The sequence below is a fragment of the Ornithodoros turicata genome, chromosome 1 (assembly GCF_037126465.1).
Source record: "Ornithodoros turicata isolate Travis chromosome 1, ASM3712646v1, whole genome shotgun sequence".
Classification (NCBI taxonomy): Eukaryota; Metazoa; Arthropoda; class Arachnida; order Ixodida; family Argasidae; genus Ornithodoros; species Ornithodoros turicata.
Genome location: NC_088201.1, coordinates 202,116,407 through 202,188,495, shown reverse-complemented (window position 1 = coordinate 202,188,495; position 72,089 = coordinate 202,116,407). Strand labels below are relative to the sequence as shown.

The 72,089-nt window shown below is 45.1% G+C and overlaps 1 protein-coding gene across 1 annotated transcript; it reads left to right on the top strand.

Annotated features, from left to right (window-relative positions):
- The first annotated feature begins 52,044 nt into the window (after positions 1-52,044).
- Positions 52,045-69,642, top strand: LOC135375465 (moubatin-like). The gene is made up of 5 exons (XM_064608160.1): positions 52,045-52,166; positions 55,908-56,056; positions 58,179-58,234; positions 63,852-63,926; positions 69,459-69,642. The coding sequence occupies exons 1-5, from the start codon at positions 52,062-52,064 to the stop codon at positions 69,593-69,595; spliced, it is 522 nt and encodes a 173-aa protein (XP_064464230.1). The 5' UTR covers positions 52,045-52,061; the 3' UTR covers positions 69,596-69,642.
- The last annotated feature ends 2,447 nt before the right edge of the window (positions 69,643-72,089 follow it).

Here is a 72,089-nt window from a genome sequence, read left to right as displayed (position 1 = left end):
TGTGAACAGCTCGGTGCAATTGTGTATTTTATGTGGTTGTGATTTGATGTATGCACGTAGTGGTAATATCTCAGTTGTCGCATTTATATGGCTTTTTTTAACAATGTTAGGGTGATGACTTCATGGAAGTGGAAGGAACAGGAGAGGAAGGCATCTGGCAATGGTCATGACAGCTGTCCGTCAGGTACGGGACCAATTTCTTTTATAAATGTGGTATATAGCGTGAAGTCATTACTAACCAAAAGTTTTTTGTTCCCTTTAAAGGAATCTACAGGTGGTGAGCACGCGTAAGGAATTGACATATCTCAATACAACTTAGACCTGCCTGTTGCACATGAGATGTGTGACTCTACTTACACACACAAGCTTCTGCAGGTTCGATGCATGTATATTTTGAAACATGAAAGACAGAGTGCTAAAAATATATCTGAGGTGAAAAATTGAGCAGTTCACTGCAGTGATTCTATTGATTTATTTTCAGCATTTTGGGAAAAATATAGTGATGGCAAGATTACCTGTGTTGTACTGCCAGACCATCTGCTATTGGAGTTCCATGTCCCAGTTATTATATATAATAGCTGCCTGAGGTTAATACATATTTATTATGCAAGTTTTGTGCCTGTGAGTTCATATAAATGTGCTCTGCGGTGATCATACTGGACAGAGAGCTATGCCTGTATAATAACAGTGACTAATGTTCTCCTGCCCGTAAACCTATTCCTAGGGTACATCTGCACCCTTGGAAGTCACTGGAGAGGCGTGTTAGCTTAGCTCAATTGGTAAGGGCCCTGGATCGGTAATACAGAAGATGTGGGTTCAAGTCCTACTACTGGCTAACCTTTCCAGTGACTGCCTTCTTTTATCATTCATTTCTTAGGCACTTGATGCTTTGTATGTATTTGCCTTTTCTATGTGTTCCAGTCTCAGAACATCAACTGCCATGTTCAAAAGAAGTGGAATATGCCTCTGCAATCTGGAACCCATCCCAACATCTCTTAATCGACAAAGTAGAATTTGTACAGAACCGCACGGTTTGTTGCTCGTGATTATCATCCTTTTTCCAGAGTCTCAGCCATTAAAGTCAAACTCTTTCTTACTCCTTTGATTACCAGATGAAAGGTATCAGGCCTGGCATTCTTTCATATGTTATATTACAGTCACACTCCTCCCCACCCCACTTACTGTCAATCCCCTCACAAGTTACTTCCAAGACTTGATGGCTCGCACAAAGTACTTGCTCCACCTACACAAACAAAAAAATTCCTCTACTCTGCGCACCAGCTGATGGTGTCAAACTGGAATGACGTTCCTGCCCACATAGCATCAGAACAAAATGTATCGTCATTTATTTCCAAGTGCTAGGATCGTTTTCAGATCGAATGAATTTCTTTGTGGTGAGTGAACGAATTTTGTTTGCATCATTTTGGTATTTGTCTTCTTTGGATAAAAAACCTCCCGCATTTATGTAAATCCCTTCACAAGGGTCTTTAAGTAAACAAATGAAATGAAGAACTTCGTGATACTTTCATGGTTGGAGCATTTTTAATGCATATTTTAAAACAGTGGCTGCTAAAAATGTGTCAGACACCGTTACAAGGCTGCCGTCTGTATCAGGTGAATCATGATTTTTCCCAGAAGCCCAATAATGTATAACGCTGCATCACATATGCTATTTTGGAGCAATCTCTGCAGACATATTATGAAGATATTATCTGAGTGCCACAATAAACTATATGAACCACATTTCATGTTACATCATCTTCGACTAAAACATGCCTATTTGAGTATTTGAGCAGCCCAAGATACAAAGCTTGGTTCCTCAAGGTCTACATCCTACTCGAACTGGGTGTGCACCAAAGGAAAATTGAGAATGAAAAAATGGCTAGGAAGCAAGCGAACTGGGGTTTTACATAATGCATGGAAGATTGAGGTTTTCGATAGTCAACTTGTGTAGTGAGCACTTCTGGAGGACTGAGAGCAGGAACAGAGGTCTCACACAGGGTAACCTGCATAACAGTCTGATTTACTTCCACATAACGATCATTAAAATACTTGAGGTGCTTAAACAATACTATTTGGGTGCTATCAGACAGTAAGAGTTCGAGCAACACTTACGACATATTGTCTGAATGGGTGGACAAAAGGATGCGTCAGAACAGGAATGGATTTGTGTCTGTGGTGGAATTGAGAGCCCAATGTAATTCTTACCAGGCGGAGCAGGCTGATGAGATGGTTGTGCTTTGTGGAGGAGTGTTGAAAAAAGTTCGGGGGGCGGGGGATCATTATTATAGTTGCATCATTACCGACATGTGTCTACAGCTGAAATTGCAAGGGCACCCCCTGTAGGGGGTACTTCCACCTAGTACTTGGGTATTTAAAGCATGTAGTAGTTGCTATGGGAAAGGCTTTGCGTATCCTGTTCACCGCGCGGACTGGTATAACGATTCTCTTGTTTTTTTTCAAGTCTGTGCAACATCCATCTCACGAACTGTTGGTATGTAGTGTACGTATCTATTTCCTGTATGAGACACGCAAGCTATGAACAAAGCTAAAGCTAGTAGGACGCCGAGCATTAATTCAGCTGCACTCTTTCTGAATAAGTGACGAACAATAACGAAAAGTTCAGAAAAACTATTTTGTATTGAAACCAACCAGCATGATTGTGCACGAGACACGTACGCTTCTTACTTGTGAATATGAGCGCTAGGTTCGTGCTGCCCTCGAAGTTCTAAATATGCTACTTTAAGAGCAGCTCCTTGCAACATAAGCACTCGACTTCTTTCGGCATTATTATGCAATGAACCACTCCGGCCCCTTTACATGGCGCCGTCAAACTTGAAACACACAAACTGTTCATGTGCTTCATCGTGATAGATGCTGAAAGCTCATCTAACAGTCTGTCGTTGGAACTTCCTCTTCATGCTGAAGTCGATTCGCGGCTTAACATTTCAAAAGCAAGGCCTCCAAACTCTGCTGCACGTAGCAGGTGCCTCTCAGCTGCTGAAAGGTAGCTGAAAAGCTGACTTGTCGACTCCGCTGTGCTTCCGCGTCCATATTGAAACAGCACCCAGCAATACGGAAGTTGCGGAAACCACCGAACTTCCGGTGTGGACTTTCCACCAATAAACGTCGCGGGCGTTTGACGTCATACACATGAGAAAACCACTGCATAATAGCTAGAGTTTTGCGCTGATTGCACGAGTTGAGGGCAGAAATCGAAACCGCTTTTCGGCTCCTTGTTTGGAATAGTTGGCGGCGCCACAGAGACGAAACGTTTCAGTTGTAACTTGGAGGCACCATGTAGGTTCGTTATCCATACAAACAAAGACATTGACCAGGTTCTGGTCAGAGACCCTTTAAGAAGGATATCAACGTAACCTGTCAAGGCTTCATATAGCTTTCAGTAAGTACAACACTGCTCATAGAAGCTGCGACCATTCATGTTGAGAAAGCATGCTGAAGTTACCTCAGGCAGTGCATCCAGAACTGGGAGTAAGGTTCATACAGAGCACCTGATGAGAAGAACATGGTATCCCCTAAACACTTGGCAACAAGAATGATTTCTACAATGCAATGAGCTTTGTAAAAGAACAATTTTGTTTGAAAATATATTACAAATGCCTGGTGACGACCTCATAATGCAGCATCCGTTACTGCAAACACCGCTTAACACAACGATTAAAAACACAGCGTAAACGTTTTGCCGCCTATACGGGTGGCATCATCAGTACAACAGAGGCCAAAGACAAGCACATCAGCCTACTTATCTAAGAGGACGTCATACACATCCGATAGGGGCCATGGTTTGTATTACAGGCTGATGCACCACGTCCGATAAGCCAAGACTATAAGAACTTTCTAAGGCCGCATCGCTAGTCATGTGCAAAGGTTACCGCACCATCAAAATTAAATAATGTCCCTTAGGCCAACAATGGTACACTAATTCGGTCCTGGTTTGAGTAGCCTTGGCAACGTCCCTTGTGTGCTCTTTTGGTCTTGTCCCACGTCTTTTGTCTGTCTCGCCAATGTAGGTGGCATCACAGTCTATGCACTTAACTTTATATGCACAGTCTTAATGCCTGATGAGCCGAGTGCCCTTCAAATGGCGTATGAAACACCATGGATGAAAGGAATGCACGCCACTGATTTGACTCCTTCGATGTTGTTTTTGACTGTTCTCTGTTGTAGCGATGAGGCCACCCGTATAGGCGACGAAACGTTCACTCTATTTGTTCTCAATCGTTGTGTTAATGTAGAATCCTTTACTGAAAACACCGACTTAACACAACGATTGAGAACAAAGAGAGTGAACGTTTCGTCGCCTATCCGGGTGGCCTCACCGCTACAACAGAGAACAGTCAAAAACAACATCGAAGGAGTCCTGGTTTTAGTCCTCTTAATGTTTCCGAAAACAAACTTCACAGTGACTATTCTTCTGAAATGAGCAACTACAGAACTTTGAGAACTTTGTTTGAATTAGTGGCGAACTTTATACCCTGGGCCACTACTCTAACAATTGCTTGTGGTAATGTAGTGAAATGGCGTAATACGCCTTGTAAAAAAATACTTGGCAATATATTTATGTATCTGTCATAGGTTGAAGAACCATGTGGTGTTAAATAACGGAGGGGCGTGTAATTATACAAGACCGATCACCTAAAGGCCTTGCTTCACACTAGATTAAAATGTGATGCAAATGTAACGTGACAAACGCTGCATGGTGGCGATATGATAGGTTTTCCTCACGAATTGTTGGCACGGTTGCGGTTTGTCAAGAAACTGCATATCCAGTTAACGGTAGCAGGATCAAATTTTAATGAGGCTAGTTTGGCCAACAAGGGAACATAAAGCAGTGTCAAAAGCCCTTACAAAATAAGAAATACTGCATCTACGTAGACCCAGAACTCAAGAGAGTTTAAAATGCTGTGACCGAATTATGTTACTTTTGCATAAATACCCTTTTCTCAAGCCACGTTGGAATTTAAAAGAAAAAGAAATTCATAGACTCAACATGGTTAACAATGTGCTGGTATATGATGTGCTCCATTAGTTTACAGGGCACCCTAAAAAGTGGAGCTGGTTAGTAGATAGAAGGAGCATAGTTGACACCTGTTCTGAAGACAGAAATTAACTTGTGACCTATGCCCTCGACTGAGACACATACAAGGCACCTTTCACACAGATTAACGCATCGTTGTTCCAGCACTCCCATCTTCAAATGTTCATCACTGTTGAGTGGTCTGTCTGTTGTAACACATATCTTAATTGAAATGCAGGTGCATAAGGGATGCTCTGAAAGAAAAGTGTTTGGTTTTAGTTCTCTTAATGTTTCCGAAAAGAAACTTCACAGTGACTATTCTTCTGGAACGGGCAAGTCCAGATCGAAAGCAAAAAATATCTCTAGCCCTATTATTGTATCGAACTGAAACATACCACTTCAATTGAATAATGGCAGTTAAAGATGATGATGATGATTCAATTTTAATGACACATAAGCAACTCAGGCTATAGTGCGCCAAAACCATGGAAAAATTGTGACTATTAAAAATCAGACGATTATACTAAAATAATATTAGAATAAAAATAAGCAGTCGAAGAAAAGGCAGAAACAATTGTTTGAATTGTGTGGCTGGTGTTGAGTTTTCCACAGTAGGTGTTCAATAATAATGTACGATAGATATGCTATAGCATCAAAAGTACAACGCTATAGACACTCAATATGTGGTGGGAATATGTGAAACCAATATAACACATGCTTACATTTCAAACTTCCTTGAAAAAGGCAGTCCAGGTCAGTCGGATTTGTCTGACTCGATACAAAGCCAGTAATCATAGTGTGGAATGACTGATCCATCTTTCGAAAGCAGAGGTGCAGCCCCACGACCTTTCGTCATCCTAATGCTTCAGAGTGGCATAGCCTAGTAAGGAGCCATCAGAAGGGTCACATAAAGTATAACTGGGTTCATGAAGCGGAGAGTTCTGTGGAATACGTAAGAAAGCATACGTGTTACAGAACTGCTACGGGAATGGTCGGATGCACTTGCATGGTTTTAGTACGTAGACATGAAACTGAAAAATAAATGTGCTAACTTTGTTAAAACTGGTTTTCTCTCAAACCACACGAGAGCACACGTGGTTTCTTTCGATGAAGGTTCAAAGAATTCAACTTCAGCATTTGCAGTGCATCATCAGGTCCCGATGCTCCTTTGATATGCAGCAGACAGAATTTCGGTGAGGTGAGTGACTGCCGTTGCGGTTCGTTGCTTCGCAGCAGATCAAGAAGAGTATGCCGCAATGATAGGTGAAACGTTCAGAATATGACGAACAACACCAACCCAATGACCCGAAAAAGGCAGGATCACACAAGTTCGCAAGCTCGTCATATGGCAGCCATTACAGCTAACCGGATACGGTACCATATGGAACGCAAGACAACAGAACGCAGATTGAAAAGGAAATCGTAGAACCTACTGCATGTGTTAAATGCAGGGTATATTTTCCTTTGTGAGACTCTGTAACAAAAACATATTAACGTATAAATGCCGTTTCATAAAGGGAATTGACAGGGTATTGTGTGACCACGTGACGCGTTTGAGCCAATTGTGGGTGTTGCCAGTGGCCCTCATGTTGACGTCATTTTGATGGTGGGCCGGGGTGGATATTCTATATAAATGTATGTTTTCTCGGTTTGGTGCTAGGCGTGCTGCACTCAGATGAAGTCGAATGTTTCAAATTTGAGTTTAGAGAAACCGTGGGGTTTTAATGCGTGAATTTTCGCATGGAGAGTCCTTCTTGTGTGCTTTATCGACAGCAAGTGCGAAAGAGCTCCCACAACTTCTGGTCAGAGTCCCATTAAGCTTCCACGGATAATTGAAAGATGTAGTTAGTGGCACCACTGCGATCCTGTATTCCAAATTTTACAGCAAAGCGGGTAATAGGCGAGCAGAACACTGTCATCTAGAATACAGAAACTGGCGCAGTTTCCATATCCACCGCATACACCTGATTTAAGCGGCAGTAGTTGACACAAAAGGCCATACTGAACGACGTATCGGTAATCTTTGCACAGCAATTCCACACATACAGCACATACAGTACCGTGCACTCTGAAAAATGAACTTCACTGAATAGCACGCTCCTAGCCAACTGTTATTCCGAATGATATCGTTAACTGCCCTGATCGGTTGAAAACGGGAGACGTACGCCATTTTTGTGACAATTATGAACAGCATAAGCATCACAAAAAAAGGCGTACGCATCCCTCTTTCGAGAAATAAGGGCAGATAGCGATATCATTCAAGATGATGATTGGCTAGGAGCGTGCTATCCGGTGAAGTTCATTTTTATACATTAGCCGGATGCATAGTACCTATTCGGGTGAATTTCGTCTTCAACTTTTTAAACTGTGTTTGCACACTGCCTGGTAACCGAGCTAAAGCGAGTCTCTGTCGGAATGGGCTGTCGGGACCCTCAGAGCTAAACATCAAGAGGGGGCGACTGCCCCCTCTGCACCCACCATCCGACGGTCCCGGACATAAATTAGTCACGTTAAGCGCTCCTGCCAGTGGGGTGCACGCATACGGACTATCAATGTTATTGACTAGAGATATTGACTTCAGCATGTGCTCGGGGTGGACGTGTGATTCTCGTTATAACAACACCCTTCTACTCAGTTTCAAGCACGAATGAAATGGCCTTCCCAGATCTACAAAATGTATGTTGGTTACCACAACAAAACTACAGCAGCCTTGCCTTCTAGTTATTTGTGATCGGATTGAGTAGGTTCATAAAATGCAATACTACCGTTCATGTAAAAACACGGATACACGGATTCAGTTGGATTGCCTTCTTTTTCCTGCTGTCGCTAGCCATGTTTCCAGCTCACACTTTCACCAAAGTCGTCCATCTCTGATTTCCAAGTGGTTACAGTGTCAAGGCCCACTTCCCGTCCAACTTTCCAAGGACCCGTCTAACCGAGTGTAACTTTCAAAGTGGTCCTACTTCAGTGCATTAAAACTCCAAGTGGTTCGAGTTTAACCCACAGCAGGTCTGTCTAAACCCACTTGGATGTCCAAGAGCACACAAAATGGTTCTACTTCAAACCACTTCGCCTTCAGAGCACTTTGCTGACCAAGTGGTTCCACTATGCCCCACTTGAGACTATTTTCTTTTTGCACCTGGGCCAAAATATCCTTACCACGTCTCGTATGAGCCTAGTACAGGACCCGGTTCAGGCCCCTGCGGTGAGCGATTTACACGTTCAGGTCGCTCCTAGCCGTGGGATGTCGAACTGCGCGTTTTCGTTGCAGTGCCCATGGTAGCCTGGGGCAAATTTCAAAGAGGCAGAAAAAGTGAAAGCGCATTAGGGGATTATCTATGCGACTCTGTGCGTCTGTCTTATCCCGCTGCTTCTTACCCTCTGCAACCAGGCTATGTCAGAGTTCAATTGATCAGCGTTTTGTATGCCTTTGAACGTCATCTTTTCCAGTTCCACGGGATACAGTACGCAGTGCGTTCCCGAAGTGCTCAAACGGAAAGGATGCAGTGATGAGATTACCGCGTCTTTCATTGCACAGAGGAAGAAACTAATGCTGGTAATGTGTGGAATGTCGATGGGGCACTGTGATTTCTACAAGAGCAAGAGCACTGGCCATATAATACATCCCATGTGGACTTTGGCAACATTGATCTTTGTGATGTCGGTGGTAACAAGCGGCTGTTACAAAAGCATCTGCTAGATTAACTTCCCATTAAAATAATTATTATTGTTAGTCGCAATTTTCTTTATATTTTCAGTTGTTGAGCACTCTTGATCACAATACAGATGGTATTGTCACACTCAACGTCAGTGCTCAAGGAATGGGAATACGTTTAGATGGGATTCTGCAACAGTATTTTCCCTGTTACTCAGGGGATATTTCGGAACTCTCCACTGGATCTAAAGGTTTCTTATTTTTTCAGCATAACATGTAACGTGTAGTTATCCTTGTCGTCCAGACTATACAGAACTTGGAAGTTCGGAAAATGAACGGGCTATAGCGATGTAGTTCCTGACTCTGAGACAGACATTGTCTCCGCAAAGGCCGGGCAATAAGAATATTGTTACGGGTTAGAAACAGAGGAGCCAGACGGCGAATAATAAGCGAATAGGCTTTATTCAGCTGCTTAGCTGAGCAACGCAACAGAATTAAGGTATGGAATGCTCCCGCTAAGAGCTCGCAAGCTTTTGCACAGGGTTTTTGCGCTGTACAGCGGTGAACATTGTAGAAAACACGCGTCGGTGGAGAGGAGGAAATATAGAAGCTTCTCCAAGGTGACCTGACCCGTCCTTGAGACTGATGCGAGTGAAGGAACAGATGATTCTGGAAGGATCGCTCGCTAAGCAGCGCGGCGTGTCGTGGATTTCAGCCCGTCAGTAGTATAAATATATGTCCTATAGCCAAGAGTTTTCTCTAATTCAATTCCAATCCAATTCGAATCAAATTCGAATCCAATTCTAAGCCATAATCCAGTTCTAATCCAACACAAGCCAAATCCGAAGCCACGTGATTGGCCGCCATTAGCTCCGCCCACTTCACGTTGATTAGCCCATGCTAAGCCAACTGATCTTTGTTTGGCTGACCCTAGCTCCGCTCCTTTATGCTAATTAGTTCGCTTGGCTCCGCCCAGTTCACGCTGAATGGCCCGTGCTAAGCCTACTGATCATTGATTGATTGACTGTAGCCCCGCCCCTTTATGCTAATTACTCGGCTCCACCCACTTCATGCTGATTGGTGCATGTGCATTGGTGCATATGTGTAAAGGGGTGGAGCACAGCTCCGCCCTTTTATGCTAATTAACTGGCTCCGCTGATTGGTCCATTCTAAGCCTAGTGATCACTCTCCACATTTTCCAGACTTTCTAAGCCCTCTGATTGGTTCCCAACTTAAGCCTACCGATTGGCCCGTTCTAACCCCACTGATCCGCTGACTAAGCTGCTGAACATAGCCTTCGTTAGCGACCGCAAGATGGCGCGTTCGGCGGCGGCCCCGCTGCGGCTTTATCTCAGACAGACAGGGAAAAAAATACATTTCAACGTTTATTGAGTACATGTTTGAGAAAAACGTGGCAGTCTTCGAGAGATTGATTCCTTTGATGCTGGGCGTGGCTCCGCAGAAGTGACGGATCATGTAGACGCCTCAGGGAGAGCGGCTGAGAAAATTGACACTTCCACGTGCACTGGATATCTCCGTTGCTATCGTTGTTGTCCAGCGAGTGAAGGCACGTACGCAGCGATCCAGTAGCGTTACTGTGCAGGTTAATGCCAGACGGCATAGGTACCACGTGCCACTCTCTGATGGCCAAGATGTCGCTCGGGCATTCGTGCGCGTACGTGTGCTTACCCTTCTCTAGCTTGATTCTCGCGGCGTCCAGCGCCAGCGCACACGAGATGAGCGAGAAGAGAACGAGGTACCACATCCTTCCAGTGACGCAGTCCAAGTGACGCTACTCCTTCTCATCCACTGCGTTATCTGTGCGGAGGAAAGAACGCCAGGTGAAATCCCGCTATCTACGTCATCCACTCGAGCTTACTATATTTGCAGCTTCTGTACGGGTAGGACTCCAAGTCATTGTAGAGGTTTCGTTTGTCGTCGTACGCCATCAGACTTCTTTTCACATTTCTGATGGTGTACATGCACTGTTTCTTTCCCACTATTGACACCTGTTCGTGCAGTACGCTAGCGTGCTTGAATAGGGTATCGTGGTACGTATCATGGAGGATGTGTTTGCACACAGTGTTCTTTTTGACCCCTTTAGCTCTTGCTATCTGTTTTCCGCCCGGCTAATTTGATGGAATACATTTTGGCTTTCAAGCATATTACTTCCTTGATGGGTATGCTACCAGTTTCACTTTTGAACGCGCCAAGCCTACTGCAATTCCTCTCGCTGTACAGCGGATGATCCCGATTGAAGGAAGACAAGTGTAAATGTTCGTCGGCGATGCCACGTAACTGATCTTCGTAGTCCTTGCAAAATAGGCCGAGGATCAGAGAGTCTATGTCAAGGTAGCAGGTAATCACCGGACAACTGAGCTTACTCAGCAGGGTTTCATAGTAGAACGAGTACATGGTTAATTTACTCAGTTCTAAGATCGTGAAGCCAATCTGCAGGGGGAAATCGCATCACACTTTTCTTTTGCGCATTTCGTACATGACGCAATCGGGGACAAAATTTCCATTCGTACACATTCCGCCCGACTCCCGAGGCGACTCACCGTCTTTTCATCGAAGGCTACTCGAATATCCTGCATATAAATTTTTTTAGTACCATACGCCCGAAGACCGCATTATTTGAGATTTTATAGAATTTTTTCTCGAACGTCGTGCCCGAGGCGACGCGTCTGGCAACATTGACCTCGATGTAGGGACGCAGGAATGGTGCCTGACGAAATTTGAGAATTCTGTGAATTTTCGTCACCCTCATGCCCAGTCTACAATAGAGCGCGAGTAGCGCGTAATGAACAACGTACTCAAACTTGTCCTTGCACGTGAGCAGCAGCTTTTTGCTGTTCGCCGGCTGATACATCAACTCTTCGAGGAGCCCTCGCTGGAATGGTGAGAGCCATTTCTTCGGGACGACCGCCTTCTCGGGAGCCAGAGGGAAGTACCGCGTCAGCGCGTGGATAGATTTTGGATACTCCAAGTCGCACACGTACATGTATCCCCCGTCCGAATCCGCGACCCTCGACTCTAAAATCCTCGACCCATTCGAAATCGCCGACTGGGAGGTGCTTTATTATACTGAATCCGTAAAGATTGTTGCAATCTATGTACGATATGTACACATCCTCTTTATCAGGATCGTAGCGACTGCACAGCGAGTTGTTTGCCGGTAAATGACGCCCGCTCGCCTGACAGAGTTTGCCTCTAACACCCGATTCAATGGTTCGGTACATGTCCTCGTCGATGATCAGTTCCAATTTTGGCTGCATGTAATTTAGAGCGCATTGTCACGAATAGGATGCCAGAGAAAAGCAATGAAGCAATTCCAATCCGCGCGCGTCGTAGCACAGGCACCGGAAGAGCTGCATTACGTCAGCATGTAACAGGGCATCCGTTTTCAGGTACAATGCGTTATAATCCCTCAGATTCGAGCTTCCAAAATGTTCAAATACGTGCTGCGCATACTGATAGTGTTCATCACTTATATCCTCCCCCGTCAGATCGTTTCGGAATGCGGATTTTCCCGGCAGAGCCAATTCGTCGTAGACCGCGAACGAGCTAACGTTGGGGCCATCGGTTTTATATCAAAGCTCGCGTACTCCCATGCTTTGGTGGTTGTAAATCAAATGAGGTCACGGAGCTTCATCGGCCACGCTGCATGTGTCAACAAGCTGGGGCCATCTGTTTTATATCAAAGCTCGCGTACTCCTATGCTCTGGTGGTCGTAAATCATGTGTTCCAAGAAATGAGGTCATGAAGCTTCATCGGCCACGCCGCATATCCCAACACGTTGGGGTGATCTGCTTTATATCAAAGCTCGCGTACTCCCATGCTTTGGTGGTCGTAAATCACGTTTGTCAAGAAATGAGGTCAAGGGGCCTCGGCCGCCGCGGTGCATGTCTCAACACGTTGGGCCATCTGTTTTATATCAGAGCTCGCGTACTCCCATGCTTTGGAGGTCGTAAATCACGTTCTCCGAGAAATGGGGTCATGGAGCTTCAGCAACTATGTTGCATGTGTCAACAAGCTGGGGCCATCTGTTTTATATCAAAGCTCGCGTACTCCCATGCTTCGGTGGTCGTAAATCATGTGTTCCGAGAAATGAGGTCACGGAGCTTCATCGACCACGCTGCATATCCCAACACGTTGGGGCCACCTGTTTTATATCAAAGCTCGCAGTTTCAAGATCGTAAATCATGTTTACCGAGAAATGAGGTCATCTAGCTTCAGCAGTCACGCCGCGATGCCGCGTGTGTTAAAAAAGTAAAGTGTTCTGCCTGATAAGACAAGCTATCATGAGAAAAAAATCTCTACGAGCCCACGTCAAAGTGGACTGCCTGTTATAGCCCTCTCATTTCCACATGCCGAAACAAGCTTTCTGTAACCAAGAACAAAGGGTTCACTTATGCACTTTGGTTTCCCAGAAGTTCCAAATGTCTTTCGCAGCTAACATGCGCACTCGCCATATAGCACAGGCTGTTCCTATGTTATTGTGTAAACAAAATCGCACCACCCTTGCACCCTTTCAATGGTGCTTTATATAAAAGTTGTGATATATACAACTCATTTGAGGTCTGTGAAGCTACTTCCATCAGTCAACCCTGGGTGAAGCACACAACGAGAAAGGTATGCTTCACTATTGTCTTCAAGATGAGGAAAGTTAGGTAATAGTTGTCCTCATTTTCAGTTCATTTGGCGTGCGTAGAAACTTGCACTGAGAAGTAAGTGAGATATGTCATCAATTTTCGAGAAGCTGGATAAACTAAAGAAACCCGGAGATGGGGACATTCAGAAAGTTAGCATTGTTCTGAAGAACGAAAAGCTCGACGTGTTGGACTTACGCAAAGTGCACACTATGTACGGGGAGGCCGTGTACGTGGAACTCCTGATAGAAAACGATAAACGTGTAAAGGTGTACCTACCCAGTTGTTTTAAGCGATTCACAGATGAAAATTTGCAAGAAATGCGAGAATTACCAGATCTGAAACTAGAGAAGGAGAGATTCAGGGATGGTAAAAGAGTCGCATCGCCCGACATCATCTTTACTCACGCGATGAGGAAGTGACCGCGAGACCAGCGAAAGCCCACATTCCCATATGTAATCATCAGTAAAATAAAAATACAGGTATTTCTGATTTTAAGAGAAAAAATGTTGTGTTGTTGTGATGGATTAGGAAGATAGGCTGATATGATGGGAAGCTATATTGATAGAATGATAAGATAGGGAGCTATAGCGTGTATTCATCGACTAAGCAAGTATAGTTTTTGGGGATCTATAGAGAATAAAGGACACCAGGATTTTTTAAGCAACAAACAACTTTTTAGCATCTTTATTGATTTTAGGTCATTAGCGGCAAGATTATCGGAAAACAGGGATACAATGCTCTTCAGTGGTTTCCCTTTTGCCAACAATGTACGATACAACAGTACACACCACACATTGTAGAATACAGGCTTTAAAGACAGACATCATTATATTCGTCGACGGTGAGGCGTTTCACCTCGGGTTCGATGGGTGGCAATCCGAAGGAATCAAAGTAGATGAGGTCATCCTTTATTTTCGCGTACAGAATCCAGTGCTCCCCAGCTTGCTGTCGCCGATCGGTGTTGACCACGATTGTACCCGGTCTATCCAGGGCTGGCAGACGATCATCTCGAGCGTATACACCACGGAAGAGCGACGAAGAGTCTCTCGATGTCTTGCTCGAACACCGCTAATCCAGATTGACGTTCCTGTTCTTATCGATGGACATGATTCTCACACTCTCGGACAGTATCAATACGGTCGTGGGTTCGGCCAAGGCAATGATTGATCGGAATCCAGGTCGTAGTACAGTAGGAACTTGTTTCCAACGTGGTGGTCGTATTCGTAGGAGAGGTGCTTCTCACACAGCTGCTCCAAGAGGTTGAAGTAGCTCCGGTGGTTCAGGTTATTGTTGAAGTCGAACGTGTCTATTGGCTGCGTCCCGTTCATAGTGAGCGTCGCCGACTTAATGTCGTAGTTCACAAATCGATACAGGTCGCGATTGAGTGCTCCCTGGTAGGCTAGGGTGGCACGAATGCGACCACCACCTTAGACGGTATCTTCTCTGGAAATAAATCTTCCAGGCACGCATCCAGGTTGCCAACTGGTAGCGAACAAATACCCGATTCACTTCAGACCAGTGTGTACAGAGCCTTGCGCTGCTGCAATTCCGTTTCGTGCCCGAGGAATAGACTGGGAGACACGGTGATTTTCTTTATGTACAAGGCAGCACTCGTCATTTCCACTTTATGCGTGTGCTGCTCCTGATCGGTCTTCATAATGCATAATTCGTCGGAGCCTTCATAAAACCAAGCCTCATTTCCACTCCCGATATGAGTACCTTAGGCTGCAGGAAAATGTCCGAGTTGATCTTGGAAACCAGGTCGATGGTCTTGCCGCCTCGTGTGAGGTTGTATCGTTCAGTCGGTCCATTGGTGCGAATCTTGTTTTCCGATTGACGCGCTTCTTCTTGCGCGTACAGACCCGCTTTATACATGGTATTTTGCTCCGTGGTGCCTGGTGTAAAGCAAAATATCCAGGTAGCTTCTATAGCTATATAAATCATTATTCGTAATCATGGTCTGATTCAAGAAGACGGCTATGTTATTGAAAAGCGAGCTGGCGAACGCGTTCACGGGGTAGACCTCGTCGTAGGATGTCTGATCGCCAGCGTGTGTTTCCGGTAGCGAACCATCGTCACATGCGATGCAGATTTTCGTCACTATGTACGCGGAGTTCAAATCGAGATAGTGAAGCCTCAAATTCGAAAGGTGGAACTCTATGATGGAGGATATGTCAGCGACCGGGTAGAATACCTCATATTCCCCCTTCAGTATATGCCACTGCGTCCCCAGCACGGAAAATAACTGTGTTTCTGACTTATCCAACAGAGGAGTGTCGGAGTGCACGACGTTAATCGTGTCCATCTCGCAACTAAATTGTGGCCGCTCAACCGGCGTGATTTATGCTGTCGAAGACGTCCAGTTTTCTCGTCTTTCTTCGCCCGGCCCCTCCGAGGTCTCGGAGAATTTCGTGGCCCGTATCTTTCGACGATCTTTTAAGCGCCCTTCGGAAAGAGTCTCCCTCCGACAGATTTTTGGCCGCGCGCTTAGCGGCGGACACAGCTGTCTTTTTTAAGTAGGGCGATACGCATTTAAAGAGTGGAATAGCGAAACGCCCGAGCTGAGAAAAGGTATTGTCTCCCCCCTGGTACAGGTGCGACCTGTATACCGTCGGAACGCCAAATCCGTAGTTTGGTACCGCTTTAGTGTACATGCTTCAAGTGCAGCGTCAGCGTCGATCTACCACGATTTTGTAGCGGTAGACCGCGACCCGTGTCGTCGCATATAGAGACAGTGATTGAGGAAATTTCGCGCTGCACCAACTTAAAGTACTGAACGGGAAGAAAGCTGAAACTGAGTTGTTCTTTCGTTCTACCGTATACGAATGGAATAAATTTCAGTATCGGATGCCACCCGTTTCCCACTACGTAGGGCGTGACGAGACCCGTGGATATGATAATACAGTTAATGGGAATTTCTACAGTGACTTCGTCGACGCCCGTATCATTTTCGGTAAATACGGTTTTCGCGCCGAAGCCCAGTAGGTACGCAAAGTAATCGGATAATGTAAGCGACACATTTTCCCGCAAGCTCAGCGAACGCTTCCTCGCCCATGCATCGTACGTGAGGGAAGCCTCCAGCTGCAGACGCTCATGGATGGCACTCACGAGAGCTTCGGGTGTTTCATAGTATTTTGGTGGAAGTGAAATGCACCGACTTTCCATCTCTCGAGTGTTTATGTGGATGCGGTACGTCTATGGGATTACACGTGATGCGCTTTCGTGATCCTTCAATGTGGATGTGCCTCCCTGAATGAGGTCTAGGAACTCGGTCGACAAGTTCAAATTCGCGGGGACAGCGAGTGAGTAAGTGTTGTCTTTGTATTCCACCCTTGATTCTGTATCGTTCATTGCTCTGAAGAATTCGTTGAATGTGTCGGTAATTAGCGATCGGGGTTCCAAAATTAGATCGTTATTCATCACTATCACCCGGCCAACTCGCATTATAACGGCTCTTTCCTCCGCGAGCGGTAACACGTTTGGGACGACGCGTACTCTACCGCCCTCAGGGTGATCTCCATCGATGTCAGCGATTCCAAAGGCGAGATGCAGCAGTCTGTCGAATAATTTCACCGAGCGCACGCGCGACGGTAGCTTAAACACGCGATCGTCCTCGTAAGTCCACTCTATCGCATACTCAGCGAATATTTTATTCAATAGCGTGTCCGTGTCTTCAAACGTGAGGTGTTTTGTTTACCACTTCTCCGTTGATAGCGTTATCCGGCACTTGGTTCACGTTCAGGAAGCTGTTGAGAATGAAAAATCCCTCTAGACCGAAGATGTACAAATCATACAGGTGTAGCGGCTTATCTAACGCGATCGTGAAGTCATTCAGCTTGTTGGATGGGTGCAGGTCTATGCTGGCGTTCGAGAGCAGATACACCTAAAATTCATTTTCAGACAGCGCTGGTGGGCACCCAAGAATCTTGATCTTTGGCGTATCCGAACCAACAAACCGAGTAGTGCAATACCGAGTTAATTTACTTCTTTCTAATCACCGTGGATATGAGACGCTTATCGTACGAGGAAAGATAGTGGACGGGCTGCAGCTCCTTCTCGTAGAATGATCCCAGTATTTTTTGTTGCCGTTGAATCTGTCACGTACACAACGGGTGCATCGGTCTTCCTCGTTCGTGAAACCTCGAACACTTCGGCCGTCCACCTTTGATCGTAGCCTTTGGCGAACACGCCGCGATCTAACGCGAGCCTCACCTGGTCCCCTACTTTATACTTGCTCTTGCGTGGGGTCGTCTTACGATTCAATCTGTTGAACAGAGCTACTTCATTTCCGGCGTTCACGTTTTTCGGCTTTTCGCCCGTGACGGAGTGTACCGAGTCGTTATAGTCGGCCACTATCTTCGGCAGCGCGTTGATATAATTAAACTTCCCCGTACTAGTGAAATGCCTGGCTATTCTTTCTCTAATTGTTCTCTGCATGCGTTCACAGGAGGCCGCCTTCATTCCACTTTGCGTGCTATAGTGATTTAGTAGCGACTGAAAATACTGAGGAACGGGGAACCCCAAAATTCGCTTCCGCGATCTGCGAGGAGAATCTTCAGAATTTCATGGCGGAAAACACGTTGGAAAGCTTTCTTTACGTCTTGCGGGCTTCCAGTACTTTGCCAACTTTTACATCGTCCGAGTCATTAGATTTCAGAACTTCACCTATATCTATTCTATGAGCCATGACCGATGGCTTTGGATATCGCTCGCCCGGCGACTCCCGTCACGAGACTTGCTAGACCTGAGAGGAGCAGTGAAAGTATGGGAATGAGACCACCTCGTTGTTGCTTAACATATTTGTTCAACTGCCGGGGGCACTTATGAAGTGATTTGTAAGCGAGGAAGCGGAGGATTTTTTTGTGTTTCTTCAAGTTTTTATGACGTTCCGTCGAAAGTGGGATATTTCCATGTACAATGTTCAGACAGATTTCTGAAAGGATTCGAATGTCGTCTCTGACGCTGAATGAAGCTCTTTAAGTAGCTCTGTCCGGTGCGTCGGTTTGCTGGTGGCCAATACTTTCAGGAGCGTGAGATGTCTTCTAAGATCGGCTGTCATTTCGCGGGCGTAAACAGGAACTGCCGATCGTGCGGTAAAATACCCGTTTGGAGGCTACAAGAGGGAGATGTTTGCGAGTGAAGATCCACAAGTGAATAACCGTGCGCCTTCTTCGTTGCCTGGTAATATGCGTCGAGAAAATATGAGAGCCCCTGTTTCCCGAATACTTGACGTCCGAAGGTTTCAATCTGTTGTACGGACCGAGCGCTCCGGAACAATATGATATAACTGGCGTTCAGCGATATCGTTCGAAAAGCGGCGCTGTGATAGAGCAAGGCTTCTGTGACCAGGATCACGGATGCATTCTTATTTATTTAGAATACGTTAAAGACTTAACGGGTACAACATAACGGAGAAGTTGGCAGACAATAACACTGTAAAAACTGAAAAAAGTAATTAACATGATCGGCAAACAACAAAAGAAACATCAGATATACTAAAAAAAGGAAATACAACACTAAAGTCATCAAGACATAATGCAAAAAAACAGAAAAGGATGTATACATATAGATCCTGTGAACGATCCTGATCCTGTGCGAAAAAAGAAAGAAAAAAGAACGTAACGAAGAGTCAGGGGAGAGATAACAAATTAGTGATGGCCTCCTGAAACTGGGGATGATTAGTGAAAAGTGCTACATGGCGGGGAAGGTCATTCCAGAGTCTTGACCACCGGGGAATAAACGACTGGAAGCAGTAAAGGGTATTATATTTATGTAAGCAAACCTTATTTTCGTGATCATGACGTTCAGATACGTAAGAAGGAGGCTGTAATAGAGACACCCGATCAAAAGCCTTTGCAAAATCCAAAAAGACAGCGTCCACCTGGCAACACTGGTCAAGAAAACTAAATATATCATGGGTCAGCCCAGCCAACTGAGTTTCACAAGAATAACCACGACGAAAACCATGCTGCAGAGGAAAGAAAAAAGTTGTTCGCCTCAAGGAAGGAAGTTAAATGTGACACTATAACGTGTTCCAGGAATTGGCACAGCAAACAAGTTAGAGAAGTAGGCCTATTGTTTCTGGGGTCAGCTTTGTTACCTGACTTAAAGGGTCTCTGACCAGAATTTGGTCAATGTCTTTGTTTGTATGGATAACGAACCTACATGGTGCCTCCAAGTTACAACTGAAGCGTTTCGTCTCTGCGGAGCCGCCAGCTATTCCAAACAAGGAGCCGAAAAGCGGTTTCGATTTCTGCCCTCAACTCGTGCGATCAGCGCAAAACTCTAGCTATTATGCAGTGGTTTATCCATGTGTATGACGTCAAACGCCCGCGACGTTTATTGGTGGAAAGTCCACACCGGAAGTTCGGGTGGTTTCCGCAACTTCCGTATTGCTGGGTGGTTTTCCAATATGGACGCGGAACAACAGCGGAGGCGACAAGTCAGCTTTTCAGCTACCTTTCAGCAGCTGAGAGGCACCTGCTATGGCAGCAGAGTTTGGAGGCCTTGCTTTTGAAATGTTGAGCCGCGAATCGACTTCAGCATGAAGAGGAAGTTCCAACGACAGACTGTTAGATGAGCTTTCAGCATCCATCACGATGAAGCACATGAACAGTTTGTGTAAATTTCATGTTTGACGGCGCCGTGTAAAGGGGCCGGAGTGGTTCATTGCATAATAATGCCGAAAGAAGTCGAGTGCTTATGTTGCAAGGAGCTGCTCTTAAAGTAGCATATTTAGAACTTCGAGGGCAGCACGAACCTAGCGCTCATATTCACAAGTAAGAAGCGTACGTGTCTCGTGCAGAACCATGCTGGTTTGTCTCAATACAAAATAGTTTTTCTGAACTTTTCGTTATTGTTCGTCACTTATTCAGAAAGAGTGCAGCTGAATTAATACTCGGCGTCCTACTAGCTTTAGCTTTGTTCAAAGCTTGCGTGTCTCATACAGGAAATAGATACGTACACGGCATACCAACAGTTCGTGAGATGGATGTTGCACAGACTTGAAAAAAACAAGCGAATCGTTATACCAGTCTGCGCGGTGAACAGGATACGCAAAGCCTTTCCCATAGTAACTACTACATGCTTTAAATACCCAAGATACTAGGTGGAAGTACCCCCTACAGGGGGTGCCCTTGCAATTTCAGCTGTAGACACATGTCGGTAATGCTGCAACTATAATAATGACCCCCCCCCCCCGAACTTTTTTCAACACTCCTCCATGCTTGGGATTCTGGATAAACCACTGTGCTGACCCCTGACACAAAGCACAACCATCTCATCAGCCTGCTCCGCCTGGTAAGAATTACATTGGGCTCTCAATTCCACCACAGACACAAATCCAATCCTGTTCTGACGCATCCTTTTGTCCACCCATTCAGTCAATATGTCGTAAGTGTTGTTTCTTACTCTTACTGTCTGATAGCACCCAAATAGTATTGTTTAAGCACCTCAAGTATTTTAATGATCGTTATGTGGAAGTAAATCTGACTGTTATGCAGGTTACCATGTGTGTGACCTCGGTTCCTGCTCTCAGTCCTCCAGAGGTGCTCACTACACATTGTTTCATTCTCAATTTTCCTTTTGTGTGCAAAGTGCACACCCAGGTCGAGTAGGATGTAGACCTTGAGGACCCAAGCTTTGTATCTTGGGCTGCTCAAATACTCAAATAGGCATGTTTTAGTCGAAGATGATGTAACATGAAATGTGGTTCATATAGTTTATTGTGGCACTCAGATAATATCTTCATAATATGTCTGCAGAGATTGCTCGAAAATAGCATATGTGATGCAGCGTTATACATTATTGGGTTTCTGGGAAAAATCATGATTCTCCTGATACAGACGGCAGCCTTTGTAACGGTGTCTGACACATTTTTAGCAGCCACTGTTTTAAAATATGCATTAAAAATGCTCCAACTATGAAAGTATCACGAAGTTCTTCATTTCATTTGTTTACTTAAAGACCCTTGTGAAGGGATTTACATAAATGCGGGAGGTTTTTTATCCAAAAAAGACAAATACCAAAATGATGCAAACAAAATTCGTTCACTCACCACAAAGAAATTCATTCGATCTGAAAAGGATCATAGCACTTGGAAATAAATGACGATACATTTTGTTCTGATGCTGTGTGGGCAGGAACGTCATTCCAGTTTGACACCATCAGCTGGTGCAGAGAGTAGAGGATTTTTTTGTTTGTGTAGGTGGAGCAAGTACTTTGTGCGAGTCATCAAGTCTTGGAAGTAACTTGTGAGGGGATTGACAGTAAGTGGGGTGGGGAGGAGTGTGACTGTAATATAACTTATGAAAGAATGCCAGGCCTGATACCTTTCATCTGGTAATCAAAGGAGTAAGAAAGAGTTTGGCTTTAATGGCTGAGACACTGGAAAAAGGATGATAATCACGAGAAACAAACCGTGCGGTTGTGTACAAATTCTACTTTGTCGATTAAGAGATATTGGGATGGGTTCCAGATTGCAGAGGCATATTCCACTTCTTTTGAACATGGCAGTTGATGTTCTGAGACTGGAACACATAGAAAAGGCAAATACATACAAAGCATCAAGTGCCTAAGAAATGAATAATGAAAGAAGGCAGTCACTGGAAAGGTTAGCCAGTAGTAGGACTTGAACCCACATCTTCTGTATTACCGATCCAGGGCCCTTACCAATTGAACTAAGCTAACACGCCTCTCCAGTGACTTCCAAGGGTGCAGATGTACCCTAGGAATAGGTTTATGGGCAGGAGAACATTAGTCACTGTTATTATACAGGCATAGCTCTCTGTCCAGTATGATCACCGCAGAGCACATTTACAGGAACTCACAGGCACAAAACTTGCATAATAAATATGTAATAACCTCAAACAGCTATTATATATAATAACTGGGACATGGAAATCCAACAGCAGATGGTCTGGCAGTACAACACAGGTAATCTTGCCATCACTATATTTTTCCCAAAATGCTGAAAATAAATCGATAGAATTACTGCAGTGAACTGCTCAATTTTCCACCTCAGACATATTTTTAGCACTCTGTCTTTCATGTTTCAAAATGTACATGCATCGAACCTGCAGAAGCTTGTGTGTGTAAGTAGAGTCACACATCTCATGTGCAACAGGCAGGTCTAAGTTGTATTGAGATATGTCAATTCCTTACGCGTGCTCACCACCTGTAGATTCCTTTAAATAGAACAAAAAACTTTTGGTTAGCGACTTCACGCTATATACCACATTTATAAAAGAAATTGGTCCCGTACCTTACGGACAACTGTCATGACCATTGCCAGATGTCTTCCTCTCCTGTTCCTTCCACTTCCATGAAGTCATCACCCTAACATTGTTAAAAAAAGCCATATCAATGCGATAACTGAGATATTGCCACTACGAGCATACAGCAAATCAGAACCATATAAATAAAATACACAATTGCACCGAGCTGTCCACATTTTCACACACACACACACACACAAATACATAACAGAGTGGACTGTCTCTAATAACACTTCAACAAGTTTGTGTAACTCTGTTTTGAAACTGGACACAGGAAGGCCATTTCCAATCAGCTGAAAAAAATTGTTCGGAAGAGGAACAGTTTCTGCTGATTTCTGTAGTTGATCCGTAGCAGTGGAACCTTGTAAGGTTGTACAGTGATAGATTTCATACTGTAATGGCAAGTGTTTGGGATGGCGCTAAAAGATCCTGAATTTGCAAGGCAATTTTGTGTAAATGTCTGATTTCCAAGTGAACGCTTTGTCTACTGTATTTTGCATGTCTTGAAGGAGCTGAGGGGCTGGATGGATGGATGGATTGTAGTGGCACCCCTGCTGGGCCTCTTTGCAACGAGGGTCCAGCACATTGCACCTAGACAACCTGTAGACATGGTTGTCGTATACCAGGCATTCTTTCTTTCTTTTTTTTTGTGCACTGCAATTTTATCGTAGTTGCTCTCTGTGGTGTTTCCCCAGATTAGACAACAATAGTACAGCTTGGGGTAAACTAAGGATTTCAACTGCATTGGTTTAGAATCCAGAACCCTTCTGTACTATGTGCAGTATGCTGCATATTATAAAGAAAACAAATAGAAGAAAACTTGTACCTGATCCCTGCCTTGTATTTCCAACATTTGGTTCCACATCTTGTCCAAGGAAGTCACGAACTACATTGGTGCACACTGCTGTGACAATTATAATGTTACATCTAGATGCTGAATACACAGCTTCATTTTACGTACTGTGAATGTTGCTTACTGCATTGGCGTGGCTGCATTCAACAACACTCGGAATTGTACAGTAATCTTTTGATTTAGTGCGTAAACTTCAATCCGTATTTCTCTTTGTTGCGTAAATGGTCTCCTAACATCTGCATTCCACAACGTAATTCTCACAAGGAGAGTAATCACTGTATAAATTATAGAGAAGACACTAACCTCGTCACGTCCAGATGCAACAGTCTTGGAAGATAGATTCAAGGAAAGCACTGCGGACTGCTGTAGGCGGAGGTTCTTTGTACTCAAATTGAGGGGTCCGTCTCATAGTCTGCATTCCTCAAATACGATTGGCAAAATCCGCCGCGGTATTATCCTGCCGCTGCGGTTGAACGCGCAGTATCGTACGGAACTGAATGCCCGCCGAGAAATCTCGCTTTGACGACACAACCGAGGCACGTCAAATGAAGTAAGGGCTGTACCTCGATAAATTGGTCGTTGTTCCAAAAGATATAAATAAAGAAAACTTGGAAATACACACACTACGCTAACGCAGTGAAATAGCGCGCTGGATCCCGAAAGTCGTCGTAGCTCGTAGCCTCGTAGCTCCTCTTTCCACGGAAGTCGCTAATTGGATTATCGCAGTTATAAAACAGGTCGTAGATTTTCGAAGTATATACATACTTTTTATTTCCAGACATTGTGACAACAGTATATCGGCGTAAAAATGTTGGTTCTTGCTGAAAGTTGTTGTTGTAGTGCTCGATCACGTGACGGCATTCTACGCGCTGATTGCATGGACGATTGACGTCATCCCAGCGGGATGACCAGATGAGTTTTCTATATATGCGTACGTTTTCTTGGTTTGACGCTAGGTGTGCCAGCGTCGGCGTGAACCGCGATGTTCAAAATTCGAGTTTACGAAAACTACGAGGTGTTGAGGCATGCATTTTCGTAGGTGAAGTTGCTTTTGTGTATTCTATCGGTAGCCACTGCGGAAAAGGCTCTCCAGCTTCTGGTCAGAGACCCTTTAAACACTGGAATGACCTTAGCAATCAGCCAGTCAGAGGGTGTGTCACCAGTGAAAAGAGACTGTGATAATATTCACGTTAAGAATTTTGCGGATATATGTTTGGTACTTTTTAACAGTTTGGACGTAATTCCATCAACACCACAAGAAGGAGACAGATTACAATTTTCAATTAACTTAAGTACACCACTGTAGCTAATGTCAATCCCCTCCATAGGTGCGAAATTGTACAAAGGTGGTGGCTATGGTGGCTTATGGTAGCTACCACGCACAAACAGCGACTCTACTTCCGATAGAACCCCCTTTTCCGTGATTTGATCGTCAATAACTATGAGAGTGGGATATTGTTCATCCCAATCTGCGGGTATCCTATCCATAAACTCCACGCCGTCGAAATCCTTTTCCCGCCCGGCTGCATACTTTCGTGCGTAGAGTATCTTCTGCAGTGGAATGCTAAATAACTCGGGGTGTCTAATTATATTCTGCGTGAGCACAGTCTTCCCACACGTGGACGCGCCGGAGATGAGAATTCGAGCGGGGTGTTTGAACAGCATGTGCATCGTGGAATAACTTGAGCAGACTGTGTAGCGAGGTGTGATGCGCTACATGTGATGCGTCTTTATTTTCACCTATAGCTCCTAGCGCGATTGATGATCGTCTCCAGGACTCTTATTTCTTCCTGACATAGTTCCTGAAGCTCGCGCAGTGATTGCTTCCTCTAAGCGGACAGGTACTCATCAAAGATTTCGCGTATGATGTCCCGCAACTTGTTTGCGATGAAACGGGAGCGCAATATGTGACAGCACATCTCGAAGAAGTTCTCTCACTCGTGTGACGCCTCAAAGCGGAACCGCACGGAGTTGATGCACGAGTCATCTGGTGGCACGAGGTAAGTTTGGCCGTATGAGATAAAGCCGCATCTGGCGGGCGCTAACGAAGGCTATGTTCACAGGGCTTACTCAGCCAATCAGTGGGCTTAGAAGGGGCCAATCGGTAGGCTTAAATTGGGGACGGCCAATCAGACGACTTAGAAAGTCTGGGAAATGTGGAGAGTGATCAGTAGGCTTAGAATGGACCAATCAGCAGAGCTGGTTAATTAGCATAAAGGGGCGGAGCTGTGCTCAGCAATATGCATGCACCAATCAGCGTGAAGTGGGCGGAGCCGAGTTATTAGCATAAAGGGGTGGAGCTACAGTCAACCAATCAATGATCAGTAGGCTTAGCAAGGGCCATTCGGCTTGTTGGAGAAGCCTGCACTGAGCAGCACTGTGACTGCATGGAGGACCCTCGAAGCTTGTTGGAACATCTACGCGTCAGACTCAAGGGGCTTAGATCAAAAGGGAATTTGCAGACCATCTCAAGGACGACGAACTGGATGCCGAATATGAGATGACGGTGAAATATGCAAATTGCTGCATAAAGGGAATGTCAGTTTTAGGTTCTTCGCAAGATCCATGCTTGATGGCAACGGCCACCACTCAAGTGCCAGCTTCAACGAAGCGTGTACTACGCGGGCGTGAGTCTGCGGTTTAAGCGTCGTTGACTCATAGTACTCCCGCTGGGATTCGGCTATACAAGCTTTAATATATGCGATGCCAAGGCGACAGACATATTAGTGATTTTTCGAAAGGAGCCATACATTACACAATCGGATAAGTTAATCTACTTGAGATCGTTACTGGACGAATCAGCTACAGAAGCCATATCAGTTTTATCAGCTTCGGAAGCGTGCTAGAGGGACTCCATTGAAGTCCCGTTGGAAAGATTTGGAGACGAGCGTCGCATTGAACGACAGTACCTGACGAGCTGGTAACACTGCCTCGAAGCAAAAATGCCAATGAGGTTCGAGGGCTGATGAGCAAAACCAAATGTTTGAGGTTTCTAAGCATTGTCTATGGAAACGGACTCCTTTGCTGTAATGCTTACAGCTACCATCCTTTCCGCGTTGCCAACTGAGGTGGCCATGGATTATTACCATCAGTAGTCAACCGCTCGGCTCAGCCAGCTTGAAGGGCAACGGAGGCGGGACAAGTGTAAAAGTGGAGACCACTGGATGAGAGTTTGTTTGGAGCTATGGAATTAGACGGGGGAATTCGAAAGTTTATCCTACTTGAAGTCGAAAAGTTGGAACGCTTCAGGTTCACTGCATGAACTCGTGAGGACACCGAGACGGGAGGGGTCAGAGGCAGGGCGCTCGAGAGTCGAAGGGTTCGAACAGTGGATTCAAGGAACTATGGGCTGAGTCCCTTCTCTGCACCAGTGCTCATGAAATGACGAATGAACGCTCATTCTGCTACGTATCGCAAACGCATCACGGAGCTATGCGACGCGGTGATCCCTCTGGCAGAAAAGAAAACCATTCTAGCGGCTCAAGAGCAATATTTCTGCTGTAAGAAACGCGGTCATCGTGAAAGAATGTGCGGGGAGAAATTTTGCCACGAAGCAACTGTGGCTATGAGCGGCGTAGAGCAGCGTGGACAGATGGAGAGAGGACAGCAGGAAGGAGTGGGTGGACAGGGGGTTAGTATCCGTCCTGGCATGATTTCAGTTGAAACTGTGCCCGCACTCGTCTGGAAAGTCTTCTGAAAACCCAGGAAAACCTTAGGCAGCACAGCCGGCGACAGGGTACGAACCCGTGTCACCTCTCAGTCTCTGCGTGGAAAGCGATCATCTAACCACTATGCCACGGGAGCTGGTAAAGGACCGCTGAATTTATTTATTATTTGAATTTTATTAATTTTTATTTATTATTTGAATTTTATTAATTTTTATTTATTATTTGAATTTTATTAATTTTTATTTATTATTTGAATTATTGAATTTATTTATTATTTATTGTTTTGTGACCTTGCTACAATGGCAATATATATTTTAGGAATGACAATGGTCAGGTACGCTCTCTAAATTTGTAGCACTCAATTTCAGGTTGGAATGAGCAATGAATAGCAACTTCCCTCCTGATATTTTCTCATATATGCTAAATTTTAAATTTAATGTGATCGAATATGTGATAATATAATAATAATACATAAGAATATAATATGTGATAAATGAATGTGATCAACAGTAGATGTAAACAACATGAGTAGCCAGAGAAGTGCATTCTCAATAAATAATTTTCTTCTTATAGCGTATATGGGCATGCCTATTAACTGAAACAATTATCACAGTCCCCTGACAAGTTTTAATTTCTGAGAGTGTACCGTAGAGGCTGCTTAGATCTACAACAGTTCATACAAGGTATTATATACTGTGAATGCCTTTAAAAATCCCATGTGACACATATGCCTTTACTTTCTGGAGGTGCTGTGGTAGTCAAAGTTTGTGGGCATTACGCAGGTTCTGCACCCATTTCTTGAGTATGCCGAGGCAGCTGTGAAGTAACCTGCATTGATGATGATTATTCCAATTTTTATGGTGCATCGACAACAAAGGAAATAATACATCAGAACATTGGTTTGGGTGCAACCAGTTAAAAATGAATATGTTGTGCATTGGACAAATGTTAAAACATCAGTTTAAAATATGGTTTACAATCCCTGTATCTTCTAAAAATTAAAAAGATTAAAAACTATTCTAAAAAGAATATGGGGAACTATTCTAAAAAGAATTATAATCTCTAATTATTATATTGCTGGGTGAAGGAGCCTAAAGTGTAAGGTGTGTTTCTGATGTGAACGTGTAAGAAACTATGCAAAACTGAGAGAGGCTAACCACAGTGCGTGCACTGAGATTGTTCCTTCCTGTAAAGTAGAAACCAGTGGATGAGGAACGTGATACTTACCTGTACACCCAGCCGTATCACACTGCACAGATTATTAACTGGGTAGCCCTCATGACGAAACCTGTATTGAGAGACCACTTTTGCCTTAAAAACTGCTACAAATAGCACGACACGCTACAGATTATTACTATCGTAACAAGCTGACGATACAGCTCAGACACAAAGGCGTTATTCAAGTCGCGCCACACCACCGTTACGTAGGATTCTTTGTCACACATACATGAAAAAAGGTGACAATCTTGGTCTCATTATGACGTAATACCGAACTTGTGCGGGAAGGTAATTCAAAGAAATGAATGTGGCACTTGCTTCCGCAGAGAACACCGTGTACCATGCTAGCAATGCATGCAAAAAAGCGCTCGAGTGCTTGCACATATATTGATGACAACACTACCTGTGTAGTGTAACATGTTCTTTCAAGCATATTATGCACTCAAACTGTATTTGCCGCCGGGTAAAATGCAAGTGTGCTCGATTGAACGTCGGAAGAGCGATCAAGCAACCTGCATCCAGTGCTCGTTTTGGGCAAAAAAACACTTCATAATGGTCAACTAAATATACAGAATGGACGCCTATTTATTCCTTGATGAAGAGTGACTCACCTGTATAAATTTAGGTCCTGTAACCTTGCCAGTACGGTTGGTACGACCGTAATCGCAAGAAGTTGCCATGATCGCTGCGGCGACTGTTGTGGGTACAGTAAGATGGCGGCCGGTTTCTTCACGCTCGCGCTCCCAATCCGCGATCCAGCCTTTTACAATCGAGATCAGTGGTTCACGCTTCCATGAGAATGCATTTTGCATCAAAACACTTCCTAGTGGGAAAATACGGACTGCTGTATTCCCTGGTCAGCGAAAAGCGAGTTGTTCAGCTCGGATATCCGCTCCAAATTGATGAAGTTGACGATTTATTTCGTCCAAGTGCGTAACTGTTTTGAGCGAGTAACAGCTAGGCAATTTGCGAAAAATACGCTTGCCAATTACCACTCGTTCAGGTGTGTAGCCCCATTTCATGAGACCACTAAAAAACTCGTGGGTTTGCCGTGCTTATGCGAAGTTACTAATGGAGTATCGCCCCTTGTGACTCGTGACTCGCACGGTGACTCGTCATTCATCATCTTAAAATAAAGTTGTCGTTTTTGTCCTAATAGATGATGGATGAGCTGTTACCTCAGGTATACCGATTGTGTTGAACAATTGGATGAAACGATGCGGGTATGCATCTCTCTGTCCATTGCAAATCTTGAGCATCTGTACCGCGATTAATAGATACATGGATTTCGTGAAGGGTCCAGGATGTCATGACATATCAATAGTTTGAGGCTTATCACACGAAGGAGATTGGAGAAAAAATGTATGAGTCGCACATCGCTCACATGATACTTAAATGAAGTTTTTGGATGCAATGCGTGTTATATATGTAAGCCTCTCCTGAACCTATTTCTTCGTCGACATGTCTACAGGGAGCCCTAGAAAAACATGTAATTGTATTATGATAAAAACAGTATGCCACCTAGAAACATGCGGTCAACGGGATTTGTTCTTAATAGGTTTTTGCCACCTCCTAATGCGAATGTAATCTAACTTAAGTTATTACGTCAATTTTTACGAACTGAACTTGGAAATTTGGAAATTTGATTTTTTAGCACACCAATATGAAGTGCGTGCCGGATTTACTGAAGTTCATGGTAATTGGCACGGATATTGAGGTGCTATCCCATCGCAAAAAAATTGCGAACATGGCGGGTTTCGGAGGGGTGTACCTCTAAATCAAGCGATCGAAATCCCCGTTGTAAAATGACGTACTGTAAATAAATGTTAATCTGACTATAAAATGCACAGTCGCGCGCGGCAAACTACTAAAAGCGAACGACTTTGCTGGACGTGAAGATGGAAACACCGAACTTGACTAACCTAATAATAAACTAATCAACGTGCTGTTCTGCCTAACGGCCAAACAGTCGCTAAAATGTGGCCTTCGTTCGCAAAAACGACTCAGACAGACATCGAAAACCAGTGAATTTGAGTGGTTAAATGGATGTCGGGTTTTATACACGGCATATCATAGGACGAAGCAATCGAGCAATCTTCTTGTTTTTCCTTGTTTCGAGAACGTGACATCTGGGATTTCGCAACTGGGAATATCGAGGTCTTTCGGTTTCGGAGTTCCTAGGGTGCCTGATTAGTGTCTCCCTGTGTGTGTGTGTGTGTGGGGGGGGGGGGGGGGTGCGTGAGTGTGTAGCTAGTATGGAGGCACCCTAGGAAGCCCTCGACAACTTTTTGCGCCCTCGTTGTCTGTCCAGGAGTTTGCTAAACTCAGCCCGCTCAGGGGTAGTAGATACAGATAATATACAAGCATGGCTTATGACATCGCACTGGGGTGGTGCCTTCCCTCACCAATTTCAAGGGCTGTTACTTTTTCTAATGTGCCTCTGTGGGCCGGGTTTAGCAATCTCCTTTCGTCGGACTGACAACCAGAACATGCAATGTATACACAGGGTGCTTCACCTAATCTGATAAAAAATTCTAACTGGCGACGTACTCGCCGGAAGATTGTTGGACTTTCGGCAATTACCTTCTGCAAACGTTTGCCACCATCAAGGAAGGCTTTGGACAACTTTTAATTGCGGGAAATTTATTTTTTCAATTGAACCTTGAAAATTGCCAATGCGAACCTCACTTTTTTTTACAGAATTATGAAGTCCTCCACAGATAACCGCAGACCCAACAGGAACTATGCACAGTATCGCAACAGATATAGTCGAAAAAATTAGTAAAAATTCCGGTTTAGCTCCGCGTGCTTGATTGTCACAAAGAAGCGCGCGCGAAATGTGCGTCTAGAGGAGGGTGTGTCCCCGCCTTCATTGTTTTGCCTTCTTTGTGGTAAGACGGTTGTTTTGTTTCTTTGTGATGAGACGGTTGTCACTAGCATGAACGTCAGAGCGGGGAAGAGGTAGGTAAAACAAGAGGCGGGAACACTTCCTCTTCTTCCTGCACCTACTGTGTGCGCTCTTCTTTGCGACAATCAAGCAGGCGGGGGCTTAGGGGAAATTTTTACTGATTTTTTCGACTATTTTTGTTGCTATACTGTGCATAGTTTTTGTTGGGACTGCGGTTATCCGTGGAGGACTTCATATTTCCGTGCAACTGAAGTGAGGTTCGCTTGGCGATTTTCAAAGTTCAATTGAAAATAATAAATTTCCCGCAATTAAAAGTTGTCCAAAGCCTTCCTAAATAGCCGCAAAAGTTTCCAGAAGGTAATTGCCGAAAGTCCCACAATCCTTCGGCGACTGCGTCGCCAGTTAGAATTTCTTATCACTTTAGGTGAAACACCTTGTATGTGTGTGGCAGATGACAACTAAAGTTAGTCGAAAGTAAGCGCCTGTCCGGTCAACATCTCTCCGTGTGTCAGTGTCGTGCATGGGCTACATTCAGTTCAGTGAGATGCACCTAATAGACCACATCATCGTATTATGATCAGCATACTATCATCCCGGAATGTGTGAACGAATATAGTTTTCGCTTAGCCCTTAGCCCGCCCTAGCCCGCCTTAGGCGCCGATAATTTTCACTTACGAAGACCGAACCTCTGTTAATATTTCCAATGGTTTTGGATATTTACAATATTAAAATAGTGAGCGGATATCCTCCTCTGGTACTTTGCACGTAATGCACAGTGCATCGCGTACGTTCATGTACGAAATGCACTCTGATATACGTCCGTGATTAAATGATTTCTGTTCTTTTTTCCTGCTGGGAACAGGGAACAGCACCAATGGAACTTTTATACAGAGGGCCCCAAGATAACAGCAACTCTGGGTAAGTGCGCGAAAAAAAAAAAACAAAAAAAAAACACCTAGACGTTTATACATATGGAATGATTTGGGACACATCGCGGGACTGGTTGTGGCGCAGTGTTAAGATAGGCCTGCTGGCGTCACAGCAGGGTCATGCCACCAGCAGCGTTATATGGAGTGACACCTATTTCGCACAGTCTAGAATGAGTTTCTCGGGAAATGTCCAATACTTTCCAAGAGCATTCCCTACAGGTCAACTTCGCACGCTGTTGTCCTGCAAGAACGCGCGAAGTTTGCAGTACATTCCGGAAAAACCTGAAGTATGACACCTGAAGAAGAACTTGATGATGATGCAGGAATAGTCTGAGAAGGGAACGAAGAAGAAGAAGACGAGGGCACAACACAAGCTCTTGTGAACTTGTGTTGAATGTCTTGGATGAACTCGGTCGAAGTTCTGTTCAGGGAAGGTGTAAAAAGTGTTCCACTGGCAGAACCAGGTCAGATACAGAGCATTCCAATGGGAGAGCAGCAAAAGATTTGCTACAAGGCGCAATACTTTTTTGTCCTGGCAATTCACATGGGACAAAGCGACGGAGAGTGACCGCAGAGAACAGTTATATGCACGTGACATTGAGGGCGGCAGTGTCGTAAATTTCTTTGGGCGTTTGTATTGTCACTAGCGCTAAAATGATCCAGGTATTGCTAAGTATCCATGGCAATCACTCTATATCTGATCGTGATTTTGCGGTATCGCGGACAGCGCGGTCGATTCAGTACGATGAGGGAGACTCGGATGACACATAAGACAGCAGAAACGTTCACAACTTCCCAATTTATCTAGGACAAGATACTGGACCAAACCCCGTCTTTGTCCCGTTGATCAATTGGACTCTCGGCATGTATGCAGAAAATCGTTGAACCCTAAGGGTCTTGACAAATGAAGAACACGGTGGTGAAATGAAATTTCCAACGTGCCTATAGACGTGGAACGTGCAAAAGGCAACGGTGCAGAACAGCTGCGCGCCGACAAACAACGGCACAGAGGCGCACTGGCGCTCCTTGCTATATGTTGTACGTCGTCTTTAATGCGCCCATCGACACCGCCTACTGATTATTTGTAAGAGAATGCTTATTGAATAAGATATCAGTGTTGTCAGCTTTTTTTTTTCGCACGGGGCTCGCTCACTTCGTGCTCCAACATTCATTTCTCAGATCCACAGTGTACCAATCTGCAGAGATTTGTGTGCGCTGTTCCCGCTGGAATCTAAAAGCCAGATGGGAATTGATGTTCTGAGGCTGGAACACATAGAAAAGACAAATACATACAAAAAGGCTAACTGCCGGCTGACCGTTTCAGTGACTTCCTTCTTTCACCTAAAAGCCTGTTCCGCCACATAGCGATTTGCTATATACCGCTAGAAAATAGCGCGATATTTTCCTCCTTGCCATGCTCCAAACCGCTAAAAATTAGCGCTTACCGGAGATGACCTCGTATCAACTTTTCAGCGCTAATATTAGCAACTACATTCGTATTGGCCAATGAGGAGGCCCTTCAGCGATGACGTCGCCGAAGTACGGTGGGGAGTACCCGTGTCCCAATCCCGGTGCCGATTGTGCTGTCTGGGGTTTTTCCTGGCTTTTCCTCAGGCGCTTTCAGACATATGTTGGCACAGTTCCCTTAGAGGTCGGCCAGGGCGCACATTCCCCCAGGGCGTCAGTCTTGACGTTGCCCACCTCTGTGAGGGCGACTACTGCGAGCCCTTTCACCAGCACCACCACCACCACCACCACCACGTCGCGGAAGTCGCGGAGTGGTTTTGCTTCCGCGTTTCACGGCAACGCGACCGCATTGGAACCGGCGAATCAGTCATCCAAAATGTCCGGTTATTTTTCTTTCAGTCAGTTGATCGAACCTGTTCCTCCGGATGATGTCGAACTGCGGAGCCGCTATGATGGGAGGGGCAACAAATGACCACCGAACTCCGCTTAATTACTGTGCTAGCTCCGCGTTGCAAGTGTGTACGGGCCGATAACAGAGAGCGCTTTTTTGCGCGCTGTTTTCTAGTGACACATAAGCGCGCTGCTATATGTCGGAACAGGCCTTATTTGTGTGTGGAATTCTCGCCTGCCGCCGTTTTTCATCGCCCATCTAGAATGATCCAAGTCTGTGTGGCAACATTGGACAGAATGTGAGTCTCACGAAGCGCGTTAGAGAATACCTTCTGTCGCGGCCACTTGTACCCTGAAGAGGATCATCATGGTCTTCGACGATAACGAGGAGACTTCGCAACAAACCCGCAACTAATTCTCCCGAGTTTTGTGTTACATGTTTGTCGATCATGCTTTTCTTATCATGGAACTATGTGTGTCTGATAAGTACATCATTCTGTTCATTTTCAGGTAGTAGAACACTAACGGGGGAAGTGATATTTGATACCAAAGGCAAATGTCACGTTATTAAATATCCGGATGGTGGTGAGTCCAACAATCGTTTGTTGTTTTAGGAGAGTTGATTCAGCCGTTTCTTTCCTATAATGATAGACAGGATATTTATTTTTTGTTAGTGTTAATTAATTAGTGTTAATTAGTGTTAATGTGGAACTATGAGTGTACATCGAAATAAAGTGATCAAAATTTCCGTCGCAAAATAAACTGCCGTAAATCAATGTTATCATACTATAAAATACGCAGTAACGTGTGGGATACTGAGAACGGCGAACTTAGACTAACCTGGATACCAAAATAGAAACACGGAACTTGGACTAACCTAATAGTAAACTAACCAACATGATGCTCCGGGGCATCTGCTTGCTGAGCCTAACGGCCGCTATAGAATGTGGCTTTCGTTCGCTGAAACTACTTCGAGAGACATCGAAAACCGGTGAACTTGAGTGGTCAAATAGTGATGGCGTGTTTTTAAACAGGACATATTATATTACGAAGGAATCGAGCAGTCTCCTTGATTATTCGTTGTTTCGAGAACGTGAGTTTCGAGGTCGGAAATTTCGCAACCGGGAACTGTAAGTCATAATGACCCAGCTAATGCTAATCTTTTGCTTCTCCCAGCGCTATTTATTGCTAGAAGAATAACCTTTCTACTACTACTGTTATTATTAATTTAATGCTACTCGCTCTCACGGCTTCCCTTTTAGTTAGTAAAGCCATTCATGGGGAAAATTTTCGAAATACATGTAGTCATTTACTAAGGTAAAGGGCGGATCCAACATCAAGTGGGCTGCAACAAGACATTTGTAGCTTCAGAGACGTAGGTTGGGGTGTTGCAATTTTTGCACGGTTCTTTCCGCATCGGCGTCTCTCTTATGAAAATTTATTGAGGTCTACAGTGGACACATTTTGGTATAGGGATAATTTGAGAGTATTATTGTTGAAAGGTCAATGTGCCGTTTCTAGATATTGATGAGTTGCAGCTGAGTGTGGTATAGTTGCACAATTTAGGAAAAGCAATGTCAGGGAAACCTGAAGAAAGTAAGCAGTAGGTGGATTTAGGTTAACATTTTATCACGCAGCACCTTATTAGAGACAGTGCATCAAATTCGACAAATGCACATTATTCACATGTAATTCACGCGTAAAAAATTTCGTATCTTAAAAAATTTGCGAATTCGCTCTGCTGATGCTGACAGTGTACAATAGTATGGAAATCCTTTGAACGGTTTCTTAGAAGAAGTACATAGGAGCTGGGATGCAGCAGTTGTGAGAACAACAGCACTTTTTTCGTCCAACCAATCATTGTTGTCTTATGTACACGTTAGTAACCATGGAACCACCTAACATAACCATGCGGGTCAGGAAATTCCGAGCTATTTTTCGTGTTTCCGATTTTGCCCGTTTAATTTCTGGTCAGATTTATGACCAGAACATGAATCTCATTGCAGCTCACGGTCTTTGGAAACACAGCAGCGCCACTGAAGATGACGTGAAATGCTGTAAGAAGACGTTTGACGAGAAGAGCAAAACGAACGGCAAAGAGAAGAAAGAACCACAGAACGAGAACTGCACACCATGAACATCGTAGTGTGATTGCGGTCAACGCTGTGAATCGATGCTAGCTTGATAAATTGAATAAAAACACCGTGCATCGAAAGAATGTGGTCTTCCTTTTTGAATGGCGCGGGCGATAACAAGTTCGTCGGGGCAGTAGGGATTAGAAGGGATGTGGCCATTTTTTTTCAGACCAAGCCGTTAACCTGACTGCTAAAACCCACCATGCCAAGTGATTCATTCGACAGATGCATACATATCGCGGAATTCGATTGTGAAAATCGCGACCGCGCGCAACGGTGGCAGTGCCCGCAAATAGCCGGCAGAGTCGCTTTGACGTCATCGCGGTGCAAGCCGCTAACTGGTTTGCTTGTTTGGAGAAGCGTCGTCTGATACACAGAGAGAGAACTGGGAGCAGAAATGAAAAAGAAAAAAAGTGCGAAGAGCGAAAGCCCCGATTCGAGCCCCGTCTCTCTTCTAACCACGATGATATCACAATCCTCCTCCTCCTCCTAGTTTCGACCTGCAGAGCGAGTTGTGCGGGAACGCGCGCGTCGATGTTCGGGGCGTTTTATTCCAAGAAAAATGCTGCGTACAGATATTTTCTTTGTGTGTGTTAGTTGTCACGCCAAGTTACGTCCTTTCGTAATTCGCCAGACACAGGAAACCTTTTGGATGGCTTTCTGGGCTCCTTTAAAGGGACTGTAAAGTGAAATACAGCACCCTGTTTTACGATACTATCATGCAGAACTGGGCTGCGTGATGACACGCACAAGTAATCACCTCACGGTTCTTCATACTTTTCGTACAAATTAATTTTGAAGTAGTTTAGAAACTTAACGGTGGCGACCTTCTACGTTCGCCGACGAAAACAGTGGGAGCCCGTCCCGGATTGGCAGAAAGGTCTCACGTGATACTGACGTACTACGTAACGCATTTGACAAGTGGTTACTCATTACTATGACACCTGGTTTGAAGGAAAACAGCAACTCTTGATCTGCAAGATGTGCGCCATCTGTTGGCCTTTCTCTCTCACCGCATCGTCCCCGTGACCGCATCGTCCCCATCCTGGAGGTTTCTACGGGTGTGTGGTCTATATTCTGGTCTACCGGGATGTACCAACTGTGCGCCTTTTGCGACGCAGAGCACATTCCAACTGGCAAAGGCCTACAAGATAGGTAGTCTACAGTGCTCACGTTCTCAATCCATGGTCCGCGAGTCGCCTCAGGGTTGGCGCGTCTTGGAGTCTGCAAATTTAGCTTGGCGCAGCACTTTTGAAATTGGATTGGTAAAAAAAGCTCAATGCACAGCAGAGCTATTACGTATCTGAAGCGTCCAGGTTAGAACCCCAACAACACCGAATATCCTCTGGATATACGAATAATATCCTAACGATTTCGTACATCCAGAGGATATTCGGTGTTGTTGGAGAAGCTCTCGGAAAAGCGCAGTTTCTATAGGTTTACCATTCAGTTTGCAGTGCCTTTTAATGTACTGTCAGGAGAAGAAACAAGGTTCATTCCTTCGGCTCGGCGAGACTTGTCGGACTGCTCGTTCTGTAGCTCCCGGCACAGGAGAACTCGGATTACGCCAACAGAATGAAGAAAGAAACAAAAAAAAAAAGGTAAAGAAATAAAAAGTCAGAACAGAAAGTTGTGGCTTTGTAGCCTCACGTGATTCATGATCTTATTCAGTGCCGCATATAACGGCTGAAGATAGGGCTTATGCCCCGAGGCCCCCACCAACGCCACTAGGCTACCCAAGTGCCCCGGAAGAAGGGTTCAGTTGCTCTTCAGAATAATTTTGCATCAAGAACTTTCTCCCTGCAGTATAGATATTGTTTCCTAGTTTCTCTAGACACACGGTAGGGCGCGCATGAAGAACCGTCGTCCAGGTTTGGTATTTTCGGGGAAATCGGCATCCTCTGCATCAAAGACACCAGGAAGACAAGATGCCTGGAAGAAGCCTACAAATAAATATTTGGATGACCGTTTCTCCTACGAGGTATCGCACACTTTGCCAAGGCATTTTTGCAAGACGGTGGCGTATATGCAAGGTGTTTATTTTTATTCGTAAGAAATCTTTGATTAAATTTTTCGTTCATTGTTTTACAGTGGATTTTCTTTATTTTTCGTGGGTGTAATAACAACCTCTATCGAAATATGCGCAGAAAACCACATTGTTTCCGTAAAAGGGTGACAGCTTAGGGGAGGTCTGACAGGTTACAGGCATAGTTGTCAGGAAAGGCTGTATTAAAGAAAAAGAACTGTAGAGACGTCGCTACTTATGATATTTGTGGAATACCTACAAGGCTGAGCTGCGCAATTTTAAACGAACTAGGTTCTAACGCAGCACTCCTGCATATAACTCATAAAGAGTATAAGATCAACGTTGTAGGACCGAAGTCTCCCGTGGAACCCTTAGAGGAACCGGGTATTGATGGTGCTAGAATGGAAACTAGAAACCTGGAAGAAAAAGAAAGTTTCAAGCGAGAGTAGGCCCAGCATGAACGTAGGCCGAGAGCAGAAATTGTCTGAATTATTGCTGATGACCGGTATTGTAGAACAAATCACAAGGAAGGAAAAACAAAAGCAGCTTTAGTTTTTGTACAGCGTTACACGGATGAAAGATTTGTCACTGATTTCGCGCCGCAGAGCTTGAAGCCTTACCGGTCTTATCTGGCCAGCAAGCTAACAGCACAGTCCCGACTGCAGTCAGTCGTGTCGCACCGTGGTTCAAAATCTTGACGCACAATTCGTGGTAGCACGTGCCTCTCCGACGTAATGGGTGGGTGTACTTCCTACGCTTTCTTAGGGCGGCTTCGCCAGTCCCTGACAGCTACCCGCAGTCGCGACCGGAAACAGAGTATCACTGCGCGCAGAGCTAAAGAGATGTCTGGGGTGGCGGCAGGAGAACATAGGGACGATGTCGGCGCGACATCAGGATGCTGCTTTGGAAAATATCTACGCTCTCAAGTGTTTGAGTGCCGCGGTAGTCATCGCAACAATACATTCACAAGACCGTGTCAACAACAACAACAACAAAGAAAAAGACACGAAAATTAGCGCTCCACCAGTCAATGATCAGGGCTGCGAGCGAGAACGTGTTACTTCGTGGGACGAACTTTTGAGGGGACTCTGAAAGGGGTGCATCAATTCTATGGCGGTCCATATCTCAAATGCACAAGGTATATCTAAACAGGTAGCGCAACTCCCATAGGCCCCTGTGTCTTCAGAATGACGCCATGATAGAGACGGTCAGCGCCATCCATCCGTTGAGCGGACTACTACCATTGTAAATAAATGACGTCAGGGATGACGTCACCACTATGAATAATAAGTAGTGCATAATTAGCCATGGCACGTTTACATTCGCGCACTGTGTTTGCGTTGTATACCCTTTCCCTCGCCCAAGCAACAACACCAGACGAGAATACAGAAAAATAAATCACATCAGGTTTAATTAAACATATCAATTCAAAATACATAGAGTTATCACAGATTTATACGATTCCAGACTTAAGGGCATCGTGATGACAACTACAGAAATTAGGAAGGTTCACTTAAGTTCCATTTCTCTCCTAGAGCTACACGTATACGTAGCGATTAGACGTTTGCATTTATTCAGTGAGTTACTATTATAGGTAAATTGCAACGAAACGTGGCATCGTTTGTGCACAGCTGATTCCTGCTAACACTCACGCTATCATGGCCGCTCGTCCCATGACGATTTTTTTTTTCGCGGGGCCAGCAACAGGGGATGCATTGTATTTTTCTGTTCACACAAGTGGTTCTTGGTCTACAGCTCCGAGATGTGAACGTCGTTTCCTGTTTAACCCAAAAAGTGTACCAACTCAGTATTACAATGCACGGACACACGGCACCATGCACGGCACGCACACAGAGATGCACGGATAAACACCGTAAACACGCCCACTGTGACACATGCGCAAAGGGAGCAGGACACGGAAATGTACTCGGGTGGTAGATGATTTTGTATATGTGCACGAGCGGGGTCAACAGAAAGGTTTTTCTACATTGAAATTATGAATAACCTATTAGTACACACACAAGCCACTTCCATGTTGTAAAGTTTTTCTGTTTACTACCGTACCTCTACTGTCAACACCCAGGATCGCCCGCGCCTCTTGCTGGTGGCCTTGCCGATAGGTCTGATTCGGTATTTTCGCTTGTTTTCGCTACCAGTTTAGATGTACCTTGAAATGCATTTGTTTCTGGCGGCTCCAGTGAGCATTTATGAGCGGGTATCTATATTGAAATAACCGGCATAAATTAGTACCGTCCCAGTAAACCATTTACATCCAGGCAATATCTATGTGATATCTAATTCCGGATATTTGGATATCTGCTGGAGCTTCGTGAGGATCCAACTTACATCTACAGGACGTCCATGAGATATACATTTTAACCCTCCTTTGTCATCCCAGATATGTCCCCGCAAGGTATTTTAGTGGATATATGGAGACAAATTGGACGTCACAAATACTTCTGACTTAAAATTTAATATTAACTTGCGCTTACTTACTTTTAGTCTAATACATATCTGAGATGACGACGCCTCGCTGATATAAACGGAAAGTAATTATTTATTACCAACAATATTACATTAGTTTGTCATTATGTGCGTGTTTGTTGAAATAAACGCCTCGAACATCAACAACAGGAAAAAAAATCCAGTAACTCTAGTGTGCCCGCCAGCGTTCGGCCACACTCCGACACACGGTCCACTAAGGTCCACTTTTTCGTCCCCTCCACCGCGTACGCATTTTTGAAGGGAGGCTAGAGCACAACAGTCTTTGTTGACAAAATGGCCAGAGCATATACTGAAATACAAGTTGCTGGGGCACATTCGTTGAGTTTATTGGGCGTGAGACATTTGTAACGGTGAGGAGGTGCTTCTTTCCAATTAATCCGTGTCTCTGCTGAGTCAAGGCATAATCAATAATGTGTCTCACATTCCTTCCTGCCAAATACTGTTTTTAAATCAACCTATTGTCTATAATGCGATTAGCTGTTTAGTAGAGCTGTAAAACTGATCGAATTCCACTGTTGCTTGACGAGCGTTACGCATAGATAAACACTTTCACGGCTAGCAGCACGCGAACGATAAAAATATATAACGATTTTCCTTGTTCCCCCATATCCAGTTAGCGTTTACAGAAGTTTCTGCTTGCTTTCAGCACAACAAAAAGGTGGCTGTCCGAACAAGATGTCATAAACTTCACATTTGTCCGTATATCTCCAGGCGATGTCCCTGTGACCTTCAACCTGTGCCCAAAATCTCGTGTACTGGATCTTATATGGATATCCCAGGGATCTCCAGGCTGCCTCCTCCGGTCAAATATCCAAGACGCGATATCCTGCAGATCTGTTATTTACTGGGTAAAACCGAAACGTGAGTGTCGTTCTGAGACATCCAGTAGATATCGCATGGTTGTCCAGATATTCAGGACGTTCGCGATCTTATGGGGATGTCCTATGGATATGAATGGTTTACTGGGGTGTAAGAAATCAGAGAACACGACGAAGTGCTCGAGTTTTTCTCTCGGGTTCGCGGTGCGTGCATGCGTGTTTTTTTTTGTCTTTTTTTACGGCCGATAATAATAATGGTTCCGTGATGTTACACGTAAGACTTGTCTCTCTAGTGTGGCGACATGTTGCAAGTTCCGCAGGGTAGAACTGCGGATAATTTCGACCAGCTGGAGGTCTTTGGACGTGCGCTGGAAATCTCCAACACACGTTGCTGGAAGCAATTGCTTGCAGCATTGTGTGTCGGATATTTCCGGCGTACAGTCAGCAGTGCTGTTTACCTGCCCCACATTGCTGCAGTCTTCGGCAGGATCGAACTCGCGATGTTGAGGTGATTCGGTCCTCGTTGTTCTTCATGCCCATCCCGGCCACATCGGACGATTAGAGGGTTCTTAGTCCACTTAAAGTTATTTCCTTGCATTTCACATATGGACCGCCATAGAATTGATGGAATCCCTTTCATTTCTGATCCCGCTGCTATATATCTGGGATTGCAAAATGTTGCACTTTCTCTGTAGTTCGCATAAATCGTGCCATGCGACTTTTACGGCTGACAACCTATCATGCACCGTCTCATATGGAATACGAGCCTGGAAGCCACGTCTCGCTATTCATAATTAATCGTATAGGAGTAGATGTACACGTTAGGTGAATTACAACGTCTCACAATGTGGTCACGGTGGCAATTTAATCTCGAGCAGGTGGACGCTTGACGCAGACCATAGACCAGATGACGTAGACGCTTTAAATGACTTGGAGGAAAGCAATCAGTCAACAATATCGCTCTCGATAGGTGGGCTTGCAACACTAATAAGGGGAGCAAAATAAGATATTTTCGGGACATGGTCTGCACCGTCTTGTGAGCCGACTCCTTTGTTTACAACGATGACAGCAAACTTCGGAGTTCAGATTGAGAAACGAAACGATACATGCGCCAAATTATTTCCAGGAAAGTAACCTTGATCTTTCTAGTTGATATCGACCATAATCACCAGCAAAAAAATTGGGGAGTTAATGGTATAGAATAAACGACGTAGACGCTCTAAATTTCTTCCAGGAAAGAAATCAGTCAACAATACAAAGTATCACCAGTCAATGAACCTCCATAGGTAGTGCCGTGTTCGGCTGATATCAGCAGCTGAACGAGCGCCCCTGGAAATCGCGTAATATTGCGCAACACAGTGTAACATGAGCTCAACGCGTCAATCGCGCAAAGGCTCCCGCAATTGAAACTACATGATCCTGTGTACTCTGATGCAATGTCAATTAAACAGTTGGAAAATAGAACCAATGGTGACGTGGATGGGATCTCTCACACCAATGGGATCTCCCATATCGACTGATCGGATGCGTCTTATGACGTAGAATCATCGATCTGCCAAGTGTGGGTACTGGAATTTGATACTAAAATGATTGCACCCCTTGTCGGAAGGCTTGATGCCTTCGACAAAATCGTCGAGAGCTGGACCTCGTACGTTGAACGTGTAGAGGAGTATTTTGTCCTCAACAATCATCAAAAAGACAAGGAAGTGGCAGCGCTTATAACTAGCATGAGAGCGAAAACATAACACTCTCCGCAAATTCACACGCCCAAAGAAGCCTTCGGAGATAAAGTTCAACAAAATCAAAAATTGTCTCACGGACTATTTCTCTCCGACGCCATTGGAAATGTCAGAGCGGCATCGTTTGTATAATCGTGTTCAAAGGCAGTTGGAATCAGCAAGTGTGTTTTTGGCTGAGTTACGTACACTCTTCGAACATTGCAATTTTGGCACACTCCTTGATCAAGCCCTTAGAAACAAATTTGTCTGTAGCCTGCGAAACACCTGTGTTCCACAGCGCATGCTCACCATGAAAGATTTGAACTTGACGAAGGCGCTTCAAGAAGTGTTGTCATGTAAGCTCGCAGCCAAAGTTGTGGGGGAACTACTAGAAAAGAAAGCATAAACGGAACCACGTCTGGTGTTTCGAAAGTTCGAGACGAAGAACAGAAGTGCTTCCGCTGCAATAAGAAGGGTCATGTTCCTTCGAAATGACAATACCTCGACGTTGTATGCCTCCATTGCAACGAGAGGGGTCATATACGTCCCGCGTGCAGAAATCTTGCAGCAAACAAATCATCCACTGAAGCTAAAACGAAGCAAACTAAGAAGAAGGACACTGCAAATGCTGCAAATGCTTCAAAGGCTGAAGATGTGGGAACCATTCGCCAGGATGTTGACTCAGAGCTACTTCCGCACGTCACTGGTGGTGGATACGAGCCGATTTGGTTCAATCGAGGGTCATGTAATTCCAATGGAAATGGACACAGGCTCAAAGTATTCCATTATACCCCAAGTTGTCTACAGCAAACATTTCAGCCACATTCCTCTGGATCCTACCTCCATGAACTTTCGAACTGTGACAAGTGAATGCTTCGTACCTGATGGCGTTGCCACAGTTCAAGTAAAATTTCGAGATAAATTGTAGAGGCTCCAACTCTATGTTGCAAGAACCCCAGTACCAGCACACACTTTTTGAAAAATGTGCAAAGTGGAAGTGGACAAAAGACTGCAAAGTAGCCTTCCAAAAATCTAAAAAATTATTGCGTCTGACACACTACAATCCTCGTCCTCGTGCAGTGTAACGACGAGATGTTATTCTATACAAGATATATTAGAATGTCATGAATGGCTGGGACAGTTCTAACTCGAACGAAGATCTTGTGCCCTATATCCGACGCAAAGATGAACTATCTGTGCAACAAGGAGTTCTATCATGGGGCACTCGCACCGCCATTGCCGCGAAACTCGTACAGTCAATTCTTGACGAGCTTCACCGTGGTAACATGCGAATCGTTAAAATGAAAGCTTTGGCACGATCCTAAGTATGGTGGCCAAACATCGTGACATCGAAGCTGTTGCAAAGAATTGCGAAGGTTGTCTGAAGAACCGAAATGAGCCACCTAAGGCTTCATATCATCCGTGGGAAGTTCCTAACGGACCATGGAAACGAGTCCATTTGGACTTCGCAGGGCCATTCCAAGATAAAATGTTCCTAGTAGTCGTGGACGCCTCCTCCAAATGGCGTGAAGTAATCGTCATGAGCTCTACTACTGCTTCCCACACTGTAGATGTCCTACGGACGATCTTTGCCAGAAACGGCATACCCAAAGGTATCGTCACTGGCAATGGACTTCCTTGACACCGCCATACCACCCAGCAACCAATGGACTTGCTGAACGTTTCGTCCAGACACTCAAATCAAGCCTAAAATCTATGCAGGGGTTAGGGAGTATCCATGAGATTCTCGCAAAGTTCCTTATTGCATATCTCAATTGCCCCCATACAACGACTGGAGAAACTCTATCAAAACTCTTCCTGGGACGCGAAATCCGCACCCGCCTGTCACTTACCAGGAATAGTGTTGAAGACAGTATACGAGCCAAGCAAGATAACCTGTTCGAGCGGAACCATTGAAGAGAACGCTACTTTGAACTGGGACAACATGTTTCTGTTCGTGACTACACAGGAACTGATAAATGGACCACTGGTCTTGTCCTCCGACGCCACGGACCATTGTCCTACGAAGTAAAGCTTGATAAGAAAATCTGGCGCCGGCACATCGACCAACTGAAACCAGGTGGCTGCGAACGCCAAAACGCCCGAGAAGAAAACCCCAGACCTGCTTCAAATAACTCTGTTGCTCCAGAACCCATGCTAGCGGATCAACCACACCAACCAGAAGCAGAAGGTACTCCTCCGAGCGAGTTGCACACGCCGTCTCAGAATGTGCAAGCTCCGAATACAGGGGTCCCTGATATAGGAAATGGGAATGCACAAGTCTCAAAGACCAACGAAAAAGAAGACCTCCGGAAAGACTGATTGTGGGACTATAATAATGAGTTCGGACGGGAGGAGATGTCGTGTTCGGCTGATATCAGCAGATGAACGATTGCCCCTGGCAACTGTGTGATATTGCGCAACACAGGGTAACATGAGCTCAACGCGTCAGTCGTGCAATGGAAACTCCTATGTACTCTGATGTAATGCCAATTAAACAGTGGGAAAATACAACATGTAGTTCTCCTACTTGATGACAATACAGAATTAAACGGTCGTCGGGGCAGTATCCTTCGCGGTTGTGTTCCAGCTTGACAACGTGATCTTTTTACGTTTTGATGCGGTATTGATTGTGAGCTATGACACCTAGCTTGTAACCTTAATTCAATGACAATTGTACTCTTTGTGAACTGTGAACTTAGTCTTCTCTCATTTCATTTCCAACTTCGTATTGCTTAATATTGCGTATTGTACGGTTCTCTGAATTGATGGGCTAAGCCAACTCCAGTTAGACATAATTAGTACAGAGTTGTGCTTAATTAGTACACGTGTGATGCATGCTGACCTTTCCAGTAAATGTCGCCCTTGCTAGAAAGGTTAGCATGCATCACACACGTGCACTCATGCAGCACACAAGTTTAACTGGATGTGGCTTAGCCCATCAATTCACATAAGAGTACAATGCACGACCTTAGGGAAAGGCCAGACGAAGTGGGACACATAAGATATTTTCAGACTGCACGTCTGATTTTTGCACCTTTGCATGCAGTTGCATGAAGGCCATGAAAGCAGACAAGCGTAAGGCTTTGTGTATCCAATATGAGACAACGTGAACATATATATCAACATGAGACTGCTTCTCTGCATTGTTTATCAAACTAGGTTGTTGAGGCCAAAACTGCAGTTGAAGCGCTAAAGGCCCTGTCATAGAGACATCACACAAGAAAAGTCGGTATACACTCATACCCAGTCCAACATATTGTCCCTATACTTCTAGAAAGAAATACATATCATAGAGCGCGACGGAGCTGATAGGATGAGTACGAAACGGCCACTTTGTAATTCACATGTCATGTCTCGCTTCCAGATTGTATTAAAACTGCATAATGAAGCAAACACGACGCAGAAGACAAAGGGACGGAGGAACAGACGGAGGAGACGCTCGTCCTGTCTGTTCCTCCGTCCCTTTGTCTTTTCCGTCGTGTTTACGTCATTATGCATTCGCACCAACTAGCCCAATTGCTCGTCGTGTTGCATTTAAAACTGCGTTCGGTTATCGGTGTACTCTATTGTCACTAGATGATCCTTCGGTTGGAGGGAACTTAATGCAATTCTGTTTCGTGATGTTCGACTGACGTGCTTGTGAACCGTCCGTCAATCTGCGCTCGCATAGCAACATAGAGATGGGACGAATTCAGAACTTTCCGAATCCGAATCCAAGGAGGGTTCTGCGTGTGCACGCGTGCATACACGTTACATAATACACGTTTCATAACTAGGCTTGCGACTTTTCGGATTTATCCGATAAACTCCCTCTGATTTTTTTTTTTGTAAAAATTCCGTTTTTTTTACGCCTACGTGGCGGCCTTACGGTTTTTCCCGTCTCCTTCTTCCTGTTCCCCTTCTGGCAGCCTCCTCCGGAGTCGCTGGACCCTTGAGTGGCCCAAAAGCACGATTGTCCCTTCGGTTCAATGAGACACCGGATTTTGGAAAAGTTGATAACCCCAATGAACACCATCCGAATTTTTCAAAATGAAAACTTCAAAAACTCGGAACCCCATTCATAGCCTATGCATGGGCGTCGGAATGTGGGGGAAAGCTGGACGTTTATATCTTTTGTTCTCATGGCCAAGCAACAAACTCCGCAGGAACAGAAAAGTGCCAAGAACCGCTCAAACCGTTCGTGAGAAATATACCTGATGTGAGTGAGTAAAAGTTATCCACCATATCGGAAATCGGTATCTAGCAGCCTGCTGGACCCGTGTATTAGATAAAAGTAGGTAGACGCAATAGGTGCATGAGGCAAGTCACCTCTTCGTTTTATTGTATGCTATATTTACGTTAACCGGCAATCTACACCGTATCTGTTTGATGGGCTGCTGTCTATCGTCCCACTGATAAAGATGAAGCGCCCGCCGCCCCTGCGAGATCACATACGCTGTGCTAACCCCAGGTTGTCTAAATAATTATCCGCAGTCCTTCCCTGCGGCACGTGCAACAAGTCGCCACGCTGCGCAGACAAACCTTACCTGTAACATCGCGATATACCAAGTGTCTTTCGCTGGCAGCGCACATGGGCTAGGAAACGTGACAGCTTCGTGTGCTACGCAGCTTGAGTACAACTGCTCAGCGGCGAATAAAACAGTTCAGTACCGAGAGAAGCGGGCTTTATTTAAAAAATAATTTAACTACGAAAATAGCTACACACGTGAATACTGAGTGTGCTGTCGCAGTTTAACGAGGACCCGCATGGGGCGCGATAATAACCCGGCTTCAATCGAGGGGTACACGCTCGCTATGATGGTGGTGATGATGAAAGGTCTCGCCGTCGTCGGCCTCACAGATGTGGGCAACGCCATTACTGACGCCCTGGCGAATGTGCGTCCTGGGGAGACTTCTAAGGGAACTGTGCCAACATATGTCTGAAAGCGTCTGAGGAAACCCCAGGAAAAACCCCAGACAGCACAGCCGGCACCGGGATTCTATACGGGGTACCACCCCGTCTCGACGTGACATGGCCAGCACGCTAACTACTGGGCCACGCGAGCTGGTATGCTCGCAATGCTTAGGATAGGCCGTTCAGCACACCACTCATTCCAGTCCATCATACGACGGGTTTCGCAAATGACCTGACCAGCACCACCTATTTTTTACTCAACCCGCGTAACCCACGAGTATAGGGTATGACGTAACATCACGTGACCCTGGAGTAGCCACTCTTGCACGGTAATTTTCGAACGGCTGGAGTTGCTCTGCGCTGCAAGATCGCGGACGTTCAAGTTTCGATTTTTGAAGTTTTGTTTCGCCAACTTGTTATGGACATTGAGGAAGAGGAATGTGGACAACAATATGTTTCTGATTTCTCTAGAATTCGTGATGAAATCGGGTGATATTCATGTATATAGATGATATCCTTCGGTATGTGTGTGTCGCGTGTGTGTTACTATTATTCATTTACTATATACGATTACTACGCGATACTATTCACTTTTAAGAAAAATAGGAAGGGCGAACTTTCGGACACACTTCACCGCAAGTCAGGCTTGGCTACCCTGAAGCACAGGCGCAGAATACACCGCCTGAAATTGTTTTTTCCTTCTGGCAAATGGTGAACTGAAAATAAAGGATGAAAATTATGCAATACCAATCTCTACTATAGGGACACCCGGCACAGTCACGATTGACAGTTCAGAACCGCACCAGCTAGAAACGTTTGCATGAAATACCGATTTTTTCATTGCTCGTACAGTTTATGAATGGAACATATTACCTGGGGAAGCGGTGCAATCGCGGACCTGTAATCAGTTCGTCCATAATTTGGAGAACTTGTTCTGATCATATGATTTTGCGTTATGTGAATGTATTGTACTCGCGTAAATCCGAGTTGTTTTGTCAATGTGGCACTCCTACTTCGTTTTTGAGACGACGAAACCATATATAGAGAAGTTACCCGTCAAAAAGAACTCGTTACCAGATAAGTTACCGTGTGCAAAATGTAACTAGGTTCATAACGAAGTTCTTCAGCCTGAAATGTAGCTCGCAGTTACTGAGTTACTTAAAAAAAGAACGAGTTACTTCCAAGTTACTTCGGACACAAAATAGAATTACGCAGGTGCAGCGCGCGTGAGCAGTTGACTTAGACCTTGAGTTGCCTGAGGAGGAGTGCAACACGCTTAGATCGTTTTCGTTTATGTCCAACAACATACCTCTCCCTGTCTGTAAACAAATGATGTCATAGTGTTCGACAGCGCCAAAATTTGGTAGAATGGAACTACGCTCGAAGCTAGAGGTGAAGAAGGTCGCGCCCGACGGCCACGGTCTTGATTGGATTACGATATGGTTCCTTAAAGGCACGCGACCCTCGGTCATACTTTTCTTTCAATGGGAGGCAGCGAACAAGTGCCCGTTCGTGGGACCCAGCCCTCTCCATCCGATTTGTTTCGGTTTCAGTCTGTCTACCAATGTCATGATGACGTTTCTCTGATAGAGGTTTATTCGAACGCTTTGCATCTTACTCCCTGTGGGCGCACAATGGTTCAGCTTCATTTCAGTGGAAGCGGTTCTTACTTCCTGAATAAAAGACTGTCATTGATTGAATACCACGTTTTATGGCAAAAAAAAAATGCCATGAAGGAACGGGAGAGAAAGCAAGAAAATATGTGGACGTGAGTGAAAAGCGAGTTAAAAGTAACTTGGAACTTAATTTAAGTTACTTTGGCAAAATTACATGAAAAAGGAACGAGTTCCTCTTAAAGTTACCACGGCGCAAGAGTAGCGAGTTAAGTTACAAGTTACCAACAAAAGGAACTTAGTTACAGTAACGAGTTACCTCGAGCTCTGGACGAAACCAGCTGTATTATGAAATAAAACAAGTAAAAAAAGATTATAAGTGGTGACCACACCCCTCTGTAGTGCTTCTCCTTGACAGTATTACTCAATCAATCAATAAAGTGCGTAGCGGGAGAAATATCGCCGGCTGTCTCTGACATAAATAATAACAAATAACTGTTTGGCAACACAGTGTAAGCAACAAAGCCACTCGTGTAGTCCAATGTAGCGGCATAAGCTACTCGTCTGACGTAACCGATTGAAAATCGAATCGGTTGTTTTCGCGATAAAGTGTTTCAATATCGCACACTTGCGCATGCCTCGCTCATTTAAACGGATCCGGCGAAAGAGGTGACACCAACACACCTAGTACCATGTGAAAGGTGCGGGCTATCGAAAGATGTCAATCTGAGTCCCGTGGGACGAGCAGTTTGGAGGTACGTGGCACGAAAATTCGCATTCTTCTGACACACGTGCTAAGTTTAGAATGTTTTCAGAAAATGAACTATGCGCCTTATTTATGCAAAAAAAAGAAAGAAAAGAAAAACATCAGCGGCATGGCCGTACGAGTTAAAGGGACTATGAAACGATTTTTTTCTTCGTTTCGTTCGAAAGAAGACATTTTTCTGAGTCTAGAACCGAAATTTTACTTTCGTCGCGCGAGCGGATTTCTCGGGAGCGAATTTAAACGGAGCGGCGAAGGGAGGACAGCTGGCGCCACGCCGTGACGAGCTGCCGAGCGGAGACACAACGGGTAACTTGACGCGACCACGGCCGGCTCAGCAACACGTCATCGTGACGTGTTGTCGAGCCGAGGAATCCCGCCAGGAGCATGCGCCGTAGGATCCCTCCCGCGTATGCGTTCATCGGGAGTGGAAATCTCCATGACAGCAGCTTTCGCGCGATGGGCAGATTTCAGCAGTGGCGGCAGCCACAGCGCGAGCTCGCGGCATTACTTGCCATTGTGCAACACCGGTGACGTAAGGGGGAACCGAAGAGCGGTCCGTACAGTTACACCATCGGCAGGGAAATATGCGCGGGAGAGGAGGAACGCGGAAGAGACATTTCCAGCGCGCGCTCCTCGCAGAGTGGAGCGATTTCGTCCGGAAAAATTTGTGGCATATTAGTTTCTCTGCGGGAAGAACAGTTTCCATCGAAAAAAAGTATGGGGGTTCGGGAAATTTCATAGTCCCTTTAAGGCGTCTCACTCGTTGGCAGTAGCCAGCTGAAGACTGGAAAGTGGTGGATTCGAATCATACCACCGGCAGTGCTGTATGAGGTTTCTCCACGGGTTTCCGGAAGACTTTCCAGAGGAATGTCGGGACGGCTCCCTCTGAAGTCCGCCCAGGACGCATAGTATCCCCCACTCTTCCTTCTGTCCTCTCTCCATCTGTCCACACTTGTACGCCGCTCATAGGCACAGTTGCTTCGCGGCGCCAACACGGAGTAAAAAGGAAACCAAGAAAAAAGAGCAATTGTTCCTGCATGTCGAAAAGAAATAGAAAATTGTCCGCACAAGATAAAGCGCTAGGAGTTTCACCATCTCCACCACGGAAAGTGTCGCGAGCAGTGCCACGTATGGTGCATTTTCAAAAATTATCTCGACCCTTCGCCTAACATTCTCTTGTTACGATCCAATTAAAAAAGCAAGAATTTGAATTTCGCACCTTGTTCGTCTTAAAATAAAACTAACTTGCGGTAATAACACGGCTCGAAGCTCCGGTAGACAATTAAAACAGAAATGAATGGGAGAGAGAGACAACAAAAAAGAAAAGAACGCTAAGCTCATTGGCTACACGTAGCCTGCAACCTATACACTTCGCAGTTATTGGGCCATCGTCAGCGCTGCGTAGGCAAGCAACGTACCACACAGCTGTGAGCCGATCAGGGAAGCCGGCTTCACAGTGGGAAGTGCCCTATAAATACTCTTTCACTTGCTGCTCCAAATCAGTCTCATCTGAAGACGACGTCCAATATGCTTCGAACTCTTCACGTTCTTTTCCTCGCGCTCTGCCTTCTGAGAAGCGTTGCTGTGGCAACAGACGACTGTGACTCCAAAGATACTCCTGATGCCTGGGAGGTAAGAGCAGCATACTTTTATATTGAACGGCTAGATACTTTGACCGTACCCTAACGTACGCACTCGCCTCGTGTGCGTAGCCAGTTTTGCATGCGTGAATAGAAGTCATTGGTAATGCAAAATTCAGGTAGATGGTCGTACACGAGCGATTGTGTACGCCGATTTTCTTTGCGCGAATTCATTTTTTTTCCTAATGGAAGTACAGCTTGAACGCAGAGACCGTTAGTTTGAGTTGCTGCAAATATTTATCTATAACACACATATATAATACGTATATATAACACGTTTTGTGTTTCGAGACCCCTTCAACCTCACGACGTTCTACAGGAAGACAATGATTTCAAAGGCACGGCGTATAATGACGTAACAAACAACAAGGCGACGAAAGTCACAGTAACCATGGGCACAAATTATGCGCGAAGGATATAGCTGAGTTTCGCAGCAGCAGGCCATAGAAATGAAAAAAAAAAAGAAAAAAATTGTGCGCGGGGGCTGACACCAATCGATTTTTTTAAATTCTCCGTTAGGGCCGCGAAGCAAATGTGGCTATGAGCGGCGTACAGACGCGGACAGATGGAGAGAGGACATAGCAGGAAGGAGTGGAGGACAAAGGGGTTAGTATGCGTCCTGCGCCGACTTCAGGGGGAACTGCGCCGACATTCGTCTGACGGGAATCCCAGGGAAGACCCGAGACAGCACAACCGGTGCGGGGGACAGGAATCCCCAATCCCTCCCAGTCTTGTCGTGGAAAGCAGTCATCCTAACCACTATGCCACGGGAGAGCTGTGGAATCGCTGTCGGTCTGCGGCTTACTTCGAGAGGTACGTTATCTGCGAACAAATGTCGACGCAGCGCCCTGAAGTCATCCCAGGTAACATAAACCCCCATCCCTAAAAATGTTTATCTTCTCTCCATCTGACCACCTCTGTATGCCGCCGATATCCACAGCTGCTTTCTGACGGCTGCACACACATACACACAAAAAAAAAGGTGTTTCAGCTTGATGGGAAACTAACGTGGAGAAAAATTAACAGTCTGCTTTGACATCGTGATAGATTCCTTGTTTAGCGCAGAAGCGACGAAGGCCATAGAGCGCAGTGGGTATGTGGAGAAATCAGTATGCGAGTAAAATTAAAAGTGAAAGTAAACCGATGACGTTAAGAACAAAACATTCTGTATCGTGTAAAATAAACTACTAAGAAGTACAAATTTTAACACTTGCCAGTAAAGCCAATATCCTGGAGGAAGTTAAAAAGAGTCTCGAACTGGGGGGGGGGGGGGACGAGCGGCTCATCACCCAGCAAGAGGGGTGGGTGAAGAGGTTTGAAGTGCTTGTAAAGCCTGCTAAAATGACGCTGACGTTGACTTTCAAAGACAGGACATGAGATGAGGACATGGACAACAGAGCTGCTCACCACAGTGTGTGCATTGAGGAGGCTCCCCTCCTCGGAATAAGAACTCATGAGTGACATAAGTATGCCATATTCGTAGTCTGCATCGCGGTGTCTCCTGCATTCTGTTTTTCAGAGGGTCTCCATGGGTCTCCCTGGGTTATTGGGCTTATAGACAATAACCCCGGGAGAAAACCAGACTTTAACTAAACTTAAACAAGATCTTCAGTGTCGGTTTCTGCATTTTTGTTCATTACGATAAAAACGTGTTAGCCTTGAATGTCCAGTTGCTTAGTTGCTTTAATTATCATCCGTATTTCAGGATGTCTGAAATTCAGTAAAGCGTGGAAAATTGGAAAAATAGTCCGATAACTATTGCATGACTGGAAAACTAAAAAAAAAAATATTAAGAAAGCGGTGAAGAGCTGCTGAAGTAAAAATTTACTAGATACGTTTACACAATTGTAGAGTTGCAATTATTCATCTCATGACATCACACAGGCCTCTTATGTCATTTCATAGTCAAAGCTGAGTGATCTGTGTCAGAGTGGAGTCATAAATGTAGCTGCATCGCTATCCACATTCTTTCTGAACAAGAAGCCTAAGTTAAAAATCTGGATAAGGAGTGATTTCACAGAGCGTAGTGCATGATGCAGTCGTCCGTGCCGTCGTTCTTCTGTCCGCGTCTTTTTTCTGTCTACACACCATGAATTCGTACCAACTACCCCGCCTTCATACGTGTTTTTTAATTCCGTGTTAGCACCGCGAAGCAACTGTGGCTATGTGCGGCGTACAGACATAGACACATTGAGAAAGGACAACTGCCATTGTGTGCAACTCGTAGATTACCTAACACGCGCTATCACAGTAAATGCCGACATGTACCGTGAGATCCTGGGTAAGCTTCAAACTACAATCGAACGAAAACGCACGGAACTTGGAAGAGTGTGGCGTACTACGCCAACGCTGTCTGCACTCGTCTGGGAAGTCCGGGGGGAATGTGTGCCCTGGACCGACTTCTAAGGGAACTGTACCGACCTATGCATGACAGCGTCTGAGGTAAACACAGGGAAACCCCAGACAGCACAGCCGGAACCGGGATTCGAACCCGTGTACCTCCCAGACTCGACGTGACATGGCAAGCGCATCGCTGATATGCCGGGAAGAAACTACGAATCCTGAATGGCTCGGATGTAGTGTAATGGCATTAAAGTGTTCCGTTTATTTTAGCAGTAATGGAGTCTGTGATGTCAAGTGCATCGTATCAGATGACAAGTGTACGCTCAGTAACTGTAATGACACATATATACACTAGGTATGTTCCCTTTTTGTGAAATTTCAGGAGAGCAAGACAGTCACAACGTAATGATGAATCTTTGTGGGCTGAACGGAACAATCAATTTAGTGCTGAATAATTTGTATAATAATCTTATATGCTGAAATGTAGAAATAAAAGAGGTCAGAGTTAAGCACAGCACCGCAGTGACAAGGGGTCATGACACTGCCAACTTCCACGCTCACAAGCAGGGACACCCTGGGTAATGACGCTAACGACCTGGGTGACGACGATGAGCCTATTTTATAGTCACGTGCGCAATGGAGTCGCGTTGGAACGGCCTGAAGCATATAGGGTCACCGTATGCCGTTTTCCGAAGAAAACAGCGTCAGACAGACTTCGTCAGTCCCACACCCCGCTTATCTGACTAATATGCGCCCTTTCTCTGTTATGATCGTACGGACGGAAAACAGTTAATCACATATTACCATGGTATCACAGCAGCACATAGTACAGCATCACATAGTACCTTTATATTATATTCCGCACTCCCTGCTGCGAAGTAAGCTCAAGAACACGTAATTCACCGGTGGATAAGGGAGTAGAAGAGCGTCCTTTTGCGCTTTACCGCGACCAGCCGCGACAAAAATATGTAAACCGAAACCAAATAATTACTGCAACTAATGACCCGCTTCGGTGGCAGATTTTTCTCTAGAAGGTGTCCACCGAAAGTCCCAAAACGGGTACTACCCATTTTAATGCCAACGGCGCCCTGCTTTAGAAGTTATGTTTTTCAGGAAACCCATTTGAATTTTTATTTAAATGATGACTGCCTTCCACTCACTGGCGCGGTGCGCAGCTTGTAGATGGCGTCGGACAGAGACTTTTAAAAAAGAACGTTCTTCATTGGTGCACCGGTTCGCGAATTATTTAGCCCGGGGATTTAACTGAGACATCCTCTCTCTATATATATTGCAAATCATGATATGTGGGTGTGTTGGCGGGTGAAAATATATGTGTGTGCGTGAAACGACGGTGCTATTCTTATGATCAGATGAAAACGTTTTCACGCAGGCTATTACACTTCCTGGAAGTGGAGAATATTTGCTCCAGAGCTCAACGCAAGCAAACCCGAGGGACTGTCTGAGAGGGGTGGTACCCACAAATCCAACTAAGCCAAATGCAACTATCACAATGAAGTATAAGGCCGAGAAAGGCGGATGGTAAGTACGTGGGACAAGACCTGATTGGGAAAGCACTCCTTTCGTAGATGGTGTTAATTTTACATATTTCATAATTAGCGGCTGGGAGGAAACAGCATGAATAGCTGCCATAATACCATTTTCATGGAGACTCGTGAGGTCAGTTCCTTAAAGGGACGGTTGCATCCGTTCCAGTCAATTTCGAAACGATAATGCCAGTCAATTTCTCCTGGACTTCTGACTACGGTATCGAAAACCCGACGCGAAATAAATTGCTTAGTTTCACCGTTATTACACTGAATACATGACAGGAGCAGACGCCGGATGCTAACAGTATTACGGAATGCCCTCTCTGAAAAACGAAAAAAAAAAAGAAACACAAGAAAAAAGAGAAAACGTCAGTCCTTCTTAAGAACCAGCGAGGACACAACCACGAGAAAATGAATGCCGCGACCGTGCCGGCGTCTACGGAGTTACGGGGCGTCTGGACGGCGCCTTTGCTTCTCTGAGCACCACCCTCTTACACCTCCTTCGCTTACGGAGTGACGTCACGCGGCCGGAGCTCCTGCGGCCGCGGAAGCGGCGCTGATCTTTAAAATTCATTCATTTAATAGCTAAGCTTTCCGCACGATTGAAACGGCGGCAACGGCGAACGCGGCACGCAGCAACGGCGGTACTTTGTCGGCCGATGCCGAACATATTGGGTATATGTCTCGTAGATGGGTTTCCCGATGCGACCGTCCGCACGGTAGACACGAAAATGTCCGCGATGTACGAGATTTGCCAATGATCAATCGTTCACATGTATCCCACCATATGTATGCCTCCATTTCATGAGATCACGCACAATACTCGTGGGCTTGCCGTGCTTATACAACGTTCCTAATGGATGACGGATGTAGCTGTTACCTGGTTCCTGGCGTACTGATACTGTTGAACATTTCGATGAAACCTCTGTCCACTGCCATTGTCTATGACACTTTTTTTCTTCACATCCATCACCATCACTGTAAATTGCAAATCTCGTGCATGTGGACCGGGATTAAAAGATATAAGGAATCCGTTAAAGGGGCCGGGATCTCATGACACGTGAAATAGTTTGAGTTGTATCACACGAAGGACATTGGGGGAAAATGCATCAGTGGCACATCGCTGTACTTACACGATACTGAAATGTAGTTTTTGCATGCAATGCGTGTTATATATGTCTAGCCAGAACCTATGTTCCAGCCCACCCTGGCATCGCAGAAACAGAGAACAAAGGCATGGCTTATCGCGTCCGACTTTTGAGGGAACACTTTCCCTCTCACAATTTCAGGAACTGTTACTTTTTCTGCTGTCACTCTGTGGGCTGGGTTTGAAACCTCGTTTCATCGGACTGAGCGCAATTGCGCTCAAAAAGTCGTCGCCCGTTACGGTCCGGTGCTTCGAAAAGCATGATATTCGGCTATTTTTCCAATGGGATAGCTCGTGAATACCAATATCAATTATCATGAATTTGACTAAATTCGGCACATTCTTCATATTGGTGGTGTAAAAAAGTGACCTTTACTCGGCAAATTTCCGGGTTCAGTTCGCAAATATTTACATAATTAAACTGACGACACATGACATTCACATCAGGAGGTGGCAAAAACCTAACAAGAACAAATGCCGTTGACCGCATGACCCTATGGGGTAGTTGTATGTGTATGTGCGTGTGGGGGGCAAATGGCAAGTAAAGTTAGTTAAAGAAAGTAACCGCCAGTCCGTCCGGTCAACGTCTCTCCGTGTGTCAGTGTTGTGTTTTCGCTACATTCAGTTCCGTGAGATGCACCAATTAGCCCCCACCAACGTATTATGGTAAGCTTACTATCATCCCGGAATCTGCGAGCGAATTATGCGACCTTGCTATTTTCACCGTTGGTGGTCGCAGATGATTGTCGCTTACGAAGAGCGAGCCTCTGTTCATCTTGAATAGGCCATTTTTAATACTTCCGTTGGTTTTGAATATTTACAACAGTAAAATTGTACGTGGATATCCTCTGGTAGTTAGCTCGTAATGTACAGTGCATCGTGTGCGATCATGTACGAGTCGCCACTGTGATATACACGTCCGCGATAAGATGACTTTTGTTCTTTTTTTTTTTCCTGCTGGGAACAGGGAAGAGAAAGAATGGAAGTTTCATACAGAGGGTGACAAGATATCAGCAACCCTGGGTAAGTGTACGGAGAAAAAACATAGATGTTTGTGCACGTCGAATCGTATGGGATGCATCGCGGGACTGGTTCTCATGCACTCTGACGTCACAGCGCGGGCCATACCACCAGTAGCGTTTTCCTGGGTGACGCATAGAATCTAGAATGAGTTTCTCGGGAAAAGTGCACTGGTTTCTGCTCACCACATGTCAACTGCGCACACTATTCTCTTGCAAGAATGCGCTATGTTTGCACTACATTTCAGCACAACCTAAAGCAAGACGTTCATCATGATGAAGGAATACTCAGCCTATATGTGTGGCGACATGCTGAACTGCGGATAATTTCGACCATCTGGGTTGTTGACTTAGACGGGTACAAATCCAGAGATTAGGTAGGGAAGTACGACGGGCGTTGCCTCAGGACGATAGCCGCCGATATTTCGAACAGAGACTGTTCTTCTCCTGGGCACCGTCCTCATCATTGGAATGGTATATAAAGGGTTAAGTGTGACGTGTAAAAGGTTCATGCGAATTGTGGGTCAACAGCCCGGAGAGAAGAAATGGTCCGTACCGTACAGACTTCTACGGCCGGAGTGAATAGCCGCTTTGTTAGGGTGTGGAGGGGATTATGCGAATGAAGTGATCTTGGCTCCAGACCGGTTACCGAAATGGGAGGTTGACCAACAAGGAGACGAAATGGGGGAACAGGCAGGAATTGGCGAGCTTTCCGAAAGATAAGGAGGTTAGTGGTTACGTGGGCAAAATTCCAAAGCGAGTCAAACTCGCTGTGCTGTGTTGTGTGTCGTCTAAGTGAATGAGCTGGGTCAAAGCTCTGTTTAGGGAAGGCGTAAAAAGTGTTACACTGGCAGAACCTGGTGAGGCGCAGACATGGGACAAAGGGACGGAGAGAGAGTGAGCGCAGAGAAAAGGTATGCGCGCGCGACAATCAGGGCGGCAGTGTCGTATAATTTTTCTGGGTTTGCAGTATCAGTAGCGCGAGAATGATCCAGGTATCGCAATGTATCCAGGGCAGTCACTCTATAGCTGGCCATGATTTTGAGGCATCGCCGAGTGGCCAAAGATCGAAACCGAAACTCAACGCGAACAGAAAACCGCTAAAAACCCGTATGTTCCCTGAACCGCAACTAATCCGGAAAAAAATTAGGCGGTTGCCGAAAAATGAAACGGTTCAGACGTGATGTGGTTGTGAGGGATCGGAACCATGATATGCGCAGCGGATTGAGTGTCGTTGCCAAACAAACTCGACACCGAAGCTGAACAAAACATTACTGAAACCCAAGTGGGCGAGGTACTTCTTATTTCCTCCTAGCGTCTATTGCGTTCATTCAGGTGTGTTAGTTTTGAGGTCCGGTGGTGCTTGATTTCACTTGATTTGTTGAATTAATACCAATCATCCATCCGAAGGGGGGGATATACATTTATTAGAAGGAGTGGTACCTCGGGAAGGTCCATTGGGTACCTGAAACACCAAATGTAAGTTGAATTGACATTCTAAATATAATTGTGTCGGAGATCATGCTATGGCGAGTCTAATTTCGTGCTCCCATAGGAAAAGTGGCGTCTGACTGCGTTCGAGAAGGTCTTTGACGTCGTGCCTGATGTCTGGTCCAACGGTCCTGAGCTAACTGAGCGTGTACGCTATGCAATGTTAGGTGGAACTATCGAATATATGTGGGGAGAAAGGAGAAGAAGTGCCATTGGTCGTGTTTTTTGCTTTCTTTTTTTTTTCACAGTTTTTTGCTTCCTTGTACGCGATTTTTGTGATCCAGCAACGCTAGCTTTTCATTTTGGGCTGTGAAACTAACGACCAGTCCCCGAGCGAGATGTAATAGGGTGTATACGATGAGTGAACATGGAAAGTACAGTATGCTACCCGTAACTTTGCACCCGAAATGCTGATCCGTAACACGCAGTGTTGCTGTGAACAACTGATGTGTCGGAAACAACAACAAACGTCTTTTTTTTTTGTTATTTGAGAATCGTAAGGATGTGTTGTTTGCTTTTAACCCATGGGAATCTACTCAAAATTCACTTCCTTGAAGCGGTTCAGTATTTTCGCTGCTGCGGAGCTGAACCCGAAGAGGACCAATATGCCTGAACCGGTTTAGAAAAAAAAAACTAACGGTTCCGATCCCTGGGAGTGGTAACGGCGTTATTTCGTCAGCAAGGTCAGTTCGGTACAATAAAAGAGCCTCGGATGACACCTTTTACAGCATGAATGCAGCCTAGCTGGTGGGACAGATGCACGAAGAAATATAATACCTACTGAGCTTAGGGAACACTCCTTAGAGCTGTGAACACATTGAGCTGTCGTGCGTGTCATCCTTCTCGAGAGTTTTTTTTTCAAGCTCAGGCTCATACTTTTTCATGGATCTCAGAAGACCTCGGGGAGAGTATGAACTTGTCCCACTGCCATCATGTGGCAATATGATCTCCAACAAAATGTAATTCGCTGATATTCTTCGTCTTTCCTTTGCTTCAGACCCGCGCCCTTGGCCCGTCGTCGTAATCATACCGGTTTTGCCTTCCGTGGCCGTGGAGGCAGTGCAAATAAATTGAAACGAACCATTGAGCGTGAACGCTATCTCACAAGATGATGATAATCAAATCGGCAAATATATGTTATATCAGGTATATTGGACATATCAGGGGCCCCTATCAGTTATGCATACTGGTAATACTGGCTAACCACAAAAATTATACCTGCCTTATTGGCACATATATGTGGACATATTGGCACGTACACACTGATAAAAAAGTCAGAAGACAAAAAAGTCATACTGTGTGCATAAAAGCAGTAGTCGGATGTCATATCAGCCGTAGTTGTGCAGGTACCCTGATACGTGGCATAATGGCACGGAAGAAGCTACGTGTTGTATCGTTCGTGATACAATTGACTCTCACCTGCATTAAAGAGGTCGAGACACAAAGAGGCGCTGTGAAACTTTGAATGTAGCTTCACATCCGTGCAAAAACATGTCTTTGACGTTTGCTGGAGTAATCCGGGATGGCCAGTCGCAACTCCTTTATGTGCCATTGCCGAAATGCATACACCAGCTACAAATTTAAGACACAAGCTATGTAATATGCAGCGGACATCTATGGAGCTTCCTGTAGTCTATAGACATGGTATCACAAAAGGAAAACTTGACGAACAAGTTCGACACATTTTTAGCTGTTCACTGGAGGAGTCTACTCGACTTACAATTTATCTAGGCCATCATATGGGACCAAACCTGTTCACATGCATACAAAAAAATTATTTAGCCTTATCGGTGTGACAAATGAAGAATACGACGACGTATTGAAATTTCTCACGTACCCAGACGTACTGGAACGCGCAGAGAACAACAATGCAGAATATCTGCGCGTCGACAAACAGCGACGCAGGGGCGCATATGTGTTCCTTGCTCTATGCTGTATGTCGCCTATCATGCGCCCGACAGCGGCCACTGATCATTTCTGAGAGTGTCCTTATTGAATAAGCTATCCGGTTTTTTTTCGCGCGGGGTTCGCTCAGTTTGCGCTCCAACATTCATTTGAGAGATCCACAGTGTGCCAATCAGCTCAGATCTGTGTGCGCGGTTCTCGCTGGAATCTTGTTATAATTATAATTCGGGGCTTTACGTCGCGAGAAAAAACTGTAATTATGAGGGAGGCCAGTAGTGGTCGGGTCTCTGGATTAATGTTGCCCACCTAAGGGTTCTTTAACGAGCGCCGAAATCTCGACAGACGGCACACCACATTTAACGTCACTCGAGGCGGACGGCATGTCTGAGCATCTTCTACGGCGCTGCAATCTAAAAGCGTGTTCCGACATATAGCGATTTGCTGTATACCGCTAGAAAATAGCGCGATATTTTTCTCCTCCCAGTGCCCCAAAACGCTAAAAATTAGCACTTCCTGGAGTTTTTATTTTTTAAATTCAACGTTAGCGCCGCGAAGCAACTGTGGCCTATGGGCGGCGTACAGGCGTGGACAAAACGAGAGAGTACAGCAGAAAGCAGTGGGGGTGAGCATGCTTCCTGGGCCGACTTCGGTGGGAACTGTGCCGACATTTGTCTGGAAAGTCTTCGGAAAATCCAGGGAAAACCTCAGACAGCACAGCCGGTGCGAGGGATTCGAACCCAGTCCACCTCCCAGTGTCGGCATGGAAAGCGGTCATCCTTACCACTATAATAATAATAATAATGTTTTATTGGTGCCCAAGAACGGTCGTGACGACCCTAATGTTGGCGCACACAAATACAATACAATGCACTACAAATAGACGCAATATACATACAAATACAGTAATACAATATGCACTAACAACAAGACACAATCTACGCGGTCACACACACAAAAACAAAAACAAAATAGACTGTACATGAAGAAAAAAAATACATGACTTGAATTGAAAACGAGAAAAGAGCACACGCACATTGTAATGTGAGAAACACATGCAATCGCACTGCAACAAAAGGGAAATTATCTGAAAAAGTCAAAGAAAAGAAATCTCCGAAAAACGAGAAGAGATATGACACCTAAATGATGTACATGATGCTGAAAAAATATCAAGAGATGAAGGGAGCGAGTTAAACAAGATTTGGCATCGTGTAAGGGGGTCGTGTAAGGGGGCCACGGGCGCTCGTTTTGCCGCAGTTGAGCTCATTGAGCTCAGTTGAGTTCAACCTTTTCAGCTCTAATATTAGCAGTAATTCGCGTTGGCCAATGAATATACCCTTCCGTGATGACGTCAGTGAAGTAGTGGAGCCGTTTCGCTTCCGCATTCCAGGGCACGGCGACCGCATTGGAACCGGCGAGTCTGTCATCCAAAATGTCCAGTTATTTTTCGTTCGGTCATTTAATAGAACTTGTCCGTCCGCATGCTGTCGAAGGCGCCATGATAGGAGGGACCGGAAACGACCGCCGAGCTTTCACTACATTCTAGAGCTAGCGCCGCTTTGCAAGTGTGAACCGTCCGTTAATAGTGAGCCTGCTTTTGCGGCGTTGTTTTGTAGCGCTATATTAGCGCGCTGCTATATGTTGGAACAGGCCTTAATTGTGCATGCAATAGAGCTCTCCTTGTTTGGAAACAAATGACGTCATAGTGTATGACACCACCACCAATTTGGTAGAGTTCAAGCACGCTCAAAGGGCGGACGAGGCCGCAGCCGAAAGCCACGGTCTTGTGGGGATTACGATGGTCTCTGAAAGGGACGCGACTTTCGGTCCTATTTTTCTTTCAATAGGAGGCAGCGAACAAGTGTCCATTCGTGGAACCCAGCCCTCCTCTTCTGATTTGTTTCTGTCTCAGTCTGTCTACCAACGTCATGATGACGTTTCTCGGGCAGATATCTATCCTCTCCTGTCGCAGATTTTCATCGCCCATCTCGAATGGTCCAAGTCTGCATAGGCAACATTGGACAGAGTTTCATGATACGCGTTACAGGATACTTTCTGTCGGGGCGACTTGTCCTTGAAACATCATGGTCTTCAATGATAACGAGGAGCCTTCGCAACAAAACCACCACTAATTCCCCGTGAGCTTCGTGTGACATATTTGTCGCTCATAGTTTTCTCATCATGGAACTATATCTGTCTGACAACGACATCATTTTGTTCATTTGCAGGTGACAGAACACTAACTGGAACAGTGATATTTGATGCCAAAGGCAAATGCCACATTGATCAATTGCCGGATGGTGGTGAGTCCATCAACAGTTTCTTGTGTTAGAAGAACTGGCTCTGCAGTTCCTATAAAGATAGATAGGATATTTATTTTTTGTTAGTGTTAATTCAGATGTGGAACTGTGGATGTACCTCGAAATAAAGTGCAATTCGCAATTCCCGTTGCGAAATAAACTACTGCAAATCAATGTTATGGGACTATAAAATGCGTAGTCGCGCGGGGGAAGCTTCCATCGGCGAACCTGGACTAACTTGGATATCAAAATGCAAGCACCGTGCTTGAACTGGCCTAATAATAAACTAACGAACGTGTTGCTCCATCGTGTCCGCCCTGCTAAGCCTAACGGGCGCTAAGATGTGATTTTCGTTCGCTGAGACGACTTGGAGAGACATGGAAAACACGAGAATTTGAGTGGTTAAATAGGGATAGTGTATTTGAAGAGGGCATATTATACAGGGTGTTACCCTAGAAAAGTATACCCTCGCCGGCATGCCGCGCTCGCCAATTACTCAGTGCAGGTGGTACGATGTGTTACCTACGTATAAAACTCATGAGGACATTCCATGGGCATGGTAAATATCGAAGTGATTGAGCACCGTAACGCAAAGTCAGCCACAAACAGCCAATATGGCTGTGTTGTGAATCGCAGCTGTGACACAGTTCCCAGACGGCGACGTGTCGCTCTGACAATCCATCCGTCCGTCCATCCAGGCAGAGACGTCCCCACGTTATGGTATTTCACTGCCTTTAAGTAAGCCGACGACATCCCCTTTGGGTGTCCTATGCTGAGTACGTCGGCATTTTCGTTCCTCATGTTGCTTACTTCTGAGCAAAATAAGACTGTTACACGAAAGCGAAATGAAAACTGGAGTTCCATCCGGCTGGCAGGATATGCGACACGTCGTCGTCTGGGGAGCAGCATGTCAACTGCTCTTCTCAACGCCGCCATCTTGATTGTTTTGACTACTGGAATTGTACGTTTTGAGTTATAACTCGTGCTGCGGCGCTCAATCACTTTGAAATTTACCTTAAGAAACACCTTTACCTTTATTTGAAATTTACCTTATGAGCTTTATATGAGGACCGCACAATGTTCCACCTGCATTAAGTAATTGGCGAGTACGGCATGGCGGCACGGGTAGACTTTTATAGAGTAACATCCTGTATTACGAAGCAGTCGGGCATTTTCCTTGATTCTCCTTGTTTCGAGAACGGAAATATCGATGTCCTTGGCGGAACTGTAAGTCATAATGAACTGATAACGCTATTGTCTTTTTCGTTATTGCTGCACTAATTAGTGTTAGAAGAATAACCTTATTATTATTATTTTAAAACTCTCCTCTGGCGTCCACTCAGTAACATGTGAAGTTGTACAGTTTTTTTTCTTCCCTTTTAGTGCCATGTACTGTATAGGTATATGTATGTCTGTACTGTATGTATCAATGTGAATGTCTTCCTGTTCCTGAATATGTTATGTTTTGCTTAATCTGTATATGTATGTATATACAGGGTGTCCAAGCAAAGTGTGAATATATTATATATGTAGGTCAAAGAGGTAAATATATCAGACGGCTACGAAGTTGAATAAAAGTAAAATAATAAGACGTGGACGACAGATTACAGGAAAGTTAACAAAAATCAATTTATTTAATGGGTAATTTAACACACAGATTATAAAAGAACGGTCGACGTTTCGACAGTGGCACGGTCTTCGTCAGGACAAAAAGGTCACATTGGGGATGAAGGAAATACGCGTCTCCTAAGATGCGTAATGAACAAAATAAGAAAGAAAAACGTGTTCCTTTCCGAATTTTGGCGGACGATCTACTGAACGGATTTTGTTGTGAAAACGGCTACGATATCAGGTGACCGAGGGGAACAGATGTTCTCGTTGGGACAACTTCGTAGCTTTTATAATTAAAAAGTGAATTACTGAAAGTTAAGACATTGTCTTAGGAGCTTGCTAATGCCCTCCTAAAGAGTGCCCTTCAGCATATACAACATTGCAATTGATTTCATCTAGGAAAAGGTGATATATATATATATATATATATATATATATATATATATCATCACGTTCCACGTGACCTTCCGACGCCGCTCGCTCAAACGTCGCCCACCTACGCATTGCTGATGAAGGCCCAATAAGGCCGAAACAGCTGTCCAATGCTGGTGTGGCGACGTTTGTGACTTATAAACATATGTTCAACGTGCAGCCAAAGAGCCTATGCTATTTTTCTTCACTTAATACTTTACTGGCTTCGCACTGGGCTTTCAGAGGTGAGTCACTCACCCTGACGGGAGGACATCACGTTCCACGTGACCTTCCGACGCCGCTCGCTCAAACGTCGCCCACCTACGCATTGCTGATGAAGGCCCAATAAGGCCGAAACAGCTGTCCAATGCTGGTGTGGCGACGTTTGTGACTTATAAACATATGTTCAACGTGCAGCCAAAGAGCCTATGCTATTTTTCTTCACTTAATACTTTACTGGCTTCGCACTGGGCTTTCAGAGGTGAGTCACTCACCCTGACGGGAGGACATCACGTTCCACGTGACCTTCCGACGCCGCTCGCTCAAACGTCGCCCACCTACGCATTGCTGATGAAGGCCCAATAAGGCCGAAACAGCTGTCCAATGCTGGTGTGGCGACGTTTGGGACTTATAAACATATGTTCAACGTGCAGCCAAAGAGTCTATGCTATTTTTCTTCACTTAATACTTTACTGGCTTCGCACTGGGCTTTCAGAGGTGAGTCGCTCACCCTGACGGGAGGACATCACGTTCCACGTGACCTTCCGACGCCGCTCGCTCAAACGTTGCCCACCTACGCATTGCTGATGAAGGCCCAATAAGGCCGAAACAGCTGTCCAATGCTGGTGTGGCGACGTTTGTGACTTATAAACATATGTTCAACGTGCAGCCAAAGAGCCTATGCTATTTTTCTTCACTTAATACTTTACTGGCTTCGCACTGGGCTTTCAGAGGTGAGTCACTCACCCTGACGGGAGGACATCACGTTCCACGTGACCTTCCGACGCCGCTCGCTCAAACGTCGCCCACCTACGCATTGCTGATGAAGGCCCAATAAGGCCGAAACAGCTGTCCAATGCTGGTGTGGCGACGTTTGGGACTTATAAACATACGTTCAACGTGGAGCCAAAGAGCCTATGCTATTTTTCTTCACTTAATACTTTACTGGCTTCGCACTGGGCTTTCAGAGGTGAGTCGCTCACCCTGACGGGAGGACATCACGTTCCACGTGACCTTCCGACGCCGCTCGCTCAAACGTCGCCCACCTACGAATTGCTGATGAAGGCCCAATAAGGCCGAAACAGCTGTCCAATGCTGGTGTGGCGACGTTTGGGACTTATAAACATATGTTCAACGTGCAGCCAAAGAGCCTATGCTATTTTTCTTCCCTTAATATTTTACTGGCTTCGCACTGGACTTTCAGAGGTGAGTCACTCACCCTGACGGGAGGACATCACGTTCCACGTGACCTTCCGACGCCGCTCGCTCAAACGTCGCCCACCTACGCATTGCTGATGAAGGCCCAATAAGGCCGAAACAGCTGTCCAATGCTGGTGTGGCGACGTTTGGGACTTATAAACATATGTTCAACGTGCAGCCAAAGAGCCTATGCTATTTTTCTTCACTTAATACTTTACTGGCTTCGCACGGGGCTTTCAGAGGTGAGTCACTCACCCTGACGGGAGGACATCACGTTCCACGTGACATTCCGACGCCGCTCGCTCAAACGTCGCCCACCTACGCATTGCTGATGAAGGCCCAATAAGGCCGAAACAGCTGTCCAATGCTGGTGTGGCGACGTTTGGGACTTATAAACATATGTTCAACGTGGAGCCAAATAGCCTATGCTATTTTTCTTCACTTAATACTTTACTGGCTTCGCACTGGGCTTTCAGAGGTGAGTCACTCACCCTGACGGGAGGACATCACGTTCCACGTGACCTTCCGACGCCGCTCGCTCAAACGTCGCCCACCTACGCATTGCTGATGAAGGCCCAATAAGGCCGAAACAGCTGTCCAGTGCTGGTGTGGCGACGTTTGGGACTTATAAACATATGTTCAACGTGCAGCCAAAGAGCCTATGCTATTTTTCTTCACTTAATACTTTACTGGCTTCGCACTGGGCTTTCAGAGGTGAGTCACTCACCTTGACGGGAGGACATCACGTTCCACGTGACCTTCCGACGCCGCTCGCTCAAACGTCGCCCACCTACGCATTGCTGATGAAGGCCCAATAAGGCAGAAACAGCTGTCCAATGCTGGTGTGGCGACGTTTGGGACTTATAAACATATGTTCAACGTGCAGCCAAAGAGCCTATGCTATTTTTCTTCACTTAATACTTTACTGGCTTCGCACTGGGCTTTCAGAGGTGAGTCACTCACCCTGACGGGAGGACATCACGTTCCACGTGACCTTCCGACGCCACTCGCTCAAACGTCGCCCACCTACGCATTGCTGATGAAGGCCCAATACGGCCGAAACAGCTGTCCAATGCTGGTGTGGCGACGTTTGGGACTTATAAACATATATATATATATATATATATATATATATATATGTGTGTGTGTGTGTGTGTGTGTGCGCGTGTGTGACGGACACAAGAACATCCGTCCCGAGCGATGTCAGTTTAATGAATATCCCTGCCCATGCACGAGCGTGAGTTCAGTCTCTTCGTCGTTACGTCACATATATACTTAAAAAATATATTCACACTTTGCTTGGATAGCCTCTATGTGTAAGCACTGTAAGCACACAGACTTTGGATGTTCTTGGGCACGTTATTAAAGATTACTATTATTGTTATTTGTTATTATTATTATTACTTTAATGCTTCTCGCTCTCACGACTTCCCTTTTTGTTTGTAAAGCCATCCATTGGAACTTCTTTCGAGGTACACGGTGGTCTTCCAAATAAGTCGAAGTGCACGTAGATCCAAAATAATGTGTGTTCCAAGAAAACATTTGTAGCTTCAGGGCCGTAGTTTTGAATACTACCTTTTTTTTTCACATTTTTCCCCACATGAGCGTGTCCTCTCATTATGAAAATTTATTGAGGTCTGTAATGCACATATTTTGATATAGGAATAATTCGAGTAGTATTATTGCTGAGTGGTCGATGTGCCTTTTCTAAACATGGGTACATGCAGAGTTGGAAAATTTAGGAAAAGTAATGTCAGGGAGGTCTCAAGACGACAGTAGACGGAATCACTTCGAATTTTATTATGCAGCATCTTATTAGAGACACTCATCTCAATTCAAATTATTAATCTGTGGATAACTCGTAAAAAATTCGTGTTGTAAAAAATGTCAATCGTAAAAAAGTTAGCGAACTTACGAACAAACAACCTTCTTTTCATCCAATCAATATTTCTTGTCTTACGTACATATTAGTAAACATGGAACCACCTGACATGGCAATGCAGGTCAGGAAATACCGAGCTGTTTTTCGCGTTTCCGATTTCACCCATTTAATGTGAAGCCAAAATTATGACCAGAACATGAATCCCACTGCAGCTTACAGCCTTTGGAAACACAGCAGCGCCAGTGACAATGAGACTGACTCCTGTCAGAAGAAATTTGACGAGAGAACCAAGGGCAAGACGACAGTGAAACCCCAGGAAAAAGACTGCCCGACCGAGAAAGTAGTTTGATTACAGTCCACGCTGTGAATCGATCAATTGAATAAAAACATCGTGCATTGAGAGAATGTGGTCTTCCAAGTGTTTATAACTGGAATGTTTTCACAGCAGTATTGGACAGCCCTTTCAGCTTCATCGGTACGTCGTTACCCCCATGTGGGTAGCCAAGTTTTAAGTGAATGGCGTCAGAATGTCCCATAGAACGTGAAGTGCTTACGTTAGGCTGAGAGCCAGAACAAATGAAAGCTCTAGTGCAAATACTGTAAAGTGAAAAGAGAAAGCAAGGAAACAGAAAATAAACGAAAAGGTAAAGAAAAGAGAAACAGAACGGAAACAGTATATGATGCATTGTCATCGCGGGTATATTATTGCCTTGTGTTTGCGCTTGCGCTTGTGATACGCGGTAGGTTTCTTCGCGCGTATCAGATGTTTACATTGTTGGCTGGCACGAGATTTGATGTAGTGCAGGGATTGTAACGTGCAATACAAACTCTATGCTTTAAAGGTCAGATATACCGATTTTGAAGTGCCGCAGAACTGAGCGATACTCGCGCTGTGTGTTCATTACCGAACACTGAATATGTGTGCAAAATATCTTGCTCCAACTGTTCGTAGTTTTTTAGAAAACAGTTTTTTTAGTTCCCACGCGCGGCCGTCAGACCGTCGGCAAACCCTGCGCACGGGCGCACCGACGTCACTGCTCTCGGTTTATCTGTCTTTGGCTTGGCTGCTTGGCTTCTTTCGTTTCCTCCTCTGTGCATCGTACATAAGCGAACAGCTGTTATGCTGTTGCTAAGCCGGAAACAAAGCATGTGAATGTTTTTTTTTTCGGCACAGCGTCGTTTGGAAAGTGCACTTCCTTGTTCTGACCTTGCCTTTTATGGGCTGGAGCGATATGATTCGTGAATTGCCACGGCGAAGTTGTCGAAGATGCGACAGTGCTACGCTGTTAGAACAATTCATCGGAGCATTCAAGTGTTACCTATTATAAGCTGCCAAAAGACCAAGCAGTGCGAAGCTCTTGGCTGACAGTGGTGCCTGCTAATTTCCACTGCAAGGATTTTGTCCACGAATGTTATCATAGGTTACGCGCGACTCCAGAGGCAATTTGGAATCTCGGCACGAAATCGTCTGATGAAAATCTGAGGTGCCCGACGCATAACATTTTGAACGTGCCACGGAGGATCAAGGCAAAAAACGAGAGCAAAAAATGGTAAGTCGACGTTCAGATATAAAAAATAGCAAGCTTAATGAATCGATTGTGCAGCTGTCCTACTGCGCTTACTCTGATATAACCACGATTAACAACACAATAGTACTATTGATAATCTAACTTCTGAACTATCACAGGTGCACGCCGAAGGCGGAAATGAAGCATGATCTGGCTTGCATCCGGTCATGAAGAAATTGCTGACACGTTAGTTGCAGTCCACCTCCACCAACAGGTATGACAATGTGATGTTATAATTTGAGTATTCATCTATGTTCAACTTTTCATGTGCACTCGCATGCAGACATCTTGACACCACTTTTAAATCTGCCCTCAAAGTTACACAGCACAGGGTGTGCACAGGGTGGAAAACAAAGGTCGCCATTCCGATTAGCTGCTATCTCCCAGTTCAAGCACTTTTGTGTCTGGACACTGGTTCCTGTGGATAGGTGTTACAAGCTTCACTGTCTGATATAGAAGGTACGTTACATTAGTTCAGTTAATTTGTCTTTTGCACATTTTTGTTACTGTTAGCTGGATTACTGTTGGACATACAATCCTTTGACACACCGAAGCTGATGTCGCCTCTGATAACGTTTTAGAATTTTCAGTGTCATCAACGTCCATTGAGGAAGGTGCCTTTACTATCTGTGAATCTTCAACTGAAGAATAGCCCAGAATTCATGTTAACATTGTCTACTCTTATTAATTCACTGTCTGTTTTCTGAGAGCTGAAAGAAGAAAAATGGAAACTATTTATTTGTCACAACTTCACACTGGATACTGGTGTGGTACTGGCTTGACATGTAAGCTAAAATACCTGGATTCTACAATAATTGTGTTCAACTTGGTGCATTACCGTGGGCAATGCCACTTCACTACATTTTTAGTGGGTCCGGTGCACAAATACTGTGTGCATACTGCATACATACATACTGTTCGATAGGCAAAAATACCTGAGCAGTGCTGTGTAGTCCTTTTACCCAAAGTCCATACTCTTACTGCAAAGTCACAGTACGTAAAACAGCAATGTGCAGGTATGCTGCGATAGAGATTCACAACAGAAAGAAGACTGTTGAGAGCATCTAAATTTTAATGAGACGAGACTTTCGTGCACAAGGCTGCTCTTGTTAGTGTCTAACATGAAGTTACAAAATCCCAGAATATATAAAACATGTTGTAATGTAGAGAGCGAGGGGTGGTACAGACATAAAGATAATTATATAATCATATATAATAAAATAAAAAGGGGGTACAACTCCCCCCTCAACTCAACTCGACAACTCAATAACTCTA

Excerpts from the sequence above, each read along its gene's own strand:
- LOC135375465 (XM_064608160.1), top strand. The coding sequence starts at position 52,062 with ATGCTTCGAACTCTTCACGTTCTTTTCCTCGCGCTCTGCCTTCTGAGA. Across the intron at positions 56,057-58,178 it reads AAGGCCGAGAAAGGCGGATG|GGAAGAGAAAGAATGGAAGT; the intron begins GTAAGTACGTGG and ends TGCTGGGAACAG. Across the intron at positions 63,927-69,458 it reads TGATCAATTGCCGGATGGTG|CTTACAGCCTTTGGAAACAC; the intron begins GTGAGTCCATCA and ends ATCCCACTGCAG.